We start from the raw sequence: 72,089 nt of genomic DNA on the forward strand, positions 1-72,089 counted from the left end.
ATATGCAATCAGCATGTCTAGATTACTGCATCACAAAGCATGTTTAAGCTCATATATATTATACTGTTTGGCATGCCAATCCTGCTTTAAATAATTGGTTCACTAGCATGTCCCAAGTTGCATTATGTGCTTATGATTTCACCCAGCATGACCAAATCCTGCCTATTCTGTATATGATTAGTATTTCTAAAACCTTGAATGTTTCATAAAGTGTTTGTCTAGTCCAGTTTGTTCTATTTCACTAATGAGATCCTATTTGTGTCTTAAACTTATGTGTTCTCAACTTAACTTTGCAACTACTATCTGTGTATTTGATTGCCATCACTAAGGTGAATTCTAGGTGTTCCCCTACCTCGTTCCTTTGTGTGAGGTCTATTCTGAAACTGTGTGTTCTCTGACTTGCTTTCTGATTGTTGTAAAAATGCTCTTCATGTTTTCTCAAACTATTCCTACTCTAACTATGTTCTGATTTTCATAAAATTCTTTCTATTACTAAGACCTTCTTTCTCTGTTTACCAAACTCTTTCAAAGTCATTATGCACTCTCACCTTACTCTTAGAATACTAGGTTCTGCCCTTTTGATATATGTACTGCCTTGAGATCCTTGAGATCTCTCTGAACTCTGGCATGTGAGAGCTGGCCTTTCCACACTGCACCTAAATCAATTATTGTTTAAGAAAAGGTCTAGATGTGAGCACTACCCGGGATCCTTGAGGTCTTTAGGAAACTCTGACACACCTAGACATGATATTGTCCATGGAACTTTGGCATTTGAGGCTATTGGAGGCTTGGAAGTCATTTGGGCCTACTACGGACTCCCTATAGACTAATTACTGTTCATTTATGTATTTTTATTCATTGGTCTGTAATAATTATTGTAAACAATATTGGGGTGATTATTGAAAAAAGGGTGGGTAATCATATATATGTTGGGTAGCTTGGGTAGATACTGTGCCTATAGGATCTAAACGGCTTTAATAATAGAAGTCATGCCTATAGGGTTAAAATCAGCCTTATAATTAGATATCATACCTATAGCGTGTAAAGTAATTGAAGTCCAGTTTTTGTTACAGCATGTATTCACATTCATCTTCTTAGATATCATCCCTGCAAGTTCAAGAGTCAGCTTTAATAACTAGATACCATGGCTATAGGGATTAAAATCAGCTATAATAGAAATCATGCCTATAGAATTTAAAATTAGTTTAGTTAAACAAATCAGTTTATTTCACGTTTGAATTGGTTTAATGAACTGTCCGTTTTTTAAATAAGTTTCCAAACACTGTCTTAAATCAATACTACTAGAAAGCATGCCTACATGATCTCAAGTTGTCCGTTTTAAAACTGTTCACTGTTTTACTGCATTCCTAATCAATATAGATACCATGCTTTTAGGATGTCACCATTATGCGTTTAGGCAAGTCTCTAGGGCGATTTAAATTCTGCAACTATAAAACTGTGTTTTGGTATGAGAGACTGTGCATATTTAACAGGTTTAAAATTAGTAGGCAAGCTAATAGGTCTATGACACTTGGTCTTAATTCACGATGTATACTTCCTGCTCACCTAGATATCATGTTCTAAGTTTTGTTAAATACCTGAAACAATTATTTGAGACGTGCATTTATTTGTTCTGCTTGTGGAGGTAAAAAATGTGAGCCATTACTTGTTCCTTCTTTATGTGCAGTCCTAACTGTTTTGATTGGCGCTTAGACTTTTCTCCTTTAAATAGCTTAGGAGGGTCTAGAACTATCCAAACGTAGAGGTACTAAAATACCTCCAAGGCCATGAGGAAGGGATGGGTAGTGCACGCATAAGACATTTTCAAGGTTGCTAGAGCGCTTTAGGATTTGACCAAGTGGAGGGAATTGGGTAGTAAGGATATGATGACTACGCGAATGTCACATGTAGCCCCTCATTGAGGAGTGATTACCGAGCATTGCGTGGGGTGATCCTGTAGGCTAACCAACCTAGGATGCCTCTTTCCCAATTCCCGATGTTTAAACTTTACTTTTCTCTATACATGCAACTTGTTCAAGTCTTTTCCTTTTGTCTCATTACTTGAGTCATACAATGTCCAAAACATGCCTTTATTTGCAAGTATGTGTTTAAACTATTTATTTGCTAAAATGACTAATTCACATAGTATAAGTTTGGTCGGGACCCACCATTGTGGACCAAGAGGGGTGCCTAACACCTTCCCCTCAAGGTTATTTTGAGCCATTACCCTAAATATCTGGTAATGCAAACTAGTTTAAGAGTTAATCACTCTAGGTGCCCTAACGCACCATAATCCGTTAGGTGACGACTCTCCAAAAACCCAAATTCCCAAAAAGGAAATGAGTTATTACCCCCCGTGAATGTCGAAACCCGAACTTCTCTCTCTCCGCGAAGGGGAAAAGGGCGCGCGACAACATGGAGACTCTGCTGGGGATACCTTTAGGATCTTACCATAACGAACTTATCTTTTGTGAATTAGTCCAAACATGCTCCATCCCACGTACCCCTTTCCCCTTATTTGGATTTAATTGTCTATTTTCAAGCATTTATGATTTCTTTATTCCTGAAACTGACTTGTCTCCTTGTTTTCTTTTTCTGTAACTGTCTTTCAATTATTTAAATACTGCATTTATTATTTTCTTACGTGCAAATACTTGATTACATGCTATTTATTGCTGCATAAATCATGCTCCACATCATATTCCACTCGTGCGTATTAAAACCTATAGCAACGCTTGATGAGTGGTTTCTCTCTTTCTATTTATTATCCTTAAATTCGGAAAGACTTATTTGCAGTAAAACTAGTCGATCAGTGGTGCAGTCGACGGTTCCGTGCCTTTCCCCTCTCAAGTTTTCCGTTTGAGGGTACCAGTCTAGACCCCCATAGTAACCTTACTCTGATTATAATTGTGCATGCATCATGGTCAAATCTCGTCGGATTAATATGTTGTCCACATAATAATCCTTTAAGACAAGCCTTATCCAAAAGTCCACTGGGGTTTCCGTAATCCCAACGGACACAACCACGTTCTGTGCATTAATTTGGAGAACTAATTGCCAATATGCTAATCATGAATGTATAAATAGTCGAGTCTGGTGGGGGAGAAGGGCCTAACCCTTTTGTTTTGCAGAAAATGAGGCACGAGGTCCCCAAATTCGGTATGGTTAGCAACATTCCACCATTGCTGCTAGATTGGTGGGAGGACCTTTCCTCAAGTGACAAGAAATATGTAAGGAAGTACCTGGGTAACTTGCCTTCCCTGCTAGACATTAAGACAAACAACAAGTTGATCGAGGCTGCCACTTTGTTCTGGGACAGTGAAAGGTCTATGTTCCGTTTTGGCGACGTAGAAATGGCACCACTTCTAGAAGAAATTGGAGGGCTTGCGGGATTGACTTGGGATAGTCCCAGGTTATTGGTGTCGGAGAACCTTACTGGTAAAGGGTTTTTAAAGATGATAGGGCTGAAGAAAAATTCTGACCTTGTATGCCTGAAGGAATCTTACATACCCTTCGAATATCTGTATGAGAGGTATGGCCATAGCAAGTCCTGCCATACCTACCATGATGAGCTCTCTCTCACTTCTCTGGGCCACATCCATCGCAGAGTGTTCATGTTCATTGTATGCTTCTTGGGCTTGATAGTATTCCCAATAAAAAGGGAAAGAATCCACAGTAGGTTGGCCATGGTCGCCAAGACTTTGATGGAAGGGATCAATGGAAAGACATACACTATAGTCCCCATGATCATAGCCGACATCTAGAGGGCTTTGGAGCGCTGTCAAAGAGGGTCAAGCATTTCGAGGGTTGTAACTTGTTGCTGCAGCTGTGGTTATTAGAACATCTTCAAAAAGATCACTATCGCCAAGAATTTCCATGAAGGGCTTGGAACGACCATATTTCCTTCCATCACCCCAAGTGGATGACTTACATTCTATACAGGTTTGCTCAGTCGGAAAGTGCCAAAAAATGGGTAGAGTTCTTCGACAATCTGACCGAGGAACATGTGCAATGGATGTTTGAATGGTTCCCAACAGACGAATTCATCATCAGATATAGGAATGCTCTACACCTGGTGTTGATTGGGTTGAGAGGGATATACCCTTATGTCCCTATCCGAGTTATGAGGAAAGTAGGTAGGAAACAAGTTGTACCAAGGGTTGCCAAGATGAGTCAATTTAGAGCAGACTTTCAAGACGACGACGTCCCTCACAAGTGCCAAGCTCAGCATATGTGGCACTGCAAAATCATTGTGGAAAAGAACACCATTGATCCAGACAGGTATCATACGGGGTGTGAACCTCTCTACCCAGGATGGTTAGAGGACAATCTAAAAGGAATGGTGATGCCAGGAGCTGGTTGAGGGAATAGAATCATAGACGAAGAAGCTGAAGCTCAAGTCAAATACAACAGGCTGCGCAAGAGGGTCCATGACTCTGAGAATGAGCACCAGGAAATACATGAGAGGAATGTGAGGTTGATCGAAGAATGGAAAGAAATGGCAGTCACTTCCAACAGGAAGTTGGAATATCTGTAGTGGAGTGTCGCGCCCCCTTTTTCTTGCGAAATAGGGTTTATGACATTTGGGAGGACAACTCATTCCTTTTGAGAATTGGGTTTGACTTGAAGAGTCGCCACCTAATGATTAAGGTGCATTAGGACACCAAGAGGGTTAGATTTGAGTAACCAGAGATTGGGATTATGGCTTGAAATTATCCCAAGGGGAAGGTGTTAGGAACCCCTCAGGATCCACTAGTGTGGTTCCCGACCAGACTATTGTTGTGAATTTAGGTGCAAATAACATGTAGGCAAATGAAACTTCAAATAAGAGGGGATTTTGACATAATGGTTTACAAATAAACAAAGTTGGAAAGAACTAAAAGAAAGCTGATTTTTCTTAAAAGAAATAATTTGAAATCTTTAGAAGAAACAAAGAAACAAAGGGAAAGGGGGGTCCTAGGTTTATTAATAATATGGATCACCCCACACAATGCCCGATAATCACTCCTCAATGATGGGCTACACATGACATTATCGTGTGGTCATCATATCCATATCTACCCTTCCCACCCCGTTAAGGTATTAAAGCGCGGAATGGTCTCGATTACTTATTGCATGCTATTACCCATCCTAATCCTATCAGTCCCGGAGGCATTTAGGACTACTAATCCTAAAGGGGAGGGATATTAGGCTTATTTGTAGTTTCAAAGGCAAAAATTCTAAGGCGATATACAAAACACGTATTGCAAGTTGAGGAAAGCACATAACAAGCAGAGGCTCAGATATACCTCCCTATACAAAGAAACATGTAATTAGCATGACTTACATATACTGTTTAGGGTCTGATTAAAGACTAGACATGAAAGAACTTAAAGGTTGGGGCAGACTGATTTATTACATAGTTCAGATAAGAAGCCCGAATTAGGCTTGCCTGTTGGTTGTAGTTAATAGAACAGATTCAATTTATAACTTTATCCTAAAGCTTTCCTAAGTGTTGGACAAAGATCCTATATGCATGGTATCTACTGAATTCAAAAAGCAAAATAAACTGAATACGTACTGGTTAAAAAGGGTAGTCAGATTCTTAAAAGAAAGGCAAGTTTTAATGAAGGTTATAAGTTCTGCAACTGATGGTACCTGTTATATTGGTTTTAGCTCTATACGTGAATGAAGCGATTCAGATTCGATTAGGAATTCCCATAGTCATGCTTTCTACGCGTAGTTGATTTTGAACCTTGTAGACATGGTATAAAATGCAGAAGACTCATTTTAAACCTATGAACATGATATCTAGATGCTGAATGAACATGATATCCAGGTGCAATTGGATGTTTAAGTCCTATGAGCATGGTATCTAGGTGCGGAAATTTGTTTAAGACCTATGGACATGATATCTAGGTGCAATTGATCGTGCAGATTTAGACAATCCTATAGGCATGATTTCTATATGAATATAGTAGCCCTATGATCATGATTTCTATATGAATGTAGGATATACAGAATTCAGAAGGAACTATAGGCATGATTTCTATTTGCATATGCAGATTTCCAAACACCTATAGGCATGATTTCTATATGCAGATTCAAAATTCCTATAGACATGGTATCTACCCTTTTTGCATACATAGTTATCTGCCCCTTTTTCACTAACCATCCCCAAGAGTTTATTACAAATTATTACAGCCCGGAATAAAGTAAAAAATACATCAGAAAACATAAATAAAAGTATAACCAAAGGAGAGCCTGATTCAGACTTCATGTCTGAAATATGAGGTAAACCAGCTCCATGAGATCATGATCCAAAGCCTTTCTCCCATTTGAGTGTGTCAAAGTTCCCTAAGAGCCTCAAAGGGACTCCGGGCAATGCTCACACCCAAATATATAATCAGATTAGGACAAGTGCAGTATGGAAGAGCCAGCCCTCAAATGTCCAAGTTCAGAGGGAACTCAAAGGGTCCCATGGCAAGGCTCATAAGAAGGGGGCAGAACTTAAAGACTAAGAAAGTGTGCAAGTGCAGAATAGAATGCTAAAGGGGAAAATGAGAGGGAGACAACTGCTAATAAACACACATATGGGGGTTCAGGGGAATGGGAAGATTGTAAAGAGCCTATTGTTTAGGCAAGGGCAGGCTTTAGACATGCCTAGCAATGGAGGATGCTAGCATACCCATAAGCCTGCTAGAACACATATTATTAGAGGCTAGGATCCCAGGGGATCAATTTTAATTCATGGACAATAATTTGCATATTGCCATGCCTCAAACCATAGCATGAACACATAGGGGGGCAGGGGTTTGGGATTCATAACAGACAGGTAGAAAGAAATCAGTAGTGTTGAACTACACAGAAGCAGTAAGCAGAGAGGGATACAAAAACAGTAAATAAATACATTGTTGTGGTGCTAAAAAGCTTAAATCAGGACATACCAGTTTCAAAGAAGCAAATAAAGAAAGGCAGGCAGTAGGTCTTGTGAACAGGCCACAGTACAAGCAACAAGAGAGAATACTTTTGAGTGTAAGTGTAAGTTCAGAAAGACTACGAGTGATGGATGTTTTTGCTAATGAAAGAGTCGTGTATTTATAGTGTGAAAAAATAGGCAGAAATAAGGTACGAAACAATTAAGGAACTGGATATCAATTAAAAATCAATCAATACAAGACTTCCTTTAATTAAGGAATTCAGACTTAAACGGTAAAAGTTATTTAAGGAAAGAAATCAAATAAGCATCTTGTGCAAAGTAGGCAATTAAGGGTAAATACATAGGGGTTTAATTAAGGGAAGAATTTTGAAATACACGGTTAAAACAAATAAGGTAAGGATCAATCATCATACAGTAAATCAAGGGGTCAGAGACTTTTGTAATCATTAGTCCATGAATGAACCAAGTCAGAAAAGCTAAGGAAAGTTTTTGACTCAAATCGAGTAACAGGGAAGTCAACAGACAAGGAAAGAAATCAATCAAACTTATACAAAGGAAGTCTGAAATCAATCAAAATTGAAAGCCATTTTTAGAGGGAAGTTCACCACATATAAAGAGCACACAAATATGCTAGGCTGAATTTAGGGCAAAGAAAAAATGTCATTCCATTGCAAAATCAGTAGGTAATAGACTGTAAGATCATGGTAGTCACATAGGTCAGCAATGTAGAAGAGATAGTATCAAATAGCATACAAATGGTCCAGTATAAGGACCTTAGAAGAGTTTAGTAGAAAATCAGAATCGCTTAAAGAAACAGAGATTTCAAGACTCAGTTCAGAGACTCGAAATAGGTCTAAAGGAATTAGGGTTTCTGGAATCAAACAAGTTCAAGCAAATCATATAGCCAATGGTCTTAAACCTCGGATGAACCCCCAAATTCTAGGGTTTTTACCATCAATCGAGTGCAGAGATGAGAGGAAAAGTAACCAAGGAAAAAAGATACTAATCGAGACAGGTTCAGAGGTATCAGAAAGAAATTGAGACCTTTGACATGCTCTTTCAGTAGAAGGAACTCATGAGAAGCATAGTAAAAGAACAACATGCGACACATAGTAAAGAAACATAGTAGAAGAAACTAATAAGAAACCTAGTAAAAGAAACATAGTAGAAGAAACACACAAAGAACACAGTAGAAGAAACATAGTAGAAGAAACACACAAGAAAAAAAGAAAATCAGAGAAACATCTAAATAACTCAAAAACCCTAGATCGGAAAAAATAAAGGTTTTGAAAGAAATATCAAGAAATCGTTTAAAAGTTTAAGGAAAACATGGATCTAGAACAGATCTAAAGAAATCAGAAGAACCTCAAAAGCTAGGGTTTCAGAGGAACCCAAACGGTGAGAAAGGCTTGGATAATCCTTGATCTAAGCAGGAGGAGTTGAGGCCAGGCTCGAACAGACATGACTTGCCGGAGCAAGGCCGGAGATGGCCATGGAACTTGAATCAAGCAAAGTCTGGACCCAGCTTCTTCATGGTCAGGTCATGAGACTTCAGTAACCAAGCGTAGAGGAGCCATAGAAGGCTGGTGGGTGGCGAAACCACCATGGATTCAGGCAAGAAAATGGCCGGAGAAGGTGAGTGAAGCTCATCAGAGCGTAGGGGGAGGGGAAGGTTCTAGAGAGAACCAGAGATAGAGATAGAGAGATGAGAGTCGATTGAGTGAGGAATGAGAGGGGTTTGGGGGGTCGTTTGGTTTAATTTGGGTTGGGGTCTGGGCCGTTGGTCAAAATTGATCAACGACGAAGATTTAATCCGGTTGGGCCGGGTAGATTTAGGGGTTGGGCTTGTTTAATTAGGCGATTGGGCTGGTTTAATTTGGGTGGGGTCTGTTTGATTTTTTAGGCTAAATTTGAAAGCCAAATTTGGCTACAAGTTAAATAGCCCCCTTTTTCCCTTTAATTTATAGAAAAAATAGTAAATAAATTTCTGAAAACAAATTAAAAGCACTAAAATGGTTTATAATATATAATTATTAATTTAAAAATATAAGATCTCATTTTATAAACATGAGACGAATTTAAACCTAAAAATGGCTAATACTGCAATTATGCAATTTTAACCTTAAATACTAAATAAATTTGTAAAAAACATGTAAAAAAATATATTAGCTATATTTTAGTGTAAACATGAGACTCCAATAAATTAATCACCAAAATGATAATTTTGGGGATAATTATTGGGGGTTTCTTGATAAAATAGGCAGTGAATTGATTTAAAAATCTTTGAAAAAAAAATTAAGGAAAATAATGTAACCTTGGGATATAGTTATATATGCATATATAGGCTATTTTGAATGTATTTTGCATATTTGAAAATACAAGAAAAAATTGGGTATCAACACGAAGCTGGAAGGTAAAGTCATAAAGAGGATTGAGGATTGCCAGAACGCTGAAGGAGCTGAAGGGGGACATCTGGCCAGAGCCAACTTGCTGCTGGGTCTGCGCGAGCTGGGCGACCTGTATGATGGACTTAGGAAGATCGAATCTGGGGAAGGTCCTTCTGGGACCAAGTAGGCTTGAGTTATTTGCTTTCCTAAATGTAATAAGACCAAGTGCCAGTAGTGACTTACTTTTCTATTATCTTAGTGTCGTTTTGGGATTCGTCTATTTTTACATTTTGAAATGAAGTATTTATTGGCATCCGAAGTTCTCCAAATCTATTTGTCGCTAGGCCTACCTCGGGCACAATGAGGCTTCCAAATTAGGACACGAATTTACATTTCCCCAATATGTGTTTAAATACTGCAAACATTTCAGAATCCTCACTGACTTGTTACCTTTTTATTTTTCCTTATTTGGTTATTTCTATTCCCTTAGGTTAGTTCACTCATACTGGCCTCATCAGCATATCATACCAGATCTAGAGTCCCTCCACCTCCTCCTACAAGCAATAGAAAAGGTAGAGGAAAAGCAAAAATGGACGATTTAAGTGGCATCCGAAAGGAGAATGTTGAGAACGCAGAAACTTCAGATGGGCGAAGTACTCCGGCACCAAATGATCTAGTCTTGATATTGGAACAAAAGAGATTGGAACTACAAGGAGAACTTGAGCAGGTTCGCAACTTGGAAAACTTGTCACTCACCCTGAATGTCCCTAACATCAACCACTAGAACACAAAGAACCCAGCACCCCCCCAAAACACACAAAATCAACCTCCACAAAATCCTCCCATACCAAATCAATATGCAACCCTACCCCAAAATCTCAATCCATTACCAATACCAACTCCGCCACAACATCACCACCAACCAATTTAATACCCACCAATCACCACTTACCATACTCCCCAAAACACACCACAACCCATTCCCGATCCTCAAAACTCCACCAATAACCATCATTACAACCAAGTCCCTGGCACCCATAAAAGCAACCATATATATGTAGAAACTGTGTCTTACTCTATCCAACCAATCTCCTATACACCGAAATCCTCCGAGAAAGACCTGCTCATTAAGAACATGGTTAAAGAACTCAAGAAATTGACGAGCCGAGTTTAGGGTATTGAAGGCGACAAAGGAATAGAAGGTTTGAACTATGAAGACTTATGCATACAGCTAGATGTAGAACTGCCAGAGGGGTACAAACCTCCCAAGTTCGAGATGTTCGACGGTACAGGTGATCCCAGGGGTCATCTGAGGACCTACTGTGACAAGTTTGTCGGGGTCGGAAAAGACCTGAATGAAAATCTTTATGAAAAGTCTTACTGGGGATGCTTTGTCTTGGTACATTAGCCAAGATCCTAAGAAATGGTCCAATTTGGTGAGTATGGCATCAGATTTCATGGACTGGTTCAGGTTCAATATAGAGAACGCCGGATCTTTTTTACATTCAAAATCTTAAGAAAAAACCTACTGAGACTTTTCGCGAGTATGCTACTCGTTGGAGGTCAGAAGCGACCAAGGTCAGGCCATCTTTGGACGAGGAACATATGAACAAGTTCTTCGTCAAAGCACGAGATCCGCAATATTATGAAAGGTTGATGGTTATCGAAAATCATAAATTTTCTAATATCATCAAACTTGGAGAAAGAATCGAAGAAGGAATCAATAGCGGGATGGTAACGAATTTTGAGGCACTACAGGCCACAAATAAGATATTACAATCAGGTGGCATATCGAAGAAGAGAGATGTTGGGGCGATAATGGTGGCTTAGGGCCCAAAATCTCCACTTACATATCAAACACCTCCGCCTACATATCAAACACCTCCACCCACATATCAAACACCTCCACCTACATATCAAACACCTCAACCCACATACCAAGCACTACCGCCCACATATCAACCCTCATCTCCCAAATATTCCCAACCTGTCGCTGTCCATCAAACCTATAACTCTCAATCGTCTCATTTACCATCACCCCCAACTCATCAAAATTATCCAAGACCATGACTAAACTTTGACCACAAGCCACCCAGATAATATACTGTCATTTCTAAGCCCATTGACCAGTTGTATGAAAGGCTGAAAGCCACGGGTTACGTCACTCTTGTTCCCGTTATGGCATTAGAAAATCCATCCCAATGGGTCAATCCAAACAAACTTGTACGTACCATTCCGATATGAAGGGCACACCATTGATGAGTGCCGAACATTGAAGGATAAGATCCAGACGCTAATCGACAATAAGGTCATATAGGCCAAGGAAGCCGCACCTAATGTCTGCAACAACCCCTTCCCGGATCATAGGGGTGGCGGGATACATGTCATAGAAATGGATGAAGAATGGGATCCTGAGGGGTCAATCGGGATTATCCGAGAAGGCTATGGCTTTAAAATTGCAGTCACACTTACTCCTATTGTAGTGCAGACTCAGTCACCGATCGAAGTTGAGATAACTGCATCAGTTCCATTTGAGGTAGAGGTAGCTCCACTTGCGGCCACCTCGCTCCATTTGAAGTAGAAGTGGTCACACCTTTCACGGTGACAGTGTCAACCACACCTTCTTTCGACTAAAAAGCAATACCCTGGGATTACGTTGCCAAAGCTCGGCGAAAAGGGAAGGCAAAGGTAGAGGAATCTGATGCTGCACAAGGAATGACTAGGACTGGAAGAGTCTATATGCCTGAACATTTGGGAGGACCAAGCAAGGATAACACTACCAGGCAGTCTGTTATTGAGACAAGGCCAGATGACCAGTGGAGGAAAGTACAAGCAAAGAAGTATTCCATTATTGGCCATCTGAACAAAACCCCAGCTTAGATATCCATCCTGTCACTGTTGCAAAACTTAGAGGAACGCTTTAATGAAGGTGTTGAGCGAGGCTTATGTACCCAATAACATCACTGGTAGAGAAATGGCCAATATGGTGGGACAAGTACTGGAAAGTCATAAGATCATCTTCCATGAAGATGAGCTTCCACCTGAGTAGTTGAATCATAATCGAGCATTGCATATTACAGTGCAATTTGAAGACAAATTCATTGCCAGGGTCCTGGTTGACAGAGGGTCGAGCCTCAATATTTGTCCATTGGACACTCTGAAAAGATTGGACAAAGGTTTCCATGAAATACGGGTAGGATGCATGAACGTAAAAGCTTTCGATGGGTCCCAAAGGGCCACAATCGGGGAAATCAACCTTTTCTTACAGATGGGGCCAACTTGGTTCGACGTCGAGTTTCAGGTGCTCGACATACCAGCCTCGTATAATCTTCCATTAGGCCGACCATGGATCCATGCCGCTGGAACCGGGCCTTCCACACTACATCAAGCCGTGAGATTTGAATGGAATCGTTAGGAGGTGATCATTCATAGAGATGGGAGTAACCCCATTTACACTAGTCAAACCATCCCGACTATTGGACATAGAAGAAGGCTAGGAGGGGAAACTATGTGTGTCTAACGGGTAGGCCGGGCTAGGTAGGGAAATTTAGTAACCGTACGGGTTGTGGTCTGGGCTTATTATGTGTTGGGCATACCGGGTTTAATGAGTTCGGGTTCATCCGGGTAAAAATTGAACCATAAGAGTTACGAGTACAAAGGGCCAGGCCGGGTTAGTGTACTTTTTATTTTATTTTTGTATTTTGTATAACTATTGGAAGTTATATTAATATAAAGTAAAAATATAAAGAATACAATGAAGATGGAAAAAAATGCACTTATAAATTGCAAGTGCTACATTTATTTTAAAATTCAAACTTACAAATTGAAAGGTTTACATTTAACAATAAGTAAATTAACCAAAAAAGTGTAAATTCAAAGGTTTTGCATTGCCTTAGTAAGTTTGTCATTATCAATATAAACTGAGTGACTTTTTTTTGGAGTGTTAAATTCGGATGGGTTACCATGTGTTAATATATTTCCAAGTTCCTCGTCTTCTGGGCTATCAACATCTTCACGTCCTTGATTTCTTCGTTCTGATCTAATCCAATCTCTGAAACATACTAAAACTTCCAAAGCATTGCTTCCCAATGAGTGACGGGTGTCTCCAAGTTGTTGTATTGCTTGGCTAAATGCACTCTCTGATGCAACAGTTGAAATTGGCACATTCAGCACATCCCGATACATAGCAGAAAGAACAGTAAATTGCTTTCCATTCTCATGCCACCATCCCAACGGTAAAAATTCCTTTGTGCGAGGCTCTTTTTGCTTCTGCAAGTAGAATTGAAGTTCATCAATGTTCCTGCTACTGGTTTGAGTGTTAGAAAATGTAGAAAAAATATTAAAACTATTAAGACCTTCTTCATCATCCATAGTAGCAGAAGTGGTACAGTGCATAGTGGGATTAACATTGCCTACATTAAGAGCAACATCATCAATTACATTTGCATAATAATTATATAATTGTTGTAAATATTCATTTAGCTTGTTCATACAAGTATATAAATCTGGGGTTTCAGTTGGTCCAATCTCCATATAAGTATATAAAGCATTCATTAATTGGTGACAATCAGACATCTTAATAGAAGGATTTAAAACAACACCAATTAAGTAAATCAGAGGAATTGGAAAGAAATATTTTTTGAATTTTGCTTGCATTTTTTTAACAACATCCCTATATTTTTCTTTCTTCTTAAATTCAAAGAGTAGAAAAGAAATTTCAGCTATATGTACTAAAGCCATAGTAACAGTAGGGTAATATGCTCCAGAAAACTCAATATTAGCTGTATAAAATTTATGTAAAAATTTAACATCATTAATGACCTCCCAAGTAGTAGTTGTTACCATACGGTTTGGATCAGTACAATGCGCATTAGCAACTTAAGTTATTGGGAATCTATATTTGTAGCAACATTTTAAAAATATATATGTATAATTCCATCTAGTAACAATTTCGTCTGGCATGAATCTGGGTTTAAGGTTATACTGGATACAATTATTCTTAAATTCCTTTATTCTAGATTGTCTATTATTTCCTTGAATAACACCAACTGCTTTTCTAACATGAGTAATCTCAGTTGAAAATAAATCAATGCCACTTTTAACAATTAAATTATAAACATGACATGCACACCTAACATGAAAAATTTCATCAAGAGGTGGTTGCAAATGCAGTTTTAATATTGAAATTGTGGCATTATTGTTAGAAGCATTATCAAAAGACATACACAATACTTTTTGCTTGAGATTATAAAATTCAACAACTTCACAAATAGTAGTACTTATAAACGCAGCAGTATGACTCTCATATTCATCATATTTAAAAGCGATAATACGTTTTTGCATACAATAATTGTCATCTATCCAATGACATGTAATTGTCAAATAATCATTTCCATTAACAGCATAGCCAATATCAGAAGTTAGAGAGACTCTACAAGGAAGATGGCTACACAAATAACGTATGTATGTTTGATAATATCCATGAAGTCTAAAGATATCAGATCTACAAGTACTTCTAGGGATACCTTTAAATAAAAGATTGTAAATTCTTTGAATATACATAATAAGATATGATGAAGAAGCAAAAGAAAAAGGTGGACAACCCAAAGCAATCATTTTTCTAACTCCTTACGATCCTTCATTTTATCATATTTCAAAAGAACTCCAGTAGTAGAGTTGGAGGGAGTGCATCGAATTCGGCAATAAATTGAGCACTTGATGATTTTGCAACTCCAATGTTACCACGAAGAAACGTCAATTGTTCCAATTTTGAAGTTCAATTGTTCAAACTTCAAATAATAAATTCTACGATAAATTAAGTTCCAAAAAAAAGAAGAGCCAAATAGTTGATTGCATTTTAGGTGAAGATTGAAGAATGAGAGAATATGAGAATTGAGATTGAGAAATGAGAGATGAGTGAAGAAATGAAGAAGACGGGGGGGGGGGGGGGTATTTATAGTTTTTCAAAGAGGTGTTAATTTAAAAAAAAACACCAAAAATAGGCTATTTGTGCAATTCAGCCGTTGGGCAACAACCATAATGGCAAATGGACCGTTGCCAACGGTCAGATGTTAGGCCCACAAGTAAAAAAAATAAAAAAAATTAGTTATCGTTATACTGGTCTGGGCCGTTCTGGTCCGGGCCGATTAACCGGTTGAATAGTAATTTACGTTGACCGAGTTTGACCGGTCCGGTTAACTGGTAGGATTTAAGTAAACAGACCAACCTCTACCCCTTTAACCCAGCCCCACTCGTCCCCCTTGTACCGGTCCAAGCCGGTTTTGATTTTAATCGGTTTGGGTCGGTCTGGGCCGGTCTGGAAACGGGCTGACCCGGCCCGTTAGACACCCATAGAGGAAACCTATCATTACATTGAACGGGTCAATGCCATCGAAAAGGATAAATGGTGGAGTAGTAAAATAGAAAGCATATTGGCCTGGTCTAGATATGAACCTGGCAAAGGTTTGGGGAAGAACCTCCAAGGTCTCACTAAACTGATACGACTGAAAGGTCATGGTACCACCTTTGGGATCGAATATCAGTACACATGGCAAAAATACAATGATTGGTCCTCTCCATGGCGCAGACCGTATTACCCTCTCGAGCAAACAGTGCCACGTTTAGATCAATATTTTCACCAAGCTACGAACCCTTGAAAACGTAGTTTCCTAACGAAGAAGTATTGTTTGTAGGAGAAGACATTACCGAAGCATACGATGGTTGGATGATGTTTTTTGACGGAGCTGTAAATTTCAAAGGAGTGGGCATTGGAGCAGTTTTGGTGTCAGAAACAGGTCAACATTATTCGGTATCTGCTAAACTTAGATTTCCCTGCACCAACAACATGGCGGAGTACAAAGCCTGCGTACTAGGGCTCAACATGGAAATCGACATGAACATTCAGGAGCTGCTGTGGTCGGTGATTCAGATTTGCTTATGCACCATGTACAAGGAGAGTGGGCCACCAAGAATTCCAAGATATTGCCAAATCTGCACCATGTGAAGGAATTGAGAAAGAGGTTCACGAAGATAGAATTCCGACATGTGCCCAGAATTCAGAATGAGTTTGCCGATGCTTTGGCTACCTTGCCATCTATGATACAATATCCAGATAAGAATTATATTGATCCTATTCAGGTGAAGATTCATAATCAGCCGACATATTGTGCTCATGTTGAAGAAGAAACAGATGGAAAGCCTTGGTTCCATGACATCAAGGAGTATTTGTCGAGGGGAGAATATCCGGAGTATGCAAATCACACTCAGAAACGCACACTTTGGAGATTGTCCAATCACGTCTTCTACAGTGAAGGAAATCTATATAGAAGAAATCCCGATTTGGGATTTCTAAGATGTGTCGACCCAAAAGAAGCTTCTAAACTGCTTGACGATGTACATGCTAGAACCTGTGGCCCACACATGAATGTTTTTGTCTTGGCTAAGAAGATACTCAGGGCCGACTATTTTTGGATGACCATAGAGACAAACTGCATCCAGTATGTCCGCAAATGCTTTCAATGCTAGGTGCATGCCGATATGACAAAAGTGTCGCCAAACGAGCTCAATGCAACAAGCTCACCCTGGCCATTCGCCGCCTGGGGAATGGATGTTATTAGTCCGATTGAGCCTACTGCTTCAAATGGGCACAAGTTTATTCTTGTAGCCATTGATTATTTCACAAAATGGGTAGAGGTTGCATCTTATAAAGTTGTAACCAAGAAAGTCGTCGCAGATTTTGTCAAAGATCGTATTGTTTGCCGATTCGGAGTTCCCGAGTCCATTATTACTGATAATGCCACCAATCTCACCGTGATTTGATGAAAGCTATGTGTAAAACTTTTAAAATCCAGCACAAGAATTCCACATCCTACAGACCTTAGATGAACGGAGCCGTAGAAGCCGCCAACAAAAACATCAAGAAGGTACTAAGGAAGATGGTAGAAAACCATCAACAATGGCACGTGAAGCTAACTTTTGCTTTATCGGGTTATCGCACTATAGTTCGCACATCAATCGGGGCAACTCCCTACATGTTGGTTTATGGTACCGAGGCTGTCATTCCAGCCGAGGTAGAGATTCCTTGTTTAAGAATCATACAGGAAACTGAACTCAGTGATGCAAAGTGGATAAGGAGTCACTATGAACAATTGGCCTTTATCGATGGAAAGAGGATGACAGTGTGTCACGGCCAACTTTATCAGAACGGAATGTCCAGAGCTTTCATCAAAAGGGTCAAACCAATGCAAGTTGCACCAGGTCAGTTCGTGCTAAAGAAGATCTTTCCACACCAAGATTAAGCCAAAGGGAAATTCTCTCCCAACTGGCAAGGTCCTTACATGGTTCACAGGGTGTTAATAGGAGGAGCACTCATACTTGCTGAAATGGACGGAGAAATTTGGCCAAAACCAATCAATTCAGACACAATCAATAGATACTATGCTTAGACAATTTACATTTCCTCATCTGATGTAATTGAACTATGCTTGACCTAATTCTCATTTAAGAGGGGATATGTAGGAAGCCTTATGGGTTCAGTCATATCATAATAAAATTTTCATTTACCCCAAGATCAGAAACTGGGGCAGAATTTTGAGGAGGACCCTCAAAATTCCGGAACAAGTCTAGCCAAGCCAACATGTGTCAGACGGTCATAAATCAGTTAAGAAACTAGGGCAGAATTTTGAAAAGGATTCTCAAAATTCCGAAGAAGGTGCAGCAAGGCCTATTATCCGCCAACGGTCAAAAGATCATCTACCAAACTAGGGAAAATTTTTGAGGAGTACCCTCAAAATTCTTACATAAGAAAGCTGCAGTGCCTCTAAAATATGTTACAGTCACTAGTTCATCTAAAAATCGCTTGATATATCAAAACGTTTTTAAAATGACTCTATTTTTATCAATAATTGCATATTTTTGAAAACTCTATTTCCGTGATAGTCAGGTGTTACCCAGGGAAACTCAAAAAGACCTCCAGAACGGAGCAAAGCAAGGCCAACAGACGAAGGCACGAACCAATCTCCCCTTACAAAACTTACAATTTTTCTTTGAATTCAGGAACATCTGACGTAGCGATAGCATCCGCATATATACACGTAACAAATTCGCTATCAATCAAGACATCAGATACCAAATATATCTCCAGCTAAGGCATATAGTACTCTTATTTGCTACTTGCTCTATGCATGAGGCTAATCCTTGCCTCCATATTTTCATGAGGCTAATCCTTGCCTCCGCACCTGCATGAGGCGAATCCTTGCCTCCATATTTGCATGAGGCAAATCCTTGCCTCCATATTTGCATGAGGCTAATCCTTGCCTCCGCACCTGCATGAGGCTAATCCTTGCCTCCATATTTGCATGAGGCTAATCCTTGCCTCCATATCTGCACGGGGCTAATCCTTGCCTCCTTATTTGCATGAGGCTAATCCTTGCCTCCGTACTTGCATGAGGCTAATTCTTGCCTCCTTATTTGCATAAGGCTAATCCCTGCCTCTATACCTGCATGAGGCTAATCCCTGCCTCCATATTTTCATGAGGCTAATCCCTGCCTCCATATCTGCATGAGGCTAATCCTTGCCTCCATATCTTCATGAGGCTAATCCATGCCTCTATATTTGTATGAGGCTAATCCTTGCCTCCATATTTGCATGAGACTAATCCTTGCCTCCCTATTTGCATGAGGCTAATCCCTATCTCCCTATTTGCATGAGGCTAATCCCTGCCTCCATATCTGCATGAGGCTAATCTCTACCTCCCTATTTGAATGAGGCTAATCTTTACCTCCATATTTGCATGAGGCTAATCTCTGTCTCCATACCTGCATGAGGCTACCATTCTCCATATTTACATAAGGCTAATCCTTGCCTCCACATCTACATGAGGCTAATCCTTGCCTCCATATTTGCATGAGGCTAATCCCTGCCTCCATACCTGCATGAGGCTAATCCTCGCCTCCCTATTTGCATGAGGCTAATCCTTGCCTCCCCATCTGCACGGGACTAAGCATTGTCCCTCTTTGCACAAATATTGCTCTATTTTTAGCACTATCTATTTGTTTTTCAATCGAGCTAAGCTCTGCCCTCAATTTCACAAGACTAAGCCTTGTCTTGTTAACATCATATTATTGCATATCATGGGCTGAAATATCACCAATCTATCTAAAGGCGTCATAGTCTAAAGGGCATCACCCTCATAGCCGGAAGACACCATGCCATGGCCCGAGGATCCCTCAAATTTGCATATCATTAATCAAAGGTGTCATGGTTCAGAGGCACCATCTTCATGGCCCGAGAACATCATTTCATGGCTTGCGAATCCCTCACTAAATAATTCATGTCCCAGGACATCATGGTCCGAGGACGTCATCCTTAACCGTCCGAAGGCAACCTTCATTGTCCAAAGGGAATCCGCATCATGTCTAAATTTTCGTGCAGATACATGTCGGCAACATCTTTTCATCTGTAGGTGACCAGCAAGCAACTGGTATCCCAGCAGGAGAAACCTCACTCCAGTTCCTTCAACTATCTCAAGCTTAACCATAACCGTTCTTTCACCTATCCCGAAATCTCGTGTCCATTCTTGTAATGACTTCATTGGTATATTCCGCTGATGAATCCAGAACTATACATGGCCTAATTCCTGTAAGACCAAGGATATGTAGGCAACTCGAAGACCGGAGTCCGGCCTCTATCTTTCAAAACATCCCATCCGGCCAAAATTGGCCATCATTTCTTTACTCGAAAACTCTTTCATCCTTCAGGGTAAAGAGGGCAGCTGTTGATACCCAATTTTTCCTCATATGTTTTAACATATATATATATATATATATATATATACTTTCAAAATAACACATATGCAGTTACAAGCATGCATAAGCTTTTTTTATAATTTTTTTATAATTTTTAAAAGCTCCAAATTGATTTATTTCTTCCATTTTTATATATAAAATTTCCAATAATTATCCTTCAAATTATTTTTGTGGTGTTTATTCATCTAAATTCTTTATTTATGCAACAATATTGTTTCAATATTTTAGTGCATTTTTTAATTGCATTTACATTTTTAGGCTAAATTGCATATCTTTGCAATAATAGCCCTACTAATGCATAATTACATTATTGACGCATAAAAAGGTCTTTTATATTTTTAAAATGTTAAACAACTATTTTAAATCATTTTAGTACATGAAAGTATTTTTTTAGAAATTATTTATTATTTTTATAAATTATATAACTATTAAAAGTGGCTATTTAACATATAGCCTATTTTATTTCAATCTCAGCCCCCAATTTAACCCAATTACCAGCCCAATTTTCAATTAAAACTACCCAGCCCAAACCCTGAAGACCCGATCCGACCCCAATCTCATCTAATCTCGGCCGTTGATCATAGAGATCAATGGCCACCATTAGTCCCTTCCCTTTTTAGTCCCAAACGATCCCCAAACCCTCTCATTCTCACCCATACGCTGCCCAGGAAACCCTCCTCTTCTCTCAAACGCTCTCAAACCTAACCCTAATCAAACCTTGTTAACACTCATCTATGGCTATCTCCGATGATCTCTCACCACCCCAGGCCTCCAATGGTCTCCCTCACGTTAGCCTTGACATCCCCAGGGCCCTCAAGGGACCAGGGCTAGTTGACTTGCATTTATGGTTCCTCCCTCGCCTGTTTCAGGCCATTCCAGTGTGATTCCGAGTAAGATCGTCCTATATTGACTACGATCTATGGTTTTCTGAGCATGTTTCTTCACCTCTATGTTGTTCTCTTCGAAACCCTAATTTCTTTTTCTAAACCTCTTAGATCTGTCCAGATCTAAGATGATTTGGATTTTTTTCATGTGAGTTTTACAATAACCTTAAGATTCTTTACAAGAATCGTATGATTTTCAAGTGATTTTCATTTTTTCCTAAGCTACGGTTTCCGGAATTTATTTTTACAAATATTTTGATGACTTTTTGTGTTTAATCTTCTGCTTCTCATATATTTTGACTGATTTTGTAAGTCTGCTACAACCTTAGCCCGTTTGTACTAAAAGCCCTAATTCTTTTTGATATTCTTCGTCTGGTTTCTGAGTACTAGTATATCGACTGGTTCTTACTTTAGGTTCTTGTGAGTTCTCGTGACTTTCTTGCCACTAATATGCTTCTACTGAATTTCTTAGTTTGACCTTTCACTGATTCTATGGGCTTGTGTTCGTCTTGACTATTCATGTTAAGACCTATAACATTCTCCTTGAATCAGTGTCGTTCTAACTATTTGTTTGTTAAAGTTATGTGGAATCCTGACTATTCATGTTCTACCTTATTTTATATGTTAAACATGGTGACTCTTTCATACCTTTCTCCTTGATTATTCTGAATTCCTTATTTCTTGGTTTGATTTGAACACTTTCCCTTAAACTTTCGATTCTTACCTCTCTACTCGATTTGATTGAATTGCTTGCTTTAATTAATTTTACTTTGCCTTGTTTATATTTTGTTGATTGTTACTGATTTGTTTCCTTAATTAAAACTTCTGTTCATTCCCCCCTAATTACCTACTCTATACTAAACCTTACTTGATTCTTTTCCTTAAATACTTAGCATGCTTTTACCGTTGATTTAAATTGTCCCTTGATTAAGGGAAAGACTTGCTGATTTACATGTGACTTCCCTGATTTGCTACTTAATTGATCTCTTACATTATTTGTTAAACTTTTGATTACTATATAAAACCCCTCTTATTTTATGTTCTGGACAACGAACACTAGTTCATCTACACTATTATACTCTTAAAAGCTCTCTACTCTCTCTTGTTCCTTGCAATTCTTATTCGTCCAACCAGCTGTAAGCCAAGGCTGGCTACTGGCATCATCGCTACTTTGTATTCTGTATACTCTCCTTGACTGGTATGTTCTGATTCAATTCACATTCCAAACTATGTGTTTCCTTTGTTGCTGCAGTTCATCAATTTGTGATTTCCAGTTCTATGTGCTATTCTACTTAATATGTAATCAGCATGCCTAGATTACTGCATCACAAAGTATGTTGAAACTCATAGCTATTATACTGTTTGGCATGCCAATCCTACTTTAAATAATTGGTTCACTAGCATGTCCCAAGCTGCACTGTGTGCTTATGATTTCACCCAACATGACCAAATCCTGCCTATTCTGTATATGATTAGTATTTCTAAAATCTTGAATGTTTCATAAAGTTTTTGTCTAGTGCAATTTGTTTTATTTCACTAATGAGATCCTATTTGTGTCTTAAACCTATGTGTTCTCAACTTAACTTTGCAACTACAATATGTATATTTGATTGCCATCACTAAGGTGCATTCTAGGTGTTCCCCCTACCTCTTTCCCTTGTGTGAGGTATGTTCTGAAACTGTGTGTTCTCTGACTTGCTTTCTGATTGTTGTAAAAATACTCTTCATGTTTTCTTAAACTATTCCTACTCTAACTATGTTCTGATTTTCATAAAATTCTTTCTATTACTAAGACCTTCTTTCTCTGTTTATCAAACTCTTTCAAAGTCATTATGCACTCTCACCTTACTCTTAGAATACTAGGTTCTGCCCATCTGATGTGCGTACTGCCTTGAGATCTCTTTGAACTCTGGCATGTCAGAGCTGGTCTTTTCACACTGCACCTAAATCAGTTATTGTTTAAGAAAAGGTCTAGGTGTGAGCACTGCCCGGGATCCTTGAGGTCCTTAGGGAACTCTGACACACATAGACATGATATTGTCTATGGAACTTTGGCATTTGAGGCTATTGGAGGCTTGGAAGTCGTTTGGGCCTACTGCAGGCTCCCTATAAACTAATTACTGTTCATTTATGTATTTTTATTCATTGGTCTGTAATAATTATTGTAAACAATATTGAGGTGATTAGTGAAAAAAGGGTGGGTAGTCATATATATGTTGGGTAGCTTGGGTAGATACCATGCCTATAGGGTTGTGTTAATTCAAATGTGTTTAAAATGGTTAAAATCAGCCTTATAATTAGATATCATGCCTATAAAGTGTAAAGTAATTGAAATCCATTTTTTGTTACAACATGTATTCACATTCATCTTCTTAGGTATCATGCCTGCAAGTTCAAGAGTCAGCATTAATAACTAGATTCCATGCCTATATGGATTAAAATCAGCTCCAATAGAAATCATGCCTATAGAATTTAAAATTAGTTTAGTTAAACAAATCAGTTTAATTCATGTTTGAATTGGTTTAATTAACTGTCAGTTTCTTTAAATAAGTTTCCAAACACTGCCTTAAATCAATACTTCTAGAAAGCATGCCTACAGGATCTCAAGTTGTCCATTTTAAAACTGTTCACTATTTTACTGCATTCCTAATCAATAGAGATACCATGCTTTAAGGTTGTCACCATTATGCGTTTAGGCAAGTCTCTAGGGCGATTTAAATTCTGCAACTATAAAACTGTGTTTTGGTATTAGAGACTGTGCAGATTTAATAGGTTTAAAATCAGTAGGCAAGCTAATAGGTCTCTGACACTTGGTCCTAATTCACGCTGTATACTTTCTGCTCATCTAGATATCATGTATAAGTTCGATCGGGGCCTACCGTTGTGGACCAAGAGGGGTGCCTAACACCTTTCCCTCAAGATTATTTCGAGCCCTTACTCTAAATCTTTGGTAATGCAAACTAGTCTAAGAGTTAATCACTCTAGGTGCCCTAACGCACCATAATCCGTTAGGTAGCGACTCTCCAAAAACCCAAATTCCCAAAAAGGAAATGAGTTATTACCCCCCATGAATGTCGAAACCCGAACTTCTCTCGCTCCGCGGAGGGAAAAAGGGGTCGCGACATTACCTTGTTCTTATTTTCCAATAGAATATTCAGTTCGTTCGAGGCGACCTAGCTCGAGAGCCAAAGTTATACATTTCCTTCGGTTTGCTTTTATTTCTATTTGCAGACAATTTCAGTATCAATTTACGTATCCTCTTATTTTGTGCCAAGTTATATCATGTTTCTTTAAAATTGTATATAAATTTAATTGTAATCCAATTTTAGGGTAACCAGTTTGGCGCCTACCGTGGGGATAATGATAATAGTGGTTACCTAGTACAAACTTTCGTAACACACACTATTTTATACTTGTTCATTGAAGTATCTTTGATTGTAGGATTAAAAAATGTCAAACTCTCAGTCAGCACCTCAACGCATTGACAATGATCTCGGCCACCATGTCAAAGTGAGAACATTGCATCAGGAAACGTTTTACCCCCTGCTAGCCTCGATGAAATTCCGGCTGTACATCCAATCGATGTCAGTTCACATATAGCCATCAATGAAAATTTAGCTGTCGATCTTGAAAGCAGTGTCCGCGGGGATGCCTCATCAGCTACTTAGAGCACATGTGGTGGTGAAGATGGAGGGATCAGCCTACGGGAGATCTTCGAAGTGTTGCAGGCTCAACAGGTGGCAATAGCCCAGCTACAAAGTCAGAACCACACACCGAGCAGGGTAGAACCAGGGCCATCCCAGGAAATCATACACAAGATCGAATAGACTTCGAAGAGGTCGAACGATAAGGAATCAAAGACCAACTCTACTATTATAAAGATGCTCGAAAAATTGACAAAGCGAATCGAGATAGGGGAAAAGAAGATCGAGGAAAATGACAAGAAGGTGGAAACCTATAATTCCAGGGTCGACCAGATCCCGGGGGAACCACCAATATTGAAAGGACTAGATTCCAAAAAGTTTGTATAAAAACCTTTCCCCCCGAGTGTAGCTCCGAAGCCAATCCCGAAGAAGTTCCATATGCCCGATATTCCTAAATATAATAGGACGACTGATCCAAACAAACACGTCACCTCCTACACATGTGATATCAAAGTAAATGACTTCGAAGATGATGAGATTGAGTCCGCCTTGCTGAAGAAATTCGGGGAGGCTCTATCGAAGGGTGCTATGACATGGTATCATAATTTACCGCCTAATTCTATTGACTCGTTTGCTATGATTGCAGATTCTTTCGTAAAGGCACACGTCGAGGACATTAAGGTCGCAACAAGGAAGTCAGACCTTTTCAAGGTAAGGCATATGGACAACGAGATGCTCATAGAATTCGATCTCGATTCCAAATGGAACAAATGGATTTGCCACCAGTCACCGACGACTGGGTTGTTCAAGCTTTCACTCAAAGTCTCAAAGTTCGAAGTTTAGTGGCTTCACAACAGTTGAAGCAGAATTTGATCGAATACCCAGCTGTCACTTGGGCCGATGTGCACAATCGATACCAGTCAAAGATCTGGGTCGATGATGATCAATTAGGGGTCCTTCTGGGTCCATTTATCTTATTAGGCCTGTAGATAAAATCAAGAGGGATATTGATTGAGAACTGAGGTCGAATAGAGATCGATATCAACCGTATAATGAAGACCGTAGAGGGAGCGGATATGGGCAAAATTCTATGCGAAATGAGAGGAGAAATGATCGAGGTCAAAGTTCACGAGGAAATATGAGTAAAAACGGCCTCAATAGATCTATCGGTCCCAAAGAAGCACCATGATTGTCGGAGTACAACTTTAATGTGGATGCAACTATCATCGTATCAGCCATTGGACGCATCAACGATACCAAGTGGCCTCGACCTTTGCAAACTGATCCAGCACAAAGGGAGCCCAACCAAATATGCAAATATCATGGCACATATGCCACAGGACGGAGGATTGTCGGCAACTGAGGGAGGAAGTAGACTGTTTGTTCAACGACGATCATCTTCAAGAATTTCTGAGTGACCGAGCTAAGAACCACTTCAGAAATAGGGATCCCAACAAACAAAATAGACAAGACGAACCCTAGCACGTCATCCATATGATCATCGGAGGGGTCGATATTCCCCAAGGTATGATGATGAAACACACCAAGGTGTCAATCATAAGAGAAAAACGAACTCGGGATTACTTATTAGAAGGGACTCTATATTTCAACGACAAAGACGTGGAAAGAATCATGCAACCTCATAATGACGCACTGGTAAGCTCTGTACTTATGAATAAAACTAGAGTTAAACGTGTGCTAATTGATCCAGGTAGCTCGGCCAATATCGTACAATTGAGGGTCGTAGAATAACTCGGCCTATAAGACCAGATTGTACTATCAGCTCGAGTACAGAATGGGTTCAACATGGCTTGCGAAACTACTAAGGGAGAAATAACATTGCCGGTAAAAATTATCGGTACCATCCAAGAACCAAGTTCTATGTAATCGAGGGGGACATGCGATACAATGCCCTGTACGGGAAACCATGGATCCATAACATGAGGGCTATACCTTCCCTCCACCAGGTATTAAAATTTTCAACACCGGAGGGGATAAAGACGGTTTACGGGGAACAACCCGCTATGAAGGAAATGTTTGCAGTCGATGAAGTAATTCCGATATCAACACTCTCATCGATGAAAGACTCTGGTTCGAAAGCGAAACAGGGAGCCAAATAGCAATTATCAGTGCCAGCTTTGACCCCAATCAGACGAGTAAGAGGTTGATGAATACGATGACTTCGGGGTCCCCCGATCTTTTATCGCCCCTGATGATTTTGATGCTACCAAGTCAACGGTCGAAGAACTGGAGTAGGTCATGTTGATCGAACATCTGCCCGATCGGAAGGTGTACCTAGGCACGGGATTAACTCCCGAGCTCAGGGAAAAACTTATTCAATTTCTTATAGCTAACATGGATTATTTTTCTTGGTCCCATCTCGATATGACAGGGATCCTAAAAGACCCCGTAAAATTTAACTTAAAAATCCGGAATTTATGGTGCAAAGTTAGATTTATGTGTTGTAATAGTAGAAATTTCGCGGTTTGGACTTTTTGGATTGAAGTGTGCATTAAAAAGTTAACAGAAAATATTTTGCAGAAAATGCATTTCTACGGCCCACTATGCGGCCGCAGAACCACTCTGCGGACCGCATAATGGTCGCAGAGTGAGGCAGCCTTTTGACCAAATTTGAGGTCAGTTTTGCGGCCAATTATGTGGCCGTATAGATATTTTGTGGATCACACTTTGGTCGCACAATCGTTCTTGATCTTTTGCGAGAGGAGGTTTTGCGGCGCATTATGCGACCACAGAATAGGTATGCGAACCGCATAATGGCCACAGACCGAGGCAAAAAATTTGGGGTTTCTGAGGGCCACTTTTGCGAACCGCATAACCATTATGCGATCGCATAACCTGTTCCAGAGCTTCATTTTGGGTTTTTAAAACCCGACCCCATTCCGTTAAAACACACATTAGGCCATTTTGACCACCTGTTCCTAGAGAGAGAAAATGGTCTTCATCAGTTGTTCTTCAATTCTTGCTTAACCACCTTGAAGATTAACAAGAGAGGCACCTAGGTCTCCTTCCCAAGAGGTAAGCTTTTCTCACCCAAGCTCTTAATTCCAAATCGTAACTATAATAGGCCATTTGTAAGGAAATTCATGGGGATGAGAGTGATTATCTTGCATGCATATATAATGCAAGAGTGTAGAAGGATTGTGAGTTAAAAATGTTAAAGAATGGGGTGTGGGATGATAGAATCTTTCACAAAAAGGTCTTAAAAATATAATGCACACCTAGTGCTTGATAATGTGCTCAAATAAGCTAGAATCTTGATCATCATTCTAATTTTTGGTTCAACTTATAATGTTCATAAACTAGATTGAAGTTACTAAGAGTTCCAGAATTATTGTAAGACTTTAAGAAAAGCTCAATTGAGGTATGTATGGCTAAAACCCCTTCTTCTTAGAAATTGAACCCCCATGGTGTCCAAGAAATTGGTGTAAGTTCCAAAATTGATCGATGTAGTGATTGCTATTTCAAATGTACTTGTGATGCAAGAATATATATATGCAATATGTATCTCAATGCTCTCATTATGCTATCTTGTCAATTGAGAATGTGTTACGGATATGGAATATGTTCTAAAATGCCTAGACTTCAAGCCGAGTTTGAATAAAGATTGTTATGCCGAAGTATGTGAAATCCTCTATATGCCTATGACTTATAATTACTCTTGTGTGTACCTATTATCTTGAATTGACAGGCTTGATGTTGAAAGTGCTAATAATGTGAAATGTGGGGAAAAGAATTTGGATTATGAAATGCAGCCAAGTGCCAAGTATGATGTAATAATTGTGGCCTCAAGTGCTGATGAATTGGTATACGTGAATAAATTTGAAATGAGATGATTGATGAAAAACGATAATATCTTGGGTGAGACGACCTAGCCGATCGGGCTGTGATCGGACGCCATGCCGCACACATGGTGGTACTGTACTGGTTATTAAAACTGGAACTTGAGAATGAAATTGTAATTATGGTAAATGTCTCAAATGAGACGACATAGCCGATCGGGTCGTGATCGGACTCCGCGTAAGAAAGCGGTGATATTATGGATGATGGTGTAATAGTTTTAAAATGTCCCAGCCTAAAGCTATGGAAATTACTTGAAAGCTATGTGATCCTTAATTTGATGTTGTGGTGTTGTTTAAGGTTTTTGTTGATCTCTATAATTACTTCATTCTTGTATTATTGTTCTTTCTAATGAGATGATGTTTAGTTACACATACTAGTACCATTCAATGATACTAATGTCCCTTTTGCTAGGGGCGCTGCGTCTTAAATGGATGCAGGTGGTTCCATAGCAGGCAGCGTTGACCAGCGTTAGCAGTAGATCATCCCCTTTCCAGCAGCCTTGGTGAGCCCTATTTCATTTCGGGGTTATGCATCCCTTGTTCACGTTTTCTCATGTTTTGAGGTATTGTTGGGGCCTTGTTTCCGGTGTTGTCATAACTCTCTTTTGTATCATTAGAGGCTCCGAAGATATTATGTGGATTGTACGTGGGTATTGGAAAGGTCAACAAATTATATTGTGTTTTGGACTCTTGTTCCACTAAATCATAAGGTGTATGTATTTTGGAAACTTAACAGTGATGTAACTAATGAAATGGCTTAGTAATGTGCATATATATGATCTCCTATTGTCTAATTAATGAAAGCATGTCTTCTCTTGATCGTAAGTGAGTTGGGTAAAAAGTGTTTAACAGGGTTGCTTGGCCAGGTTCACTCGGTTGAGCGTCGGTCACGCCTCCTGAGGTTGGGGCGTGACAGATCCCACCAGAGATCACTACTCAAAAACTAAGCTTGGACCCGAAGTTCCGCCCGGTGAAACAAAAAAGGAGACCCCAGCCTGAGATCAAATATGCCTTCATCAAGGACGAGGTAACTAAGCTCCTTAAAATAGGTCAATACGGGAGGTCAAATACCCGGAATGGTTAGCAAACATAGTCATGGTTCCTAAGAAAGGGAACAAACTAAGAATGCGTGTGGATTATAAAGACCTAAATAAAGCATGCCCTAAAGATTCTTTCCCTCTACCTAACATCGATCGCATGATCGACGCCATGGCTGGCCACGAGACTCTATGTTTTCTCGATGCCTATTTCAGGCACAACTGTCACACCTCCTTTTAACCACCCGAGAGGGTATATAAGGGAGTTTTCCCAATTAAAGTGACATTTTATTTAAATTTTTTAGAGTCGCCACTTGAAGTAGTTTATTTGGTGTTCCAAGTCACCGGTTTATTTTAAAATCCCAAATCGAGGAAATTTCGACTTTATTTTAAAAGTGTGCGAACCAGAAATTCTAGATAAAGAATTCTGTTAACCCGGGAGAAGGTGTTAGGCATTCCCGGGTTCCGTAGTTCGAACACGGTCGCTTATTATCTGATTAATTATAAGTTTAAACCTATTGTGCATTTTTAACTTTATAACCATTTTTTTTTTATTTATGGAGTTATTTCTTGAACAAGTTACGATTGTTGTACACTTGTCGTTTTGGAACACACCGCAAACCACGCTACATGAAATAGACCCGCGATTCACGACATGTTTGTTTTATTATTATTCAAAGTTGTTATGATCGGGTCACATGAAATGTACACCTGAATTGGGGATTATGTACCATGACTACGCCACGGAAACCGTACTCATAGTCACGATAGTTGATTAAGCGCCGACAAGTTGCCTACCCACGTATGGTCGGCCTAAGCATATTCCTATAGGCTTAAATCTTCATTTTTGTTTTAGCATCCCTATCACTATGGCCCTTCATCGAACAAATCAGATTAACACCCATATAACATGCAAGGCGTATGAAGAGATAAGGCACATCAGAATTAAAAAGATAAATTAATACATAAAGAGAGCTCCTTTAAAGTCTAATTAGAAGTAACTTCCCAAATCCCAATAACTAAACAACATCAAAATATTCTACTCCCAGTCAAAAGAAAACTAACACATTACTTAGTGATATTGATGATCTCAAACAAAAATATATTTTAACGAAAGAGCAGACAAATCTATACTTTTTCTCTTATTCTTTTATGTAAAAATGTGAAACGTAACCTATAAGGGAAATTGATAATTCATAATGTAAAGTTCAATGAATTCTATTTATAAAAAAACAATTGCAGCAAGATTAAATAAATGAACAAAGAAAACGCTAACCAACACTTTATGATAGCAATAGAGAAAGAGAGGACCTTAAATAATCTTTCAATTGGCGAAAATTTTCAGCAAATTACAGCGGACAGAATAGCGCAGCTACGATCAAAATCCGAAACGACAATCGAACTCGAACGAAATCACGGACCACACCTCGAATGGACTTCGAATGGAAACCTTGGGAATATGTCGATCGAGCTTAAAAAGAAGCAAACTGGGAGCAATAGGAAAGAATCATCTGTTTCGTGCCCTCTGTATATTTTTCTGATTTGTAGAGCTATGGGGAAATAACGTGGATATATGAAACTTCAAGAAAACAAGAAGGGTTTGAGTTGAATACAGAGAAAAGGAGAATAACTAATGCAAAAGTAAAGAAAACTTATAGCCGTATATCTCATTCTCTTCGTGTATATATTTGTTTTGATGTCTTTCACTCCCAATTGTTTGCTTTCGTTTTTTTTTGTTTTTGTCTAATTTGGTTCTGGACTCCTATCTTATGTCCGTTCCTCCTATGTGTATTAGAGCGGCGGAACTGAGAAGGAATGGGGGAACGGCGGCGGGTATGGAATGGCTGAAAATGGGGTGGTGGGGGCTGGAAATGGTTAGTGAAGGTGTTTTGTGGTGATTGTCTAGGTCCAGGTCTTGAAAACTTAGAGTAAAGTTTCTATAATTGGGTATTTTATATGGAGGTGAGAAAGGATGATGGTCATTGGATTAGAAGAAAATAGATGACTATGATTAAATTTTGCACTTAAGTGGGATAATGGGTTGGGAAGAATGGGCTAAGGATAATTGGGTTGGACCATGTCTTTTGGGTGTGAACTTAGGCTAAAAAGACTAAATAATACAATGTATCTATAAAAATGTAAAAATCACTCTAAATTAAAATAAACTAATATAAAACTAAATACTACGAGTGAAACTAATTTTTTTTTTTTTGTATTTTCAAATGTTATAATACTATAAATATAAATATACTAATTGACTTTAACTTAAAGATGAAAAATATTTTTTTTTGTAATTTTTTTATTTTTTGTGATAAAAATAAAGTAAAAGAATCAATACTATTTAGAATAGCGATACTAAACCTAAATTAAATATTTACGGTGAAATGTGTAAAATCTCGGGGAGGGTCAAATATTACATGTCTACAGCTGCCTCTTTGACTGGAAACACGAAAAGTTTTCAGAAAAAGAACAACGAGACAGGTTTTTTGACCCGACCCTTATTTAGAGAGACCAAAAACTAAGAGAAAGGAGAATGTGACCGAGCCCTGGTATCTGAGCTGCCTACATATCTTTGGCTATAAAGGAATCAAGCCACGTGTAGTTCACACGTGAATGAAGTGATGGAGTGTACCGAGGTGGAGAGCCGAGTGAGGTTCCGTTTCGTCGAGGTTCTGGTCCGTGGTCCTGTTATAACATCAAAAATCAAAATTAAAAAGACTAACAAAGCCTATCAGTTATGAATTACAAGATTCCTATCTATGAGTCTTCTGAAGCTTGATCTTGAGTCTTGGTTGGTTCTTCATGCGGACTCTGATCTGAATCTTGATGCTTGTTAGCTGCAGGTGCTGGTTCTTTCCTTTTTCGCTTCTTCGGATCTAGACTGGGCATGCAGGGCTTGTGACTTCAATCACGTCTTGAGCATTCCACAGCTTTTCTCTGCTTCTGCACTTCAAGTTCACTTCTTTTTCTTTTTTTCTTCTTTTTTCTTTTATTTTGGATTAAGACTCCTTCTTTTGGTCGTCTCGAATCCTGTGACTCGAGGTAAAACCTGCTCAAACACCAAAACAAACAAACAAACGAAATTTTTCTGCCCCAGTTTTTACTAGAAAAATTTCGTGAGTTATTGTAACAAAATTCTAAACTACTTCTTTATTGAAAGCAATAAAAGTCAGGATTGTGTATCCTAGGGAAAAAAAGATTAGGGAGTGGAGACCCTATATCTAAAATGAAATCAAATGGGGATTAGAGGCCCTAAGTTGGAAAGTTTACGAGGTTATGCTGGCATCAGCTAGGGAGTGAGGCCCTATGTTGGAAAAAATTACCAGGTTATGCTAGCATTAGATAGGGTGTGGGACCCTATGTTGAAAAAGTGAGACTACTTAATTGTGTACCTATGCTAAAATGAACCAAAAAAGATTTTTTTTGTTTTTTTAGAAAAATCATCATTTTTTTTCTTTTGAGAAAATTATTTTTTTAAACAAATTACCCCAACGCTTTTTGTTTCAAAGACATGAACAAATGATTTTTTTTAATCGAGACATCCTCTTTTCTTTTCTTTTTTAATTTTCTAGGAGAAAATTTCATCAGACTAAGACATCTATCCTAGGAGAAAGTTCATCAGGCTAGGTCTTTTTTTTTTGGTATCTTAGGAGAAAGATTCGTCAGACTAAGATTTCTATCCTAGGAGAAAGTTCATCAGACTAGGTCTTCTGTTTTAGGAGAAAGATTCATCGGACTAAGATTTCGATCCTAGGATAAAATTCATCAGACTAGACCCTTTTTGTTATCTTAGGAGAAAGATTCATCGGACTACGATTTCTATCCTAGGAGAAAGTTCATCAGACTAGGTCTTCTATCTTAGGAGAAAGATTCGTCAGACTAAGATTTTGATCCTAGGAGAAAATTCATCAGACTAGGATTTCTATCTTAGGAGAAAGATTCATCAGACTAAGATTTCGATTGGGAGGAAAATCCATCAGATTAGGGCTTTTTACCCTAGGAGGAAAAATGTGAGTGCAATGGCAATATTTTATGCACATTAGCAAGACAAATAAAGGTAAAGAGTTGAGAACCTTCCCTTTGTCGACTCTTCTCTTCTTTTATTTTTCTTTCTTTTCTTCTCTTTTTTTTTGTATTTTTTCTTTATTTTTCTCTCCCTTTTTTTGAACTACTTTCTTTGCACTGCTTTGTTCCTGTTTCAAACAAAGAAAACTTTGTTAGTTTTAAAAGGTGATGATCGGTTTGTGGCCTTGACGTCTTTGGAAGTTTGGCTTTGTGTCCATTCTCTTTTAGAAGACCGACTAAATTGGTAGTTGATTGCACTGTTGGGAGACTCTGTTATTGCTTTCAAGGGACCTTTACTTCTTGTATCAATCCTGATTGTTTTGCTTCCAATGCCATTGGTGTTTTATGGCTCAATTAGCCTTATCCCGACCGGAGATCTTTGCTCAGGTGACCATTTCTGATATCTTCAATGACTTCCTGCTTTTGAACAATTTGTCTGTCAGAGAGAACCACAAGTTATCTTTGCTTGCGCCAAGTAGGCTAACAAGAGTCTTTTGGGGGGAAGCCTTTACATGCCTTTGCATAAATCCTCAAGTCATGTTGACAGTAACAACTGAGTGTGATGGCCAAATTTACTTTATACAACTGAAAAGTTGGTAGTAAATTTTGAAATCTTTTCTTGCTTATTTTGACAAGGGCTGACTCAGAGTGAAGGACACAATAATGCAAGAAACAAGTATTAACAAGAAATGCCCCTGTCGGAAGGACAGAAGAAAGAGTTTTTTTTTCAATAACTAGCCTTAATGATCGTGACATGCATTTTGGACTCAACGGCCTAATCTATCAAACAGATCTAATCTTTCCTTTTACCATTCCTATGACCTTGAAGTCAGGCTTGTTCGTGCCAATCCTTTGCATCAGCTGCACGATCACTTTCGACTAGTGGTGCCCTAAGGAATTTTCACCAACGAGTCTCTCTCATTTATTTATCTCTACTTACCGTCGTCTTACAGTGCCCGTGGGGGTTTTCACTAGTAAGACTCTCTCATTTTTTTTTTTTGCTTTCTTGTGCGAGCATCTTGACAGTATTCTATGTCGGGTGACAACCGTTGCTCGTTGCATGCTTCTCATGGCATTCTTGAAGGCATATTGGGAGGTCTTTATTTGAAAGGATTTTGGATAGGGTTGGAAAGAAAGGACGTCACGAAGGCTCAAAATAGACTCAAAATAAAGGGGGTTGTAGACTTACAACTCTTGAAATCGACTCTTTCAAAAGTGAAATAAAATCTTTGCCCCAGTTTCAGCAATTGGGATTTTTGGAATTTTTTTTTGAATTCTTATTTGGTTGGACCGAACCGTGAGACTGCTTACGTATCCTTTTTTTAAAGGAATCAGGTCGAACGTAGTTCAAACATCCGACCTAACTTTTTTTTTCATCTTTCTTTCTGTATCTCTTTCTTTTTTTTCCCCTTTTTTTGTTTTCAAAACAAGTTGCCCCAGCTTCTATTTTCTGGGGGCATGGACATTTGCCAGTTCTTTTCTTCTTCATTTTTTTTAATTGAACTTTCTAAGAATTGCCCCAGTTTGTAGTCTTGGGAAATGGACTCTTTTTTTTTCTTTTTTTTTTATTATATTTTTTCTTTTTTTGACTCTTGACTCTAATCTTGATTCCAAAAGAGGGTAGTCAAAGAAAATAACACAGGCTCAAAAGGGGTGGCGAAGGATATAAAGTATTTGGATAGAAGAAAAAGGGCCTCCCAGCCCCGAGAATGCCAAACATATTATCTTTTCGCAATCACGGCATTGATGAACATGTTTATCTTCTTGGTGTGTCGTGGTCAAAAGACACTTTCCATCCATTATTGTCAAACTTTCGACCAAGCTTCAATTGATTCAATATCCTCAAACCCGATCTTCACAATGATTTAAAGGTGAATCCTTAACCTCCACGGGTATGCCTATTCTAGTTCCACTTAAATTTTACTCGGGCTTAATTCCAAGGTATTTCAACTCTTTTTCATCCTCAAAAGTGTCTTGTTCTTAATTATCCAATTCAAGACTAAATCAGTTTTCTAAGATCTGGCCAAAAATTCCGCATGCATGTCATGCCATTAGAACTAGCAAGAAAAGAGCTAAGCATGAGATGACACAAAAGGACAAACTGTATTTCATTGAATAAACAACAAGACACACAACCTAAAATCTGAGTTATAACCCTAAAACAAACTGGCTAATGAAAATAGCAACTAAACAGAGAGACAATACTTACACAAACAGAATAGAGGGATAGAAGGGTTTGACTCAATAAAACAAATAAAATGTGGATCACAACCCTGAAATAACCCAGATAATAGAAAATACATCAAAACAAGCTACCAAGATCCCTTCCTAGTGAGGAGAGAATGACTTTTCAATTGCTAAGCTTGACATTTAGCCACAAATTTGCTCATCAGAATCACCATGGCCTTCTCCAATTTCAGTCGGCAAGTTTCCGAGAAGATTCTCATACTCCATGTCGCAAGGCATCAACCCCACAAAGTGTGCATCATCATGTGCAGGTAAAGGATTCTGCATGATATTCTGGGTGTCACTATCTTGGATCACAATCAGGTTTTCCTGGATCCTCTTTTCTATTTCTCTTTGCAAATCCCGTCAGCTTTCAACATTGTGCCCCTGGGCATTGGAATGGTATTCACACATTTTAGAAGGGTCAAAGCTTCTCGCACGTGGGTCCACATAATTTGGAAGAAAATGTGCAATCATGTCATAATGCTTTAATTTCTCAAATAAGCTTGCATAGGACTCTCCTATTGATGTAAAATTATCTTTTAACCTTTGTTCCCTTCTATACCCCTGGCTTGGATGTGGGTTATAGGGAACTTAAAATTTTGTGGAGGATGATGGAGATTTTGCAGTGCTCGCGCTCGCCTTCTGGGTGTTTTGGTGGTTGGACAACATACTGAGGTGGAACAATAGAGTATTGTGTGTTCTGAGGTGGATAGTAGTGCTCAGGGAGTCATGGAAAACCTGATGAGGCTGCTCATGCCTTCGAGATGTTCTCCAGGGACCTCTTCTCGACCCTGATATCATCATGGTTTCTTCATCCTTCTCATTCGTGTCACTAAAATTGTTAGATTCAATTTGGACAGCCTGAGTTACGGCTTTGAGGACTTCTTGACTTATAATTTTGCCTGTCTTAAGACCATTCTCTACCATTTCTCCCATTTTGATTGCTTCCGAGAAGGATTTCCCAACTATGGATATCATGCTTTGAAAGTAATCTGGCTCTTGCGCATGAAGGAAGACATTGATTAACTCGTGGTTATCCATGGGTGGCTTAACTCTAGCCGCTTGCTCTCTCCTTTTAATGGCAAATTCCCTGAAACTTTCAGTTGTTTTCTTCTTCAGGTTTGAAAGGGAATTGTGGTCTGGGGCGATGTCGATGTTGTATTGGAACTGTTTGACAAAGGCCTGTGCCATGTCATCCCAGACATACCAGCGAGATGCGTCTTGATCCATAAACCACTCGGAGGTTACACCCGTAAGGCTTTCCCCAAAATAAGCTATTAGCAATTCTTCATTTCTTCCAGCACCTCTTAGTTGATTGCAATACCTTTTCAGGTGGGCTTTGGGGTCTCCATGTCCATCATACTTTTCAAATTTGGGAGTTTTGAATCCAGGCGGCAAGTGGACATCGGGGAACATACATAGATCCTTGAAGGCAATACTCTTCTGACCTGCCAACCCTTGCATGTTATTCAATCGTTGTTCTAAGCTTTTCACTCTTTGGGTCATTTCTTCTTGTGCCATCTTTCGGGCAGGCTTCTCAATGTTTGCAGGAAGATCAAATAGGTACAAGTGGTACTCAGGAGAGTGGGATTGTTCTTGCTGGGTAGCAAATTGTGACTCATGACAATGCTGTCCTTGGCCATTGGCCCATCCTTGACACATTTTGGTCATTTGCTGTTTCAATATTCTATTTTCCTCAACCACAATAGACTCTTGTTGAACCCTCTGACCCTGAGTCTCTTGATCACTTGTAACAACTTCGATGTTAGTTGTCATTTTTTCCTTTAGATTTTGTGTTGCTAGCTTACCACAAACCGACCACCTCAAACTTTCTTCACAATTCAAAATAAAAGACACATTAGAATGGACTCGGTCGGTCCTTATTATTATCATTATTTATTTTTTTTTTCATTTTTCAAAATCATTTGATCGAATCTGATGTGGGTTGCCTACGTATCATGTGAGAACATGCATCAGATCTTGCGTAGTTCGGGAAGATTATGAATAAAGGAAATAAACTAAATCTTTTTTTTTTTGGATTTTGAAATTTTGTTTCCTTTTCTATTTCCAGAAGAAAGAATTATAAAGAAAAAAAATTGGATTTCGATTTTTGTTTTGAAACATTTTTGGATTTCAATTTTTTTTTGTTTTTTTTTTGGGAATTCCGAAAGAAAAACTTCTAAAGAAGAAAAGAAATATTTTTTGATTTCTGGACTTTTATTTTGAATTTATGGAAGAAATAATTCTAAAGAAAAAATAAATATTTTTGAATCTTGAATTTTCTTTTTAATTTTTGTAAGAAGAATGAAAATATTTTTTGATTTTGAGAAGAAATTAAAAGAAAATATTTTTGAATTTTCTTTAAAATTGGGGTCTAAAAGAAAGACTTTCTAAATATTGAAGTAAAGGAAAATATTTTTGAAAATTATGGTCTAATGGAAAAACTTTCTAAAGAGGAAGTAAGGAAAAATATTTTTGGATTTTTTGAAAATTGTGGGCCGGAACCGATGAGGTTTGCCTACGTATCTCACATCCGGTGAGAATTAGACCCGTGTAGTTTGCCAGTTTTGACGGAACAGGAAAATATGACTTATTTTGAAATGACTTTTCCTTTGTTTTTAAAAGAAATTTCAGCAAAGTTTCAGGATATTTCAAATACCTATCTCTCATTCTCTTTTCTTTTCTTTTTTTAATCTTTTTTTCTTTTCATTTTCTTTCCATATTCTAGAAGCCAGTCAACATGCAAGCCGAAACATATAGATACGCAAGTGGCACGTAAGATGCATCAAGAAGGTCTTTTAATTTGGGTACACCTATCCTAGACGGACCCAACCCCTGTATTGAGTACCCAAAGTCAAATGCACGTGATGCAAACAAACGTTCCTACTAGGAATCCGGCATGAGGCTATGTTATTCTAGGTTTAGAGCCTGGTTATATTGTTCTAGACCTGGCTTACTCGAGCGGACAACTCGAGCCGGGTGGGGGGGGGGGCAGGTACCGGGAATACAGAAGCTTCACCAGCTTTGCAACTTGTCCGAACCTCGTTCTAAAATTAGGATATGAATCTAACAGAAAAGAAGCCATGCGGAAGCTCCCTAGAAGATTTAGAAGACTCAGAGAGAAAAGGGTATAGTAGCAGTTTATATACAATTCACTCAATATCAAAGCGGTAAAACGCGACACTTAGCACATTAGGCTCAAACACGTAAAATCAGATAATAAATAAAAGCCAAGTATAACAGTTATTCTAAGTTCAAATTCTTGAACCCTGAACCAGAGATTCTGGGTTCTTATCCCCAGCGGAGTCGCCAAAGCTGTCACACCTTCTTTTTACCACCCGAAAGGGTATATAAGGGAGTTTTTCCAATTAAAGTGACATTATTCGAAATGATATTATTTTATTTAAATTTTTCAGAGTCGCCACTTGGAATAGTTTATTTGGTGTTCCAAGTTACCGGTTTATTTTAAAATCCCATATCGAGGAAATTTTGACTTTATTTTAAAATTCTGCGAACCAGAAATTCTAGATAAGGAATTCTGTTAACCCGGGAGAAGGTGTTAGGCATTCCCGGGTTCCGTGGTTTGAGCACGGTCGCTTAAACTATTAAAATTGGCCTATTATCTAATTAATTACAAGTTTAAACCTATTGTGCATTTTTAACTTTATAACCACTTTTACTTATTTATGGAGTTATTTCTTGAACAAGTTACGATTGTCGTACACTTGTCGTTTTGGAACACACCGCAAACCACGTTACATGAAATACACCCGCGATTCGCGACATGTTTGTTTTATTATTATTCAAAGTTGCTATGATCGGGTCACATGAAATGCACACCCGAATTGAGAATTATGTACCATGACTATGCCACAGGAACCGTACCCATAGTCACGATAATTGATTAAGCGCCGACAAATTTGCCTACCCACATATAGTCGGCCTAAGCATATTCCTAGAGGCTTAAATCTTCATTTTTGTTTTAACATCTCTATCACTATGGCCCTTCATCGAACAAATCAGATTAACACCCATATAACATGCAAGGCGTATGAGGAGATAAGGCACAACAGAATTAAAAAGATAAATTTAAACATAAAGAGAGCTCTTTTAAAGTCTAATTAGAAGTAACTTCCCAAATCCCAATAACTAGACTACATCAAAATATTCTACTCCCAGTCAAAAGAAAACTAACACATTACTTAGTGATATTGATGATCTCAAACAAAAATATATTTTAACGAAAGAGCAAAAAAATCTGTACTTTTTCTCTTATTCTTTTATGTAAAAATGTGAAACGTAACCTATAAGGGAAATTGATAATTCATAATGTAAAGTTCAATGAATTCTATTTATAAAAAAAAAAAAACAATTGCAGCAAGATTAAATAAATGAACAAAGAAAACGCAAATCAACACTTTATGATAGCAGTAGAGAAAGAGAGGACCTTAAATAATCTTTCAATTGGCGAAAATTTTCAGCAAATTACAGCGGACAGAATAGCTCGGCTACGATCAAAATCCGAAACAACGATCGAACTCGAACGGAATCACAGACCACACCTCGAATGGACTTCGAACGGAAACCTTGGGAATATGCCGATCGAGCTTAAAGAGAAGCGAACTAGGAGTAATAGGAAAGAATCATCTGTTTCGTGCCCTCTGTGTATTTTTCTGATTTGTAGAGCTATGGGGAAATAACGTGGATATATGAAACTTCAAGAAAACAAGAAGGGTTTGAGTTGAATACAGAGAAAAGGAGGATAACTAATGCAAAAGTAAAGAAAACTTATAGTCGTATCTCTCATTCTCTTCGTGTATATATTTGTTTTGACGTCTTTCACTGCCAATTGTTTGCTTTCATTTTTTTTTTTTGTTTTCATCTAATTCGGTTCTGGACTCCTATCTTATGTCCGTTCCTCCTATTTGTATTAGAGCGGCGAAATTGAGAAGGAATGGGGGAACGACGGTGGGTATGGAATGGCTGAAAATGGGGTAGTGGGGGCTGGAAATGGTTAGTGAAGGTGTAGTGTGCTAATGGGTCTATCTTGAAAATTTAGAGTAAAGTTTCTATAATTGAGTATTTTATATGGAGGTGGGAAGGGATGATTGTCACACCTCCTTTTTCATACTCGCGCGGGTACAAGGGAGTTTTTTCCAATTAAAGGACAATCGAAACGGGATTGGTTTATTTATTTCAGAGTCGTCACTTGGGAGTTTTAGGGTGTCCCAAGTCATCAATTTTAATCCTGAACCGAGGAAAAGAATGACTCCATATTACAGTCTGCGTACCAAAAATCCGGACAAGGAATTCTGTTAACCCGGGAGAAGGTGTTAGGCATTCCAGAGTTCCGTGGTTCTAGCACGGTCGCTCAACTGTTATACTCGGCTTATTTATCTGATTTCAAATACAATTATGAACCATGTGCAAATTTTATCTTTTACCTCTTTATTATCATTATTTTTTAGGAATGTGAACATCGCTAAAAAAATATGTCTTTGGACTGCGTCACATGAAATGCACCCACAATCCGGAACATATTTTATTTGACGTTTTGGGATTTGGATTTGGGTCGCATGAAATGCACACCCAAGTTTAAGAAAATAGATTATTAAATACGCACCTAAAGAAACTATCGTGTTATTATTTTGGGAGGGCCATGAAATTCGCTAAACGGCACGTCCCGAATTCTAAATATTTTGATATATACATACAATAGAGGGCCCTGCAACTTTTGTACATTTTGTTCGTCGAGGCTCGTCTCATCCTTGTTTTTAAAGGGATATCCTATAGCAACTACGTTTCTTGTCGCGCTTGTCTCTACTAATTGAAAACAGTAGATAGCCCTAGTTAATTACATGCTTGCAAGTTATCTATAACAGAATTCCGAGTGCTTGTGCAAAATCAGAAGCACGGCCACGTACACAGTCAGCCGAGCAAAAATTAAGGGCCCAAATCCAGCCCATGCGTGATGGACCAGACCTGGGCCATTGTTTGTTCGATGCGGGTCTGCTTGGTCTGTTTCGACCTGGGTTCGACCTTCGTGAGGTTGAGATTGCAAGCTTTGTGTTCTTTATCTTAAAACATGGTTTACCAGTTATATGAAGCAGTTTATCAGAAGGGAAAGAACTTAACTAGTAGTGTACGATTTTAATGCTTGGCATACATTACAGAATTATACTACACCAGTAAGCTAAATCTAAGATACAACCTAATGCATTGGGCATACTTTTATCACCAACCTATATACACAGTCTAACATTCAACTACCATACATTGACATTTATTAGGCATGAGGACTATCTCCAGTATCCAAAACAAGAATGTAAACTATTATACATTATATGAGGCCTAACATAATAGTCTATGCATATATAAACATCTGCAGATCTTCTCTTTTACATTCATGCTCAAACCTTTCAAGTTACAGTGGTAGTATATTTGTGTACCTGGTATAGAGGAGCAAAAGAAGAAGAAAGATGATCAACTGAGTGGTACACAGCAAGCACAACAGCAGGTAAACAACACAACACAGCAACAACCAAAACAGCCACAATGGAGAAGCTCAACAAGTGATCGAGCAATGGACAGACAATCCCAGAAAAACAGAGCAGGAAACAACAGCCCAGAATGTTGAATGTAACACCAATCCAGTGGTCCCAATAACCCCAAAAGCTCAACAAATAACCACTACAGTTCCGATAGTCAAAACTCAAACCAACAGTACACAGAAAGCTCAGTATAGTAACAATCACAACAGAAGAACACAGACTTCTCTTAATGGAACAAATAACAATCCCAGTTAGGATAACCAACTTGGTTTCTTTGTGCAGTTTTTGGACAGTGTTCAATTACAGTATTTCTGGAAATCTCCTTCTGTTTTTTTTCCAGTTTTCTTCAACTCACAAGACCTCTCCTCAAGACTAAAATTTCCAGCCCCTTTTAAGTTCTGAAATGGCCTATTTATAAGCCAAACAACCAGTGCAGTCAAGCTGCCTGGATCCTGCCAATTTGCAGACTGCCCATACCTATTAAATCCCACGCCTAAGCATCTTTTTGATGCTAGCCATTTGTTCCCCACGCTTGGCCTTATTCTTTAATCAAAAGTTATGGGTTCATTTAAGTATTCATTTTAAACCCCCATACTCTTGTGTCTTGTTCCCTATTTGTATTAGTTTAATCCTAAATTAGTACCCTACTTGTCAGCTTACTTAAACTAAGTTTTTCCTGCTTTTCTCGAACCCCAGACTACCCTTGTTAACCTTGATTATTACTGCCTTAAACCCCTTGCAGCATCAGGGCATTTTGAACTTCTGAAAGTTCAATTCAAGACTGCCCTAGCCTGATTCTTTTAATTTGTTTACAATGCAGTTACAAGCTAGTAGTCACAGCTAATGTCAAGCATCCAATTAACAAACAACAGGTTCATTCACTTACGTGAAGTTGTACGAATTAGAATATTTGAACATTCAGTCGTAGGAAGTTAATCGACGACATTTATCAAGTCGACTATTCTAATTATAACAGGTAACAATCAGTCGTTCATATAAACCAATACATACAGGGACCTGAAGGGCTTCGGACAACTTTGGTCAATCATTGGGAACCTATATAAGTTATTTATGCGACGACTATCCTAATCGGACATGTTTATCATAGGATACGTTCAAATCACACACAGAAAACAATCGACCAAATAAAAGGTCTTTGACAGAGATGGAAGAAATCCGAATGAAAAATAACAAAAATAACAAACAAACACAACAAAACATGCTAACAACTTAATTAGCAGTTGAATAAAACAAAAAGGAAAAAAAAACTTACCGAGAAATGTCCAAACAAAATTGATCCAAACCTGACTCAACTCTGACCCTTTGAGGCCGAACAAACTTTAATCAGGGTGTTCTCACATGAGAACACCTTGATTAAGGTCTATTAGACCTCAAACCCCCGTTAAGGCTAGCCGGATTCCCCAGGTTCATGTGTTCTAAGGTCTGGATTTTCAGATCTATTTTTTTAGAAGTTGTGGGTAGATTCGGACCAAACCAAGCCTGGTTTGGTCACGAGGGGGGTCAGGGGAGTGTCTGGTATGAAGATGGTGAGGTTTGGTATAGGTCCGGGTTCGACTCGAATCTTCAAATGAAGATTCGAGATGAAGGAAGGGGATTCGAGGCTAGGGGGTAATAGATCCATGTTCAGGAGAGTGAGGGGGTCCTAGGGTGTTCAGGAGGTGGTCACCGGCATTCATGCCGCCGGGTTCTGGTGAAGGGGAAACTAGGGCGGCTGCTAGGGTTTCGGGGGGTTTCAGGGCTTGGTGAGGAAGGAGATGAGTGAAGGGGGGGTTCGACTAGGGGGCGTGGGGTGTGGTAGAAAGCTTATATATGGTCTAGGGGTTTAGATCTGAGCCGTTGGATCAGATGATCTCAACGGCTTGGATCTGATGGTGAGGGGTGAGACGAGGTCGTTTGGTATTAAAACGGGGTCGTTTGGGTTTAAGTGATGGATTGGGTTGGACCGGCTAAACAGGTCGGGTCACGGGTGCGGATGTGGACCGTTGGATCAAGAGGCTTAGACGGCTCAGATCGACTTGCCTGAAACGGCGTCGTTTGAATTGGTGCTTGGGTAGGCCGGATTTGGACTGGACTTGAGTGCCGATTTTGGGCCTATTTCGTTTCATTTTTGGGTCCAAACCGATTTTCAACTCTTTTCTTTTTGTTTTTTTCTAATTTTAAAACAAAAAATGAAAAATAACAAATAAATAGTAAAACAAATGAAATTAAAACAAACAACAATGTAACACTTCAACACCATTATCACACCAAATTAAAATGTTCAAGTAAGTTAAATCACAACCTAAAACGAACAATGCACATATATTTTTGAATTTTCTTTTAACTACTGAATTACGGTTTGATTACTATGACAGACATACCTTGTGTTTTGACTGATAAGATCAAAAAATGCAAAAAAAAATGGGATGAACCACAAATGACTAGCAGTACATGTCATGAAAAATTGGAAAATTTGTACAGCGAGGTCACTGGTCACTATTTTTGTTTTCTTTTGGAGTGCTTGTCCGTGAAGCAAAAATCACGTGCTTACAATGATGACCATTGAATTAGAAGGAAATAGATGGCTAGGATTAAATCTTGCACTTAAATGGGCTAATGGGTTAGGAAGAATGGGCTAAGGGTAATTGGGTTGGACCATGTCTTTTGGGTTTGAACTTAGGCTAAAAAGACTAAATAATACAATGTATCTATAAAAATGTAAAAATCACTGTAAATTAAAATAAATTAATTTAAAACTAAATACTATGAGTGAAACTATTTTTTTTGTATTTTCAAATGTTATAATACTATAAATCTAAATATACTAATTGATTTTAACCTAAAGATGAAAAATATTTTTTTGTAATTTTTTTATTTTTTGTGATAAAAATAAAGTAAAAGAGTCAACACTATTTAGAATAGCGATACCAAACCTAAATTAAATATTTACGCTAAAATGTATAAAATCTCGGGGATGGTCAAAAATTACATATCTACAACAACCAAATACGGATGAACTAGGGCGATCAAGAAAAAATCTCTTTCATCACTAAATATGGCACGTGATGCTATAACATAATGCCAATCAGATTAAAAAATACCGGTGCTACTACCAACGACTAGTAAACCAAATGTTCAAAGAATAAATAGAAAAAACCATGGAAGTTTATATTGACGATATGCTAGTTAAGTACCTGTGAGCAGAGGACCATTTAAAGTATTTGCAGGAAACCTTCAGTATATTGAAGAAGTACAACATGAAGCTGAATACAGAAAAATGTGCATTTAGGGTCGGGTCCGGCAAGTTTCTCGAATTTATGGTGTCCAATCAGGGAATCAAGATCAACCCCGATAAGATCAAAGCTATCGAGGATATCACATTAGTGGATAATGTGAAGATTGTATAGAGGCTAACCAGTGGCATTGCAGACCTAAGTCGATTCATCTCGAGGTTGTCCGATAGAAGTCATCGATTCTTCTCGTTGCTGAAAAAGAACAACAACTTCACATGGACCCCAGAATGTCAACCAGCTTTAGAGGAACTTAAGCGATACTTATCGAGCCACCTTTTCTTCACATGCCAAGGCCGGATGAATGACTGTATTTGTACCTAGCGGTATCAGAAGTAGTGATAAGTGGAGTCCTAGTCCGAGAAAAGAAAGATACATAATTTCCGATTTATTATGTCAGTAGGACCTTAGATGAGGCCGAAGGTAGATACCTCTACCTAGAAAAACTGGCACTCGCCTTGCTAAGTGCCTCTAGGAAACTGAAAGTATATTTTCAGTGCCATCCTTTCTGTGTTGTGACAACCTACCCTTTACGAAATATAATGAATAAACCCGAATTCTCGGGACGATTGGCCAAATGGGCTGTCAAAATCAGTGGGTACAATATCAAATATCAACCCCAAACGGCCATTAAATCCTAAATTTTGACAGACTTCATAGCCGACTTTACACCGGCCTCGATACCCGAAGTCGAGAGGGGGTTGTTGGTAAACTCGAGAATGTCTTCGGGAATCTATACCCTCTTTACGAATGGTGCCTCGAATGTAAAAAGGTTTGGACTTGGCATCGTACTAAAACCTCCCACAGGAAATTTAGTTAGACAATATATTAGAACTGTAAAATTGACTAACAATGAAGCCGAGTATGAGTCCATGATTGCAGGTCTAGAACTAGCCAAAGGCTTGGGTTCGGAAGTGATCGAGGCTAAATTTATTTACATGTTATTACCTAGTTACATTATACTAGGCATGTTCTCAATTTGTCAAATTAAAAAATAGCAATCCAATTTTAATCCTAGACCATTTACATGCTGAACTTAACCAATATTATTTAACTAAAAATATTTCTACCAAATTCTTACTAGATGGCCTATTCGTTTGATTTTTACTTGACGAAGTTACTACACCATTTATTTATTTTTGGCAATATATAGGTAGTTCAATCGTTAAGCTATCGTCGGATATTCCACTATATGTATTAAATAGCTACACGATTCTGATTTTTTTGCAAACTAAATAAATTATACATACAAATAAAATTCAGAATATAATTAAAACTAATTCAAAATTTCAACTATTTATTTTTTCGTATTCATGCTTCATATTCGGATTACAATAACCAGCTTTCAGTTGTGTACCTGATATCGGAAGCAAAAGAAAATGATGATGAGAATCAGCGACAGTAATAACAATACAGCAACAACAGTCCAGCGGCAGTAACAACCCAGTAACAGACCGGTGGAGTAGTAATCCCAAAAACAAAAGCTTTAAGCTTTAAATGAAACAACAACCATTAATACTAATTTCAAACAAAGAAAGAAAGCAGTAGATTTTTTTTAGTTTTATTTTATTTTGAAAGCTTAAATATTTTTCGGAATTTTTCTCTCTTCTATTCTCTGTCCGTTTTTTTTTTCTCTCTATCTGTGTGTGTATTTTTTTCTCGTATCTCTCTTTATTGTTGTTCTCCCTCTTTTGTCTTGTGTTCAAGACTTCATCTTATAACCCATCCCATAAACCTTTCAATTAATTAAAATCCATACTTTTTCTCTACCCAACCCATTATCTTTTCACTCATCCTCATTACATTAAATAAACATATCACACCACCCCATTATATTTTGTCCCCCATGCTTCATTTAAAATAATGCAAGATTCCCCCTTTAAATTAAATCTTGTCCCCCCTTTATATTAAACAACTATATCACAACCCACCCCATTTCATTTTGTCTCCCATGCTTCAAATAAACAATTTCAAAATGTACAATTCCTAAACTACCCCCTCCGACCTTACTGAAATTACCAAACTACCCCTGAACGTACTACAAATTTACCAAACTACCCATCAGCTATAACACATCAATTAATCAAACTTAACCAAAATATAGACAATATGATCAATTTCTAACAATGTTCAAACAACAATATGAACACGGATGAACATCATAACAACAATATCACATGAACACGATTTTAACAACATTTCAACAACAAAGCACATGAACATGATTTCAACAACATTTCAACAACAAATCACATGAACACAAATTGAACAACAAAGAACAACTAAAATTTGATTAAACAATATTTTAGCAACAAACAATCCTATTTTCGGATTCAACAACAACAACAAACAAGTATATTTTGATTTCTAAATTCAATAATATTGAACTTAAAATCAACTACTCTAACAACATTACAACAACAATTCCTATATTAAACTTTATGAGACAAATTCAAGAAATAATCACAAATGGTAAACAAGAAATCAAACTATACAAAATTCGGATTCAAGATCATCCAAACAAAGTATGAACATGAATGAATCTATTTTAACACAACAAACATGACGGATTAAACGATTAAATCAATATATTTCCTTTAACACAACTAAATTCTTTTTAGACAAATAACAAGATTGACGAATAAACAATTATGAACTTAAGCTTGAACTTAACAATATTAACAATTTCCAACAAACATAAACACATGAAACAAATTGAAGAAATAGTTAATTAAATTTCAATTTGAATCTAACAAACATCAAACTAACAAATATTCACTTAAACAATAATACAAACATGAAATGAATATGAAAACAACTAATTAAACTTCTATTTTGAAATCTGAAAATTAATTTAACAAAGCACATGAACATGAACAAACTAGAAAAATGATTTCAACGATGAACAACGAACAAAACAAGAATTGAATTCTTTAACGATTTTAACTTCGAGAAATATAAAAACGAAATATGGACAAAATAAAACTCAAAAACAACTAACCGGAGATGAATCAACGAAGAACTTTGATTGTAAACAAATCTATCTGAGCCTCGACCAAAGCTCGAACAAATGACGACGAAGACGAAGAGAAGATGAAGGCAAAAAAACAGCAGCAGCGGCAAGCATGTTTGGTGAAGGTCGACGAGCTGTTCGTCGTCGATGGAGCAGTGGAAACGCAGCAACAATGGAGGACAAAAAGCAGCAACAATGGAGGACAAAAAACAGCAGCAATGGAGGACAAAAACAGCAGTAATGGCGAAGAGAAAAGGACGCAGCAGCAGCGACATGGATGACGCAGAAACAGCTGCGACAATGGTTGTTTGGACGCGACGAAGATGGTGTAGCTGCTGGGAGTCATTGCTGCTCGTCATGGCTGCTCGTTCATGGCTGCTTGGGGCTGTTTGAAGTCGTCCATGACTGGACGTGGTGAAGAAGACGACGAAGAAACAAGGGGGGGACAACCATGGATGTCGAAGTTTGAAGGTGGTCGTTTGGTTTTAATGGCGGACGGGGGTCGATTTGGGTGGTCCGACGAGGGGTTGTGCGTGTGTGAGTGTGACATTGGGCAGCCATGGTTGAGCTTTGAGGGGGAAGCCATGGATGACCTTGGAGAAACTTGAGGAAGAAGAAGAAGATAGGAGGGGGGGCGGATGACTTCTTAGTCTTTTTAGGGTTTTTTCTTCTTTTTTCTTTTGTTTTGTGTTGTAAAATGTAAGACAAAGGGGTTTGGGTCTTTTGGGTTATGGACTGGGTCGACCCAGTTCGAAATGGACTGGGTCGACCCAGTTCGAAATGGACTGGGTCGTAGGGAAGATTAGGCCATTTTTTGGGCCTATAGCTTGAAATTGAAGAAGAGGCACAATTCCGACTTTCTTTATATTTTCGCTCTCTTTTCTTCTTTTATTTTTCTAAAACTAAATTATAAAAATACTTAAACTATTATTAAGAACTAAATTAAGTTATAAAGGCGCAAATTAACTCTCAATAACAATTAACGCACAATTAAGTATTAATTAAGCATAAAATTGTATATTTGGACATTAAATGCTAAAAATGCAAACGATGCCTATTTTTGTAATTTTTAATTTTTGTAAAACAATTTTAATTACTAACAATTGTAGAATTAAATCCTACATGCAAAATGCGACATATTTTTGTATTTTTTATTAATTTAGCGAATAAACACGCACATACAAATACAAATAATTCTTCAAAATATCACAAAATATCACAAAATTGCACACCAAAGAAAAATCATTTTATTTTTGAATTTTTTGGGAGTAATTCTCATATAGGGCAAAAATCACGTGCTTACAGTTGCCCCTCTTTGCCCGGAGACACGAAGGGTTTTCGTGCAAAGATAAAGCGAGCGATTTTTGCCCATCCGAGTACTCCGTTGAAGCATTTTTTTGAAAAAGATTTGACCGAACCTTTGCTTCAAAGGTTTCCTACATATCCTGGGCTAAACAGGAATCAGTTCAATGTAGTTCGAGAAATTTTGGTAGCTGGGACTACCGTTGGACTGCAATGTTACTGTTGTTGCATGCTATTACTACTGCTTACCGATCTCCTTGTTACACCGTGCTTAAAAAAAACAAGAAGTTAAGCTATACTGCAATTTTTCTTGTTGCCTTGCTTTCTTGTCTGCTTGCATTTTTTCAGGTGCTTTTCTTCTTTTTGACACATGCACTTGAGTTTGTGCTGTGACCTCTTGTTGCAACCTTCTGCTTCCCGGTGCCGGGGAATTTTATTGTTTCCTGCTGGGGATTCCTATTGTAACCCTCTGTTTTATTGTCCTCTGACTTGATCTTGAAATGTATGTCTCTGTTATCTGGGCGGGCTCCCAACTTCAATACTTGAAATATAAAGACTTGAAATGTATGCCTCTATTATCTGGGCGGGCTCCCCACATCAACAACAACTTTTTAAAAATAAGCGCCATTCCTCTCTTCAGGCGGGCTCCTAACTTCAACCGATACATCGCCATTCCTTTCTTTAGGTTGGCAAGATTTCAACAACTTTGAAAAACGCCTTTCCTCTCTTCAGGCGGGCTCCTGACTTCAACCGATACATCGCCATTCCTTTCTTTAGGTTGACAAGATTTCAACAACTTTGAAAAACGCTTTTCCTCTCTTCAGGCGAGCTCCTGACTTCCATCAATAAATCGCCATTCTATTCTTCAGGGGGCTCCTGACTTCAACCAATAAATCGCCATTCTATTCTTCAGGGGGCTCCTGACTTCAACCGATGAATCTCCATTCTATTTCAAATTCAAACTTCTTTTTTTTTCAAATTATCCTAGGAGAAAATTTATCAGACTAGGATTTGATATCTTATCTTAGGAGAAAGATTCATCGGACTAAGATTTGATATCTTATCTTGGGAGAAATATTTCATCAGACCAAGATTTTGACTCTAGGAGATAAATCGTCAGACTAGGTCCATTTGTTGTGATCTTAGGAGAAAGATTCTTCCGACTAAGATTTTATCTTGGGAGAAAAATTTAATCAGACCAAGATTTTGACTCTAGGAGATATATCGTCAGACTAGGTCCATTTGTTGTGATCTTAGGAGAAAGATTCATCCGACTAAGATTTTATCTTGGGAGAAAAATTTCATCAGACCAAGATTTTGACTCTAGGAGATAAATCGTCAGACTAGGTCCATTTGTTGTGATCTTAGGAGAAAGATTCATCCGACTAAGATTTTATCTTGGGAGAAAAATTTCATCAGACCAAGATTTTGACTCTAGGAGATAAATCGTCAGACTAGGTCCATTTGTTGTGATCTTAGGAGAAAGATTCATCCGACTAAGATTTTATCTTGGGAGAACAATTTCATCAGACCAAGATTTTGACTCTAGGAGATAAATCGTCAGACTAGGTCCATTTTGTTATGATCTTAGGAGAAAGACTCATCCGACTAAGATTTGATATCTTATCTTGGGAGAAAAATTTCATCGGACCAAGATTGTATCGGGAGGTAAATTCATCAGACTAGGACTTTTTATCCTAGGAGAAAAATGTAAAGATCAATGATTTGAGAAACTTACCTTCGTAATTTCTTCTTTTCTTTTCTCCTTCCTTTGCGCTGCTTTGTTCTTGCTTGTTGGGGATAATACCACTGTGGGAGTCTCCTTTCTTCCCCTCCTTCAAATTTGTTTTTGGTTTTTTTTTTCAACACTGTTGGGGATAAAAGTGTTATCTTCTTGGGATAACGTTGTTGAGGATAACGCTGCTGGGGAATTTTACCCCTTCAAATCGATGCTTCATTCTTCTGGAAGCTGCTGGGGATGATAATGGCTTTTTGCTTTTCTGAGCACAAGTGTCATCCCTTTATTCTGTCTGCTGGGGATAACTTCCTCCATTGAAACTTATTATGTTGGGGCAACACTGGTTCAAAGACCACTTCCTTGGTGTTATCTTTATTCTTCCCCAGATGGGTACCTGATTTCCAGAAAATTTTCTAATTGAAAAGAAAATTTTCTGCCCCAGTTTGATAATCTTTTTTTTATGGCATGCCTTTCCGTCATCAATGCCATTTCTTTTACCTGTTTTAAATCAAAATTTGTTAGCTTAAAGCGTGGTAGTTGGCTGTGATACTCCACTGGGATGGCTTTTCCCTTTCTCCTTCCTTGCTCTGCGTTCCACAACTTGCTGGGGGATGATATTATTTGCTGGGGATAATCCTTTTCTGCTGGGGATATCCCTCTTCTTTCGTGGCATGGCTCGGAGACTTGCATTTTCCCGACCTTTTAGTCTCGCATGAATTTCCCAAATCATGCTTATTGCTCTCCTTGTTTGTCCATGGGCCTTGGCCTTGAGGTTTTAATAACCTCTGATTTTGGCAAGGATATCCCTCTTACACTCGTTGATCTTTTTGTCAATTCCATTTTGCTGGGGATATCTTTTTTGACACTGGCCTCGCGCTTGTTCCTTGCTGACTATACCATTTGTATGTACTAGTCAGATCTTATCTTGGAAAGCTGATGGCCTATTTTGCAGTCATTTCCCACTGGTTCTGACCAAACAGACTCTACTGGGGAAATTTCTATGAAAGGAAAAAGATAAAAGGGAACAGAATAAAAGACAACGGAAAAAGATGACTCTTTAACAAAAGAAACTATAAATAAAGACCTATCAAACGCAAATACCGACTCTAATGGTCATGACATGCACATGTGGCCTATCCTTCGTCATCAATCGTCTTTCGAGATCTTCCCTTGACTTGGCGATTCCCCATCTGATTCCCAATCTTATTCGACTTGTAGTGCCCGAAGGGTTTTCACTATCAAGCCTCTCTCATTTTGGTTTTTCTCTCAGCTTGCGTCGCCTTATGGTGTCCGTAAAGATTTTCACCGATAAGACTCTCTCATTTGTATCACTTTTCAGCTGGGGATTTGGAGTGTTGCCGGTATGACTCTCTCTGCTGGAGATTAGAGTCCTTTCTGCTGTGGAACAGAATGTTATGTTCGCCGGTAAGACTCTCATTTGTCTGACTTGGCATCTTTTGCAGACTGATCAGAAGGTCTTTCTTTGGACCGTAATGTGGGTTTTTTGGATAGGTTTAGAAATAAAGGGTATTAAAGGCTCAAAAACAAATCAATTTGGGGTTCAAAATTACAACCTTCGAAATCATATTTGTTTATAACAAGCGCAACCCTTGCCCCAGTTTCTTGCTTGGGGATTATTTATTTATTATATATATTTTTAATTTTTTTTACACTATGCACACCATGCACACTATGCACCCTATGACCGAGCCGTGAAGCGCCTACGTATCCTCTTTGAGGAATCAGGTCAAACGTAGTTCCCAATTCCTCTGTTTTCATTTGACTTTCTTTTGTTTTTTTTTATTGTTATCATTTTTCTTTTCTTTTCCTTTTTTCGTTTTTTTTTAATTTTTTTTTTCTTTACCTTCCAGGCTCGTATTTCCTAGTCGTTGCTATTGATTCCGAACGAGGGGTATGAAAGAAAATAAATAAGGCTCAAAGAGGGGTAACGAAGGATAAAGTGTTTAGATAGCAGAACAAAATGCCTTCGTCATTCCAGTCTTCAAAACATGCCAAATGCAAACAACACAATTGATCATAGATTTATAGTCTCTTCCGATGGTGCTGGACTTGACAATTATGTTAAACACTTGCTTTTTCATTTGTCATTTCTAAAGCACAGTTGGGCGACACTCTCATTCTCATGAACGACCCTCATGCCAATTTGGCGAATCTTGCATTTAACGGTTTTCTTTAAGTTTTACTTGCCCCAGTTCCACATGACTCGGGCTTCAAATAATCTCAAACTGTTCTTATTTCCCTTAAATGCTTTGATCACCTCTCCAGGGTTTTATGATTAACTTTAAAGACCAGGCCCAAACTGTGTGCACATGTCATGTCACGAGAATCGGCGCTGAACAAAAAATGATAAAAGGACTAAACAAAAGATGACTGGAAACAACAAAAGACCGACTTTTGTATTAGACTACTGGCGAAATGGTTTGAATAATAAAACAAACAAAACAACCAGAATAAAATCCTAACACAACCTTGACAAAACTTAAACAAATTGATATGACAAACTGGAAAGATAAGAAGGTTTGACACAAGACAATATTCGGATTACAACCCTAAGAATAATCCGGACAACAGAAATGACAACAAAATAAGACACCACCAGCTTCTCTCTTGCTAACCAAGGAACGGAGCGTCCTTCCATTTTATCAAAATTGGCATCTTAGCCACTAAGCTTTGCATTAGTATTGCCAAGAGCATTACCAACTTTAATATCATCAACCTTAGTCAACAAGTCCTAATAGGATTTGAGTGGTTCTGTTATCAAGCTTGATCCCCGCAAAGTGTGCTTCTGGGTCTTGTAGTTTCGGCTTACCACAAACAAACCACCTTCTTTCTTTGCGATTCAAAACAGGTTAGAATGGACTCAATCGGTCCTCATTATTAACAACATTTTTTTTTTCATTTTTCTTCTTTTTCGATTTTTTTTTTCATTCATTTTTTTTCTTTTCTTTTTTTTCGATTATTTTTTCATTTTTCTTTTTCATTTTTTTTGTGTGTAGTCGAATCTTATGGAGATTGCCTACGTATCATGACCTCGCATGAATCAGACCTTGCGTAGTTCGGACCAATAAAAGATAAACAATATTAATCATTTTTTTTTCAATTTTCATATTAAAATAAATTGGGTTTTAAAAGTTTGAAGATGACCTACAAACTCGAAAATCAAACAACCCACATATTCTAATTAAAGATTTATAACCTCGAAACAAAAAGGTCAGCTTCCTTTCCCCGTTTGACAAATGCAACCAAATGACTATTTTTGCAAATGTGGCCCCTTCCAAATCTCACATGAATTTTGAGGCCGGGGAGGATTATTTTGACACTTTACAAACTTGTTCGTTCTTTTACGAAAATAGCCTTTCGACAACTGAAAGATACTCTAAGGCTATTTTGGCAAGAACGGTTTAAGACACTGTCGAAGCTAGCTCGGCTTATTTTTGACTAAAAAAAAATTCACCTGACCGTTGACTCTTTGTTTTTTTTTTCAAATTACAATAAAAACCAGGTGTTGCAACACGGCCCTTCAGCGCCTCGGGGACGAAGATTTTTTAAGGCTGTGTGGGTCAACTGAACCAAATTTTAAAAAATGACCCAAAGGTGGCTGTTTATGCAAAGTCAGCCTTCCGGCGTCCCTTTCGGGAACATTCGGCTATGTCTTGATAAAACAGCGTCACCCGACTTCTTTATGACAAAACTAAAATTTGACATATTTTTTTTTGGCTATTTTGTTTTAGCAAAAAGTGGAGGCTGGACACTACCCGACTTATTTATGAAAAAATTAAAATTTTGACATGTTTTTTATTTATTTATTGGTTTTTGGCTATTTTAGCAAAAATGGGGGTTGGACCCGATGAGGGTTGCCTACGTATCTCACATCCGGTGAGAATCAAACCCGCGTAGTTCGGGCAGATCAAGAATAAGTAAATGAACTAACTTTTTTTTTTTTTTTTTGAATTTGTGAAAGAACTGCTTTAAAAGAAGAAATGAAGTATATATATATTATTTTTTTTTTGGATTTTTGATTGATTTTCTTTTTGAAAGAAAGACTTCTAAGAATTCCTTTTCTTTTGATTTGAACTTTGAGAATTTCAAAAGTAAAAGGAAGATATTTTTTTTGTTTTTTCTTATTCTAAGAAGAAAGAAAATATTTTTTTTTTGGAATTTTACCTTTAATAAAAGAAATGCTTTCTAAAAAAAAATATTTTTTTGAATTTTGAATTTTCTTTTCAATTTTTAAAGAAGAAGGAAAATATTTAAGAAATGCTTCTAAAAGTATTTTTTGAATTTTGAATTTTCTTTTCAATTTTGAAAGAAGAAGTAAAATATTTTCGGATTTTTGTTTTGAAAATTGGGAGTCTAAAAAAACTTTTCTAGACTTTTTGGCAAGACAAATATTTTTGCAACAAATAAAGATATATATACATTTTTTGGAAATAAAGAAAAACTTTTTGGATATATATATATATATATATATATATATATTTGCAACAAATAATAAAACCACTTTCAACGCCCGACTCTTTTTATTTTATTATTTTGAATTTTTCAGAAACGAATAAAAAAAAACTATTTTAAAGTAAGACTCTTTTTCATTTTCATTTTCAGGGGAAGACAAACTATTTTCCTTTGTATATATATATATATATATTTTGAAAAATAAGACAGAACAACGATTTTTTTCTTCTAATTTTTCCTTTGCTTTTAATAAAACAAACTAATAATTTTTTTTTTCATTTTCTCAAAATTTCGGCAGAGTTTTGACAGTATTTGGGCATTGTTTTTTTTTTCAAAAATAAACAGTCAATTCCCTAACCGCTATTTCTTTTTTCCAATTTTAAAATATTATTCCTGATATTCAAAAGTCAGTCAACACACAAATCCGGATCAAATAAATGCGCAAGTAGCAGCAAGTAAGATGCATCAGGATGGTCATTTTTTTTGTACACCTGTCCTAGACAGACCCAACCCCTGTGTTGAGTCTCCAAAGTCAAATGCACGTGATGCAAACAATCGCTCCTACTAGGGATCCGGCATGAAGCTGAGTTATTCTAAGTGAAAAAAAACCTGAGGCATATTGATCTAGCCCTGGCTTACCCAAACGGACAGTTTGAGCCGAAGCGGGGGCAACGTACCGGGAGCACGAAAGTCTACCCGGCCTAGTTACTTGTCCCAACTTCGTCTTATTTGGTATGACTTCTAACAGAAAGGTGGGCCACACGCACGTGTACACCATAAATTCAGAAGACTCAGAAAGAAGAAGGGTTTCGTAGCAGTTTTATATACACAGTTCAGATAATATTAAAGCGGTAAAAAGTAACATTTAGCACATTAAGCATAAATCATGTAAAAATCAGATAATAAATAAATCCAACTATAACAATTATTTCAAGCTCGAATTCTTGAACCCTGAACCAGAGATTCTGGGTTTGGTCCCCAGCAGAGTCGCCAGAGCTGTCACACCTCCTTTTTCCGCCCCGCGAGGGTGCGTGAGAGTTTTTCCAATTAAAGGACAGTCGAAACGGGATTTATTTGTTTTGTTTCAGAGTCGCCACCTGGGAATTTTAAGGCGTCCCAAGTCACCAATTTTTAATCCCTGAATCGAGGAGAATATGACTCTTTTTGTTATTCTGCGAACCAGAAATCCTGAATAAGGAATTCTGTTAATCCGGAAGAAGGTGTTAGGCATTTCCGAATTCCGTGGTTCTAGCACGGTCGCTTAACTGTTATTATATTTGACTTTGATTTATTAAATGCATATTTATTGCCCAATTTTGTTGTTACCGCTTCTATTTAGACTGCTTGTAATTAAGGACCCTTCTTCGAATCGAATCACGCATACGTGTACCCGTTTTATATATTATATATTTTTTAACGTGAAAAATCGTGTTACGCGTACGTATACACAATGATATTGATAATATAATTTATTTATTTTTTTCGAAATTTTTATTTATTTATAAAAATAGACTTAAGTTCGAAATTGTGCTTAAAATAAAATTAAGAACGTCTGTCGCTCTTGTATGATTAAATAGTGAACTGCACATCTCAGGTTATATGAAATTAATTTGATATTCTCCGAAGAACCCCTTTTTAATAAAAATTTGCTCGAAGTTGCGCGAACGCATAATCCGAAATGCCTTTAGAAGTATAATCAAGTCACGCGAACGCATCCCTAATTATGCAAATTAGTTTGGGTCGCATAAATGCGTACCCATGTTTAAGAATGGAATTATTATTATACCGCGCCTAAAGCAATTAGCGTTTTATTTACTTTGGGGAAGGCCGTGAAATTTGTTAAACGGCCCATCCGAAGTCTAAGTAATCAATTAAACAGTTATTGAGGGCCCCGCAATTAGTGTGTTTTATTGGGCTCATCTCATCTCATTTTATTAAAAAAAATAGTCCTAAAATGCCTACATTTTCTGTTGAAATTTTTCTTTACAAAATAAAGAGAAAATGTCTTAATTTATTTACATGTTATTACCTAGTTACATTATACTAGGCATGTTCTCAATTTGTCAAATTAAAAAATAGCAATCCAATTTTAATCCTAGACCATTTACATGCTGAACTTAACCAATATTATTTAACTAAACAATATTTCTACCAAATTCTTACTAGATGGCCTATTCGTTTGATTTTTACTTGACGAAGTTACTACACCATTTATTTATTTTTGGCAATATATAGGTAGTTCAATCGTTAAGCTATCGTCGGATATTCCACTATATGTATTAAATAGCTACACGATTCTGATTTTTTTGCAAACTAAATAAATTATACATACAAATAAAATTCAGAATATAATTAAAACTAATTCAAAATTTCAACTATTTATTTTTTCGTATTCATGCTTCATATTCGGATTACAATAACCAGCTTTCAGTTGTGTACCTGATATCGGAAGCAAAAGAAAATGATGATGAGAATCAGCGACAGTAATAACAATACAGCAACAACAGTCCAGCAGCAGTAACAACCCAGTAACAGACCGGTGGAGTAGTAATCCCAAAAACAAAAGCTTTAAGCTTTAAATGAAACAACAACCATTAATACTAATTTCAAAGAAAGAAAGAAAGCAGTAGATTTTTTTTTAGTTTTATTTTATTTTGAAAGCTTAAATATTTTTCGAAATTTTTCTCTCTTCTATTCTCTGTCCGTTTTTTTTTCTCTCTATCTGTGTGTGTATTTTTTTCTCGTATCTCTCTTTATTGTTGTTCTCCCTCTTTTGTCTTGTGTTCAAGACTTCATCTTATAACCCATCCCATAAACCTTTCAATTAATTAAAATCCATACTTTTTCTCTACCCAACCCATTATCTTTCCACTCATCCCCATTACATTAAATAAACATATCACACCACCCCATTATATTTTGTCCCCCATGCTTCATTTAAAATAATGCAAGATTCCCCCTTTAAATTAAATCTTGTCCCCCCTTTATATTAAACAACTATATCACAACCCACCCCATTTCATTTTGTCTCCCATGCTTCAAATAAACAATTTCAAAATGTACAATTCCTAAACTACCCCCTCCGACCTTACTGAAATTACCAAACTACCCCTGAACGTACTACAAATTTACCAAACTACCCATCAACTATAACACATCAATTAATCAAACTTAACCAAAATATAGACAATATGATCAATTTCTAACAATGTTCAAACAACAATATGAACACGGATGAACATCATAACAACAATATCACATGAACACGATTTTAACAACATTTCAACAACAAAGCACATGAACATGATTTCAACAACATTTCAACAACAAATCACATGAACACAAATTGAACAACAAAGAACAACTAAAATTTGATTGAACAATATTTTAGCAACAAACAATCCTATTTTCGGATTCAACAACAACAACAAACAAGTATATTTTGATTTCTAAATTCAATAATATTGAACTTAAAATCAACTACTCTAACAACATTACAACAACAATTCCTATATTAAACTTTATGAGACAAATTCAAGAAATAATCACAAATGGTAAACAAGAAATCAAACTATACAAAATTCGGATTCAAGATCATCCAAACAAAGTATGAACATGAATGAATCTATTTTAACACAACAAACATGACGGATTAAACGATTAAATCAATATATTTCTTTTAACACAACTAAATTCTTTTTAGACAAATAACAAGATTGACGAATAAACAATTATGAACTTAAGCTTGAACTTAACAATATTAACAATTTCCAACAAACATAAACACATGAAACAAATTGAAGAAATAGTTAATTAAATTTCAATTTGAATCTAACAAACATCAAACTAACAAATATTCACTTAAACAATAATACAAACATGAAATGAATATGAAAACAACTAATTAAACTTCTATTTTGAAATCTGAAAATTAATTTAACAAAGCACATGAACATGAACAAACTAGAAAAATGATTTCAACGATGAACAACGAACAAAACAAGAATTGAATTCTTTAACGATTTTAACTTCGAGAAATATAAAAACGAAATATGGACAAAATAAAACTCAAAAACAACTAACCGGAGATAAATCAACGAAGAACTTTGATTGTAAATAAATCTGTCCGAGCCTCGACCAAAGCTCGAACAAATGACGACGAAGACGAAGAGAAGATGAAGGCAAAAAAACAGCAGCAGCGGCAAGCATGTTTGGTGAAGGTCGACGAGCTGTTCGTCGTCGATGGAGCAGTGGAAACGCAGCAACAATGGAGGAAAAAAAGCAGCAACAATGGAGGACAAAAAACAGCAGCAATGGAGGACAAAAACAGCAGTAATGGCGAAGAGAAAAGGACGTAGCAGCAGCGACATGGATGACGCAGAAACAGCTGCGACAATGGTTGTTTGGACGCAACGAAGATGGTGTAGCTGCTGGGAGTCATTGCTGCTTGTCATGGCTGCTTGGGGCTGTTTGAAGTCGTCCATGACTGGACGTGGTGAAGAAGACGACGAAGAAACAAGGGGGGGACAACCATGGATGTCGAAGTTTGAAGGTGGTCGTTTGGTTTTAATGGCGGACGGGGGTCGATTTGGGTGGTCCGACGAGGGGTTGTGCGTGTGTGAGTGTGACATTGGGCAGCCATGGTTGAGCTTTGAGGGGGAAGCCATGGATGACCTTGGAGAAACTTGAGGAAGAAGAAGAAGATAGGAGGGGGGGCGGATAACTTCTTAGTCTTTTTAGGGTTTTTTCTTCTTTTTTCTTTTGTTTTGTGTTGTAAAATGTAAGACAAAGGGGTTTGGGTCTTTTGGGTTATGGACTGGGTCGACCCAGTTCGAAATGGACTGGGTCAACCCAGTTCGAAATGGACTGGGTCGTAGGGAAGATTGGGCCATTTTTTGGGCCTATAGCTTGAAATTGAAGAAGAGGCCCAATTCCGACTTTCTTTATATTTTCGCTCTCTTTTCTTCTTTTATTTTTCTAAAACTAAATTATAAAAATACTTAAACTATTATTAAGAACTAAATTAAGTTATAAAGGCGCAAATTAACTCCCAATAACAATTAACGCACAATTAAGTATTAATTAAGCATAAAATTGTATATTTGGACATTAAATGCTAAAAATGCAAACGATGCCTATTTTTGTAATTTTTAATTTTTGTAAAACAATTTTAATTACTAACAATTGTAGAATTAAATCCTACATGCAAAATGCGACATATTTTTGTATTTTTTATTAATTTAGCGAATAAACACGCACATACAAATACAAATAATTCTTCAAAATATCACAAAATATCACAAAATTGCACACCAAAGAAAAATCATTTTATTTTTGAATTTTTTGGGAGTAATTCTCATATAGGGCAAAAATCACGTGCTTACAATGCCCTCGCAATAGGGTTGTCGGTCAAGACAACGAGCTCAACTCAGGGGCGGTCGTACAACTTATGTGGTCGGTAGTAGAAGAAGGTCACGCCAAAATAAACTCTACGAGCTTGACTTGGGATTGGAGAAATAAATACATAGAATATTTGAAGACCGGAAAATTTCCCTCAGATCCAAAGGAATCGAGGTCCCTACGCACAAAGGCATCCCGATTTAGCTAATAGGGGGTTGACATCGTCGGCTCTTTTCTATCGACACTAGGTAAGGCTCAATTTGTTTTATTTATGACTGGCTATTTCTCTAAATGGGTTGAAGCACATGCCTGCTAGAAGATCAGGGAGAAAGAAGTCATCGACTTCATTTGGGACCACATCATATGTCAATTCGGAATACCATCTGAAATTACATGTGACAATGGAAAATAGTTTATCGGCAGCAAGGTGACCAAATTTCTTGAAGACGATAACATCAAAAGGATTTTATCAACACCTTATCACCCTAGTGGGAATGGGCAAGCCGAATCTACCAACAAAACCATAATCCAAAACCTCAAGAAAAGGTTGACCGACGCTAAGGGAAAATGAGAGAGATCTTGCTCGAAGTCCTTTGGGCGTATCGCACAACTTTGAAGTCTAGTACCGGGGCCACCCCATTCTCTTTGGTTTATGGCGCCGAAGCTTTAATAGCGGTCGAAGTTGGGAGCCGAGCACCAGATTCTGATATACAATGAAGGAATCGAATGACGAAGCCATGAATACAAGCTTGGAGCTATTAGAAGAACAACGTGAAGCTGCCTTTGTTCGATTGGCTACCCAGAAGCAACAGATCGAAATGTATTACAATCGAAGGGCCAACCTCCAATATTTTAACATTGGGGACTTAGTACTGAGGAAGGTCACGTTAAGTACCCGAAATCCAAATGAAGGGAAATTGGGTCCGAACTGGGAATGGTCGTACTAGATTCTCGAAATCACAAGGAAAAAGATCCTATAAGCTCGAAATGATGGACAGAGAACAACTATCGAACAATTGGAACATAACTCATCTTAAACGATATTACTGTTGAGCTACGACCCCATTTAAATTCTTCCTGTTTTTTAACTAACACTTACAGGTTATCGAAACTGAACAACACGAAGCCTTTAGGTCCGAAAGCACGAGTTGCACTCTTTTTTCCTTGAACCGTTTTTGTCCCAATTGGGGTTTTCGACAAGGTTTTAACGAGGCAACAATGGATCGTGCTAACTTAGAATCAAAGGCCGATCACGAATCAGTATCAAAGACTTTGTTACAGTATCCGAGATTTCTCTACAATCAACCTCGAATACTAAGGGGGATTATCCTCGGATATCAAATTGTTCTAGCAAGGAAATTATTTCAAAATGGAAGGGTCTCGATAGGTAGGATTTATTGTAAGGGCCAAACGGTCAAAACGAACCGTGCCCACATAGATTGCTCGAGCCCTGACATAATACATATACGCATGTGTGACTATTTTTTACAAGAATAAAGAGAAGTACTTTCCTTGCAACTATCTTATGTCTTGGAAAAATTTCTACTTTACAATCCCATACTTTCGATCTCTTAAGAAAATGGGATCAAGGGTCGATTATAATGAAATTTCAGATGGTTACTCCCTCACTCGGGGACTGTCGTTTGGAAAATAACTTCAGAATAGATCGAGCTATTAAAGTCCACGACCATACTCACTCGGTGACTGTTATCTTAAGCAAACCTGGATAACTAGGGAAGCAAGCCCACTAGGTTACACTAGAAATTAAAAGGCCACAGCCATATTAGCATGACCCGAAGACGCCCGAAAACCGTAACAAAAATAGGCCTTTGAAATTTACATAACCGGTTCTAAAGGCTAACCCTCAGCAAAACTATATTTTGAAATCATTTATTTCGGGAGAAAAGTTCCCGATAACACCGAATTCAAAGAACCTCAAAACTAAACAATGTGAAGGCATGATTTGTTCAAACTTATACAACTTAAGTTGTTTGTGCTAAGACACTCTGACCTTTGTAAATACAAGCGGTAAAACAAAGGAAAAGTTTGAGAGCCAAAAAGGGTAGGAAGACTTATATACATATGTAAATAATCTTTTTACAAAGGCCAGGTCAGCCAAATATAAAATTTACGATGGCCAAAATGGCCTCGAAAAAGATACAAAAGAAAGCAAAAATACAAAGGCCTAAGTAGCCTGGCCTTTGTCGGAGGCAGCGTCTCCATTCTCGGGATCTTCCCCATCTTTAGGTCCGCTTAGGCTCTCGAAGTCTTCCTCAGGATAGGCCAACTTCCAGGCTCAGGTCTCCTCTGCTTTGGCAATCTTGAGTTCGGCCACAACATAAAAACCTTGAGCCTGAACCTCCTTGAGGGCTTCCCTTAGAGCTTGCCATTTTGCATGATCCGCCATACTCCTAGCCTTCACTTGGATGGCATCGACGTCAACCTTAAATTGGGCCACTTTAGCATCAGCTTTAGTGTTGGCCATGGCCGCTTCAGATCTGGCCACCCCGAGTTCGTTGGCCAAGTTTGCCTTATCAGAAATGGCCGAATCCAGTTGGGACTGAAGCTCCTCGATTTTTGCGACCTGCACCGAGGTTTTTTCCCTTGCAGCCCGAAGCTGAGACTCGACCAACTCCAGCTCTGCTTGGTCGACCTCCTTTTATGAAGCTAAGATGTCCATGCACCCCTTGAACTTTTCGGCTTCGGCTCGTATTTCATCTATTTGTCTCTAAATGTCTTTGATATGTTCGAGCCTCTATCGAACCTATAGAATCGGATCATTAGTTGTTATCTCCAACTCATCTTCACTATCGTAAAACACTCGGAATACCTACTCGGCTATCTCAGCATGCTCATCTCGAGCCGTCACCAAATTTGCATGAAGCTTCTCACTAAGAAGCTTGTAGGTATCTCTTTTCTCAGTGAGGTCCCGAACCTCAGCCTTGCGCTCCTCCTGGATTCGAAGGAAGCCCTCGTGATGCTACACCGAAGCCTACAAGTAAGGAAGAAAATATTTGAATTATCTACAATTCAAAGTTTAAAAATGATAATGGAATGGACCTCGAAGTTACCTGATTTAGAGTGTGCTGGGTCTCGTTGAACATATAAATGGCACCCACCGCATCCATCTCGGCTTGGTACTTTTTGGTCACCAAGCATCTCAGGTAGCTAGCAATCCCCACAGGGGGAGAGAAGACCCGGACATCCTCCGAGACAATAAGCACTATGGTACGCCTACGATCGGGGTTAGTGCTAGGGGTCGGGAACCGGTCCACCAGTTTCAGGCTCGATGAAGACCCAACGACGTCCGGTGACGATATTTTCTTCGGCACTGACAAGTTATCAAAACCAGTGATAGCTCCCAAATCTCCGAACTCCACCCCATCCAGGAAGCTGTGGATGTCAATTGCCCCTTGAAGACCCTCACAAGAGCGACCTACCAAGTTAGCAGCCTCACGTCAGAAAATTAAGGGGACTCGGAGATATCAATCACTCCGAAATCATCCCTCGAGTCATCTTCAGCTATTCAAGAAGCGTTGCCTCCGTTTTCTTCCTTGATCACCTCAGTTTGGGACAGAGCGACCTCTAGTTTTTTTGGCTCCGGAACTTTTATCGAAGCTCCCTCATCAACTTCCTCCGACTCGGAGGGCTTTTGTGTCAAAGAACCAGCCCGAGTACGGGCCACCAGCTGGGAGTTATCTTCTTCCTGCTCTTCTTTAGACTTATACCTCAATTGGCGGATTGAGTCCGAAGACATAGTAATGGCACCCCCAGGCTTGCGAGATCTCCTCGCTGGTCTTTTCTTCTCAGGGCCCGAGCCTCTTTCCTCTTCTTCTCTTGGGCATGCTTCAGAGAAGGTGGTTGGGGAATGATTTCTTCATCACCAGATGGTGGTCTCATTGTAACGTCCTTCTTGAGCTTGCCATATCTTCTTCTTCTCTTACGTTTCATGTTCTACTTCAGCAGGGATCAGATCCGAAGTCTTTATTTGGACAGGTCGGCCCATCTAGCCTCGATCCCAAGACTCATCTACGCTGGAGACGTGGCTCTATTGGCCCGACGGACAAGCTTAATCAGTCCTCATCGATAGAGCTGGGGAGTGCAGAAGCGCATGAGGTGATTGGGGGTGAAGGGACATCCCTCGATTTTGCTTGTGAAGAAATAGAGGAGAATGACTATTCTCCAGAATGAAAGGTGGATTTGGCCGAGGGTGATGTCGTATCTCTTGCAAAAGGCGACGATGATGGGGGTCTAAGTTACCCATCATGAAAGGGTAAGTGTAAACGCTTAGATATCCCTCCACGTGAGTAGTGATCGATTCCTTAGGAGTTGGAACTACTATATTCTTGTTTACCTAGTTGCACTCCTCTTTTACCCTTTTGAGGATGTACTTGGTAATGGTGCATATATACCTTGACATCGGTTCACATTGGCCCGGTACCACGGGAGTCTTTTCGAGCTTAAAGTCAGCGTTGGTTGGGCACTATAGTGAAAAGAATTCCTCAGGGTGGGGTTCCACCGGAGCCTCATTGCCGGCGGGTCATGATGAAGAAACGGCCTCCTTTAGCGGCACAATTTTGGAATTATTAGCCATTGATGAACGAGAGAAGAGAGGATTAGGATGATACGTGGTTTGCTTAAGGTTCAAGGAATTTAGGTGTGAAGATTGTAAAGTAGAGAGACTTGTTGAAGAGAAAGCAAAGGTGGATATGACTTTGAGTGTTAAAGTTTGAATAAGGAAAGGCTAGGGTTTTTATAGGTAACTGGCATCGGTTCAGAACTGACAGTGGCCGACAACAACTAACAGGCATTTAATGCCTCGATACCCGAACTGGCGAGCCGTTTCAGTATCCACTTGTCGCTGACGTCATGGTCGGGTTCATCGCTTATGTCATGACCCATCGAGATGAGATTGGAAATGTACATATCGTTTCTTGTCATCTTCTCTCCAAGAAACAAGGGGACTATCTGTATACGGTCAAAATTGGTCTTGCCCTAGAACGTGGAAGGCCAAGGTTCGACCCCATGTTATATCAGACCGTAGTGTAAAGATAGATTGCCGAGCTCGTGACCCATAGATCAATCTAGATCGAGGTCAGCCAAGATCGAAATCGGGCAGGATAGAGGTCGAGCAAGATCGAGGGAAGCTTACCAAGCCGAATAACAGAAAGCCAAGATATCCGCAATTGGACGAGGATCATGGCGGAAATCTCGGCACGTGTATTAAGAAGAGGCCGATTAATTAGCTAACAATGGGATTTCTTACTGTATTTAGAATTGTATCAAGGGGAGGATTCCCCAACTATAAAAGGGAGCTGATCATTTGTAAAAGTCACCATATTTAGGCTACAAAAAGCAATATACTATCTTTCTCTTAAGCTCTCAATACTCTGTTACTTTGTTCTTATTTTCCAGTGGAATATTCGTTTGGTTCGAGGCGACCTAGCTCGAGAGCCAAAGTTATACATTTTCTTCAGTTTGCTTTATTTCTATTTGCAGTCAATTTCAATATCAATTTACGTATCCTCTTATTTTGTGCTAAGTTATATCACATATCCTTAATACCGCGTATAAATTAAATTGTTATCTGATTTTTAGAGTAAACAGAGAGGAAAAAAACACTATAAGAAAATGAAAACATAGAAGGAAGCGAGAGGGATTTGAGGAAAAGAAATAAATAGAGTAATAATGAGGAAAAAGAAAATGGAAGAAAAGTAAGCAAGAAACAGTGATTTGAGGAAAAGGAATAAATATAGCAATACAAGGATAAAGAAAACGGAAGAAAGAGAGATTAAATGAGATTTGATGAATAGAAATAAATGGAGTAATACTGAGGATAAGGATATCTTTTAGTAATTTTCTGGACAAAAAATAAGAAAAAAGATAAATTGTTATACTGGTTAAAGAGTCATGCCACATCATTTTTTTCATTCCCAGCTTTATATTTATATATACCTCTAAATAACAGCCTCGTTTTTTCCGATATTTTTTGGATGTTATAGCAAAGTGATGTTATAGAGAACATATATTATAACATAACATGAAAATTAGTTCCAGAAAAGCTTAGCTTTTATAGTGAAGTGTTGTTATATAATGATACTATTATAGAAAGGTCTGATTGTAAGACTGTCCAACGGGACGGGCCGTCCCGTCCCGTCCCGCGTCCCAACCCGGTCCCGCGTCCCGTCCCGGTCCCGTCCCGTCCCGGTCCCGTCCCGTCCCGCGTCCTGTCCTGTCCCGTCCCGCTTCAAGTTAAATGGGATGGGCCAATGTTAAACATGACACGGGATGGGACGAGACGGCCATTTCGTCCCGTCTCGTCCCGTCCCGTACCGCGTCCCGCCAGTTTTTTTTTTTAAAACTAGCCGTTGAGCAACGGCTTAAATGGCCAAAATAGCCGTTGCCAACAGTCCAAATAGCCCCTACACCACCCCCAAAACACCCCTACCCCCAAACTTTTAATATAACCCCTAAGTTTATTAAATTACACTTTGGCCCTATTTTCTGCTATAAATACCACCATCCATTCTTCTTCATTTTTTTCCCACAAAAAATCAATCTTCTCTCTCAAATCTCTTATATTCTAATATTCTATCTATATTCTATATTATTCTCTCAATTTTGTTACTATCAAGTATCAACTATCAAGTATCAAGTGATATCTTTCAAGTTTCAACTTTCAAGTATTTGGGCAAATTTTTTGGAGAAACTTTCAAGCTTCAAATTAATTCGTCAAGTATTTGGAGCAATATTTTGGGCAATTTCTTCAAGTTTCAATATTTAATCACGGTGCACTCGTCCCATCTCCTAATTTTAATATATAATTTTTGCGTATCATTTTAATGCTTAATTTTTGTGTTTACTTTACGTGTTATATTTTCGTATTTCATTTGTGTGTTTAATATGTGTGTTAGCTTTTTAATTTAATTTAATATTTAAATTATGGCACCTAAAAATGTATTTGGTATTTTTAAAAAAAGTAGTAAAAAAAAATAGTAAAGGTGAAAGTAATAGTAATCCTAATCCTAACCCTTCTCCTAGACCTAGAGTTAGAAAACATATTGATGAAATGACTCATGTTGATGAAACTTCATTATTCCAACCCCTCACATTTTATGATGTTCATGTCGGAGAACAATTAGATCATGAAACTTTACAAAGACAATTTGGTAATGATATTTTTTATAGGATGAAGAAAATGAGAATGAAGAAAATGAGGAAGAAGAATTAGATGAAACACCCACTAGTCCCGCAACACAAGTTCCAACTCAGAGTCTATCTCAGTCTGGAGCTTTACCCCCTGTACCCTCTGTAAGGAGTAAGCCTAAGGCTGAACGTCCCAAAACATCACTTGTATGAATTTTTTTTAAATAATGTAAAGTCAATCATCGTGCTATATGTGAAAAATGTAATCAACAATCTGCACACTCAACAAGTGGTGGGACGGGGGGTTTAACTAGACACTTAAGAAAGGATCACAAATCTTTATGGATACAAGCTAACATAGAAGCCGGAAAAATTATAAATTCTACCATCAGTTCTGGCACTCCTAGTGGATCTGGTTTTAATCAAATTCAACAACAACTTAACCCTGCTTCTGGTCATGTTTTACGCAAATATAACAAAGATAGAGATCGTGAGAACTTAGCAAAAATGGCGGTTGTCTGTGGCTTACCTTTTACTTTTCCTTCTCACCCTGTTTTTGTGCATTATATACAAGAAACTTATAACCCTGCTTTTCAAGGTTTTCCTAAGACCACGGTTAGAAATGATGTTTTTAAATTTCAAACCGAATATCTTCAGTATATTCGTTGTGTATTTTTTCACTTAGATTGTAAATTGTCTATCACATCTGATATAGGTCGTAGTCCTAATGATTGTAAAATGTCTATCACATCTAATTTTTTCACTTAGATGTGCATGCCATATTTTTAACTTGGTAGTAAAAGATGGTCTTAATTTATTTTCTGATGCTTGTAGTAAAATACAACATGCTTGTGGCTATATTTTTCGTGCTCATAAACAAAGTAGAATTCGTGAATTTGCTCAACAATGTGCTAGTGCTAGCCTTCCATTTAGAAAAGTTCCAAAAGATATTTGTACTAGGTGGAATTCTACTTATGAAATGCTTAAAGTTGCTTATGATTATCGGGTGCCTATCCAAAAGGTATTTAATATGCATAATGCTCACCCTGTTGATCAAATTGTTGATTCTGATTGGGATGCGATCAAAGAGCTTACTAAATTTTTAGAAAAAATTTATTATGCTACAAAACAATTTTCTGGTATATATTATCCTACTGTTACACAAATATTATGGTATATTTGTGGAATTTCTGTTGTATTTGGTAAGTATAAAACAAATCCAACTTATGCACCGGCCATTAAAGAAATGATTTTAAAATTTAAAAAAATATTTTTCCCTATTCCTGAAGTTTATTTAATTTTTACTCTACTTAACCCATCTTTAAAACTAAGAGGTGCAAAAGGACTTGTTCGTAAAATTTATGAGAATTTAGAAATTCAAGAAAATGAACAACCATCTCTCGAAAACTGCCAAGCTAGCATATATTCTTATGCTAGATCAATGTTTGATAAATATAAATCTATGGATACAACTGGTTGTGAAACTGCTCCTTCTACTTCTAAGTCTAGAGCAGAAGTTTTATGGGAAGATATGGATGATATAACAGGTTTTGATTCCTCTATTGATGATGAACTTGATTCTTATCTTAATCAAGGATTGGAAAATATTAAAGACGAAGAAGGCAAGGAACAACTTTTGTCATGGTGGAGGGAGCGTGGCAAGGCTTTTCCAACACTTTCAATTATGGCCCGAGATATCCTGGCTATTCAAGCATCATCAGTAGCATCGGAGAGTGCTTTTAGTGCGGCAAGATTTCAAATTGGAGATCATAGACATTCATTAGCGGAGGACAATCTAGAGATTTCCGTATTATTCAGAGATTGGATTAATTCAGAAAGAAGAAATCTTGGTTTTGAAAAATTAACCACTAGGGAAGAAGAAGAATACAATGAGATACTAACCACTGGGAGCGATGACGACATGGAGCTCATGGAACACCAATCAACATTGCCAATTCCAGCAGAATGTCCGAGAGATATTATTGATAAGTTACAAAGAAGCTATATAGGAGCTTACAAATATTAGTATGATAATTTGTAATTGACTACTAAAAGGCCTAGTTCAAACAGAACTCTTCCTAGAAGGTGGCTGCGTAGATTAAGTGCTCTTCAAAAGAATTATATTTGTATTTGAGATTTGAAAGTTCTATTAATAAAATAAAAGGCTCTAAGCATTGAATTTTATTTATGAATTGTTTTAGTTACTTAATAGTTAATACTTTGAAATTATATTAAATAAATTATAACTCTATTATAAATTTATAATTACTAGAATATTTCATTACAAGTCTTTTGTTTTAATATTTTATAATTCTTTACTTAGTTTTCTAATTTTCATTTTAACATAGTAACATTTAAGTTTATTAAATAATTAATCAAAAAGCTAGCCGTTGCAAACTTTAAAAACAAAGTAATTTTCAAAAAACTAGACGTTTTTTTTTTTAAAAAAATACACTTAAGGTCCACGAACCCGTCCCGTCCCATCCTGTCCCATCCCGTTTGTTAGCGGGACGGGATGAGACGAACGTTTCGTCCCGTTTGTCCTGTCCCGCCACCGTCCCGCTTAAATGTCGTCCCGTCCTGTCCCGTCCCGTTGGACAGCTATAGACTGTATATATATAGATAGATATAGATTTTTTTATTTTTATTTTTATTTTTTAATGGCAATCATTTTCTTACCAAAGTTGGAGATTACTTTCCTAAAATCTTTCTCGCAACTAAGGTCAGAACACTAATTATAATTTTCAAATCTTAGACCCTTAAAATTTGAATCGAACAGTGTCATTCATGCAAATAGATACAGTACTACGAGACAATATAGAAAAATTGTGGTGGAGAATACTTGAGCGGGATTCACAGAATCTAATTCCATTTCTCAAAATTGACTTTGAAAGAAAGTTTTAAGTGGACCTCAGGAATAGCAGCGTGCAATAAGTCCCCACTGGAGCATTAATCCATATACTTTTTCCAGTCTGTTCCAGTTTTGGCACTGAGTAATATTATTCAACACGCTCTGAGAATAAATGGTTAAAGCACCAGAGAACGAACACCCACAAAAAGCTTTTGGGTGGGCTGCTAGGGACACCTCCGGAATTCTGTCGCCGTTCGATTTCTCTCGGAGGTAGGTAGCGCTACTTTTTGTTTGATGTTTATTTAACGTCTGGTAAATTGTTGGGTGTATTAATATTAATGTATGTCTCTGAAATGGAAGGACTTAAAAATGCTTAACTGTAACTTTTCATGCTATATCCATTCTTTGATGATTGCCATTAATTTTGCTCTTCACATACCTATACGACGTATATATATTTCGGTACATAAGCATGCATGACTTGACTTTGATTT

General features: G+C 37.9%; 1 protein-coding gene and 1 long non-coding RNA gene across 2 annotated transcripts in view; one reads left to right on the forward strand and one right to left on the reverse strand.

The window, feature by feature from the left end:
- Positions 1-13,169: 13,169 nt before the first annotated feature.
- Positions 13,170-40,864, reverse strand: LOC142166329 (uncharacterized). The gene is made up of 4 exons (XR_012696664.1): positions 40,279-40,864; positions 30,849-34,019; positions 13,662-13,718; positions 13,170-13,575 (listed from the first exon to the last, which is right to left on the reverse strand). It is a non-coding gene; the product is annotated as an uncharacterized LOC142166329 (long non-coding RNA).
- Positions 40,865-71,648: 30,784 nt separating this feature from the next.
- The window catches only part of LOC107791967 (putative mannitol dehydrogenase), a 4,644-nt gene continuing 4,203 nt past the window's right edge, over positions 71,649-72,089 (forward strand). The window contains exon 1 of the mRNA XM_016614130.2: positions 71,649-71,865. Within this exon, the coding sequence (XP_016469616.1) occupies positions 71,768-71,865 (98 nt within the window). The 5' untranslated portion in view covers positions 71,649-71,767. The remainder of the gene's footprint in view (positions 71,866-72,089) is intronic.

Source organism: Nicotiana tabacum, chromosome 11 (assembly GCF_000715075.1).
Source record: "Nicotiana tabacum cultivar K326 chromosome 11, ASM71507v2, whole genome shotgun sequence".
Taxonomy (NCBI): Eukaryota; Viridiplantae; Streptophyta; class Magnoliopsida; order Solanales; family Solanaceae; genus Nicotiana; species Nicotiana tabacum.